This window comes from Prunus mume, linkage group LG6, assembly GCF_029339155.1.
Source record: "Prunus mume cultivar Tortuosa linkage group LG6, ASM2933915v1, whole genome shotgun sequence".
NCBI classification, from domain to species: Eukaryota; Viridiplantae; Streptophyta; class Magnoliopsida; order Rosales; family Rosaceae; genus Prunus; species Prunus mume.
The window spans coordinates 22,696,775-22,767,005 of record NC_142703.1 but is presented as its reverse complement, the minus strand read 5'-3'; the positions used below and the strand labels follow the sequence as shown (position 1 = coordinate 22,767,005).

The following is a 70,231-nucleotide window of genomic DNA, read 5'->3' as shown; positions in this document are numbered from 1 at the left end:
GTAGGGTAGGGGTTGGAGTGGTGGTGGTGTTGAGGGTGGCTTTGGGGATGAGAAGGGACCGGAGAGAGAGAAAAGAAGCAGAGGCAGAGGAGGAGGCGTCAATTCTCTGTAGAAGAAAGAGAGAGAGAGAGAGAGAATGAATTAATTAAATATAATTAATGAGATGAGAGAGAATGAATTCTTAATTATAATTCCAATATATAAATATAAATTAAAGAAAAAAATATTATTTTGCCATGTCAGATGTAATCTCAACCATTAAAAGTGGAGTAATCTAATGGTCCAAAAATTGTGTCAAAACTTGTGTCAAAAATATGGTGCCACGGATCCGTCCCCTATATATATATACCAATCATACTCATGGTCAACATTAATCTTTTAAAAGCACTTAAATCAGTTTAAAAACTACCACCTAGGTGTACCCCTCTATTTCCGTCAATTCCTGATATGCCGTCAATTCTTGATACTCCGTCAATTCCCCAAGCAGGTCTTGGTGACACAAAGTCAACTCGAGCCGCAAACTGGCAGGATTCAGGGAATCGTAGTCAACGATCCGCACTCGGCTCCGCACGAGTCCGGGTACCATAGAACTCGTGGGGCAACTGTCAAGCATGCTGACTAAACCGAAGGCAACCAATAAATCTGAAGGCAACATATTAATATCTGGGTACCTAAGGTGGCTTAAGAAGAAAATATATAAAGTTTCTGAAAGATCTGATAAATAACTGAATTTCATTAAATCTGGAATTCTGCTGCCATTTATCTGATGTTTAGCTAAAATTCTCTTTCCTTATATCCCTAAAGGATATTCCACTCGACAACATGCAAATCAAAATATATAAAAGCATATACCAACTTATAAAACACTAATATTTGAATAAAAACTTATTCAAGATCAAATATTGTAACTGAATTGCATAAATTCATTTATGAAAATAAAGAGTCCACTCATAGCTGGTCCAAGCTCGCTGGACCTTTCGAAGGTCCCTCCTGCGAGTCAACTGGTGCCTCGGGTGCCTGATTCAAATACCATAATAAATATATTAATAAAACTGCTCGGTATAAATATTTGGCTTAACTAATACAGTGCACCCTGAAACATTGGTCAATTCTCGGTTTATCCCCTTAAAGTTAAAGTGACCCACTTTGCCCCCTTGACCAAGGTTTGATGTTCCACATTGCCCCTACCGTTAACTCCATCCAAAAGTCCGTTAAGTTTGATGACGTGGCATGGGTATTTTAGTAATTTTGTGCACCTAGGTTTTTTATTTCTTTAAAAAATTAAAATACAAACATAAAATTGAAAACAAAATAGATTTTAGAAGGAAGAAAAAAAACCCTACCCATCCCTTCTCCCCGACTAGAAACCCATCGCTTCACCCCCAAACCCACAATCCACAACTCACCCCTCTCCCTGTGCAGAACCCGGAAAGCTATCGGCCCCTACCCACAACCCACCCTTCCCTACGCAGAACCCAAAACCTATTCCTCCCCACCCCACTAATTTCTTCTCTACTTCCCTTCCCCATTGAGACCCATCGCCCCCTCCTCTGGTTTTTCTACCCCTACAGAACCCCAGCCCTATACCCCTTCTCCCGACACGTGCCCCTCTAGCCATTTTCCCCATCGCAACCCACCCTGCAGAGAGAGATAGAGAGAAAAAAATTCAGTGAAAGATAAACTAAATAAATCGATGAATCGATGATAAGTTAAATGTTACCTGATCTTGTGTTGGTATTAATGGTGTTGTGCCCTTGGAATTGAGCAACAAATAAAAAAGAGTTTTAAATTCCTGAAAATTCAACTTGCCATCTCTGTTAGTGTTGAGCTCCTGGTTTTTTTTATTCTTTTTAAGAGCTGCCATAATAAAACTGCTGGTATTCGATGAGGGTTATTGTCCAATCACCATCTAAATCCATTGCTTCAAAATCTTCCCATGCCTTATCCTTTTGCTCCTCTTACAAATTATCAAAACAAGCTAGAGCAGCCTCCCGTGTTTCTTCCATCTCCAGAAGCTATGAGAGAGAGAGAGAGAGAGAGAGAGGATACAATTTTTTACAGTGTTAAATTTTAATTTTTTATTAATTTTTTTTATCCATACTGGAGGTGGGCTCAACTTTGCCACATTACCCACTCAAATTTGTGAATAAAAAATCTAGGTGCACAAAATTACTAAAACATCCCTGCCACGTCATCAAACTTAACTGACTTTTGGATGGAATTGACGGTAAAAGGCATTGTGAAACATCAAACCTTGGTCAAGGGGGCAAACTGGGTCACTTTAACTTCAAGGGGGTAAAGTGAGAATTGACCAATGTTTCAAGGTGCACTGTAGCAATTAAGCCTAAATATTTAAATAAAACCATGACCCCCGACTCCTAGAAGTACGTGCATCAAATTTAAGTTATTCCTATGTCCACATTACGTTCCTTTAATCCTAGCACACACGTCCTGTGAATCTGGTCTCGGTCGGACGGACGGATTGGTCACGATCGCTTGGTCAAACGGTTCCTAAAACCTTCACCTTAGGGTTCGAGATTTCGGAGTATCCGGGACTCCGATTCACGATCCGTCGAATCCTACACGATCCTGGCAAGGTCTAGATTAACATATCTGAAAATACTTACGATCCAACGGTTCAATTGTATTGAACCCGAAAATCACACAAGATGCGAGATCCGTTCGGGGTTCAAACATTAACCAAATTGAAATCCGCGAATTCCTACACGCTCGTGACAACACAAGGATCATTCTAGAACTGAATGTGGTCTCCACCAAACTGCCCATGCACCGCCACACGCACCGGCAGCACGTGGGTGGCTTCATAAATTTCTGGCAGCCAGAAAAACTCCAAACCGCCTGTCCAAACTCCTAACTTAGGTAAAACACCCATTTTGGAACCACTTTTGTTCTTGGACCAACTCCAAAAAGTGGCCGGAATCACACCCTCAAAATCTGCTGAAACCTAGATTGAAAATCAAACGATCTACGCTTGAAATTTCTGAAATCCTACCCAACCAGCAGCTAAGTCACGAAAAATAGGTAAGAATCCATACCTTGATCGTCCAATTTGGTGGCCGAACGACGGAAAACGAAGGTGGCGAAGTTTCTATCAAAACCGACGACTTCACTGCAAGTTTTTCGGCGAAAACCGCGGTTCCAAGGGCAAAGACTGGTCGGGAAAGGAAGAGGAGGTGGCGGTGGTTCGATTGGGTCCGGTCTCATCGACCGGAGTGGAGTGTGGCGGTGGTTATGGAGGAGAGAAGGTGACGAGTTGAAACAGAGGGGGGCTGTGGTCGCGAGGAAGAAGAGTGAGGAAAGAGAGAGAGAGAGTCAGTTTTTAAAAATCCTGATTTCCAAAATTACCATTTTGCCCCTTGAAGTATTTTGACCGTATTTTCTTCGTTAAAACTCCAATTTGAGTCCACTACATGTCTACGGAATCATTTCGTCGCGCTCTACGCAACGGTGCAAGTGGAATTGCCAAATTCTTCTCCGGTTAAAAAAGTCAACTTTTCCTTTACTAAAATAGTCTAAGGACAAAAGTGTCCTTTTCCTTTAATAAACTAATAGTTAAATATTAATTAAAATTTAGTTTATTACACACAACTATATCAAGCTCATCATAAATACATTGTTTTTCACCTCCATATTAGTTGGAAAGAAAACGTCATCAAACACAATTACCATTAGACTGAAAAAAAAAAAAAAAAACAATTATTTGTATGTATTGGAGTGTGAAGAACTAAACAATTAAAACATTCTATTTATAAAAATTAAAAAAGAAATAGAGAAAATGATCCAACGACTTTGTATTCGTAAATCTGAAAGTGCTATATTTATAACAAGATCGGCTATCACATTTTGTGATGTAAAATAATACAAATATCATAAACATCTATTTACTATAATAATCAAGATATATCCATTACAAAAGAACGGTCAAGATATAACAACTGTATAGACTTTTTTCTTTTTTTTTTTCAGAGAATAGCGATAGTATTTTATTTTATTTTATTTTATTTATAAAAAAAAAAAAGACAAGAAACAAGTACAAAAACAGAATTATGTCATCGGGGATTAGATGAATGTCTCTACACCAATGAGCTCGATCGTCAGACTAACTGAGCAGCTAGCGTTATATAGACTTAGTTCACTTCTCACACATATTATTACAACTACAGTACAAATTGTTTGGAATAAATGTCAAATTTCTCGGATGACGTCAATTGGGGCTCCTGCAAATAAAACAAACCTTTTTTAAGAATTTTTTTAATGAAGCATATTACACTGAACTTGTAATGAAGTACTATTTTACAGATATTTGTGATATGATTTACATGTAATGTTTAATATGATTGCATGCAGCTTTGAAATGCATGTAACGTTAATGTTTTTCACATCTATATCTTGAAGAGACTCGTCTATACAAATAGGTATATTCTTATTAGAGATGTGATTACAATGTTATGAAAAAAGAGTTTTAATGAAATATATACGAATCTAAAATACGTATACGTACTTGTAGAAACTCGGTACCAAATACTTTATTGACAAGAGCTGCAATTGGCCCTTTTAAGCGTATGCCAGACCTAGCTTCGCGAATTATTTGGCGCATGGCATTAAGCAAATAGCCATATGTTAATCCACGGTCATTTTCCACTGCTTGGATGAAGCTATAAGTCAAGGCACCCGTCGAAGTGTCTCCTGAAAAAGCCTGCACAATCGAGTTGGAAACAAAGAAGATGAAATTTTTCTAAAATTCGATCCAAGTAAGATACCAAACATGCCTTAAAAAAAAAATTATTATATTTTTTATTTTTGTTAATTTATTAGTAAACAGAAACACTCCAAAATTAAAGTTGTTGGTGACTAATTAATCGTCAATATTATTTTATTATACTCACAGTAGTGTCTGAAGAGGTTTGGTGATCGTCACAAGCGCTTATAGAGACAGCTAGTCCACCACTTGTACCCTTATAAACAGATGACCATCGTCCATGATCTTCCCACACATAGCATCCTTCTCTACATATTGAATCAAGGCAAGTTAATAATATATACCATTTTAATTTCTTAATCTGTTGAGCATAATCATTTTCATCGGGTTTAATTAAGAAATTGATGACCTTATTGATTGCAAGTTGAAATTGAGGATGGACACAAAATGTTTGGGACTGATTTTATAAAAACCACTCCTGCTCATAGACGTTCCCTAGAAGTTCTTATAGTAGAAGAATACCGATTTTTTTATTAAAAGTGAAAGTGATTTTGGAAAAGCACCTTGAAAGTGTTTTTATGATCCAAGAGCACTTTTAAGTTGTTAAACACTATTACAAGTGCCTTTAGTTATCAGAAAACGTTTTTAGCCTTTCCATAAGAAGTCCCAAACGTGGCCTTAGATAACTAAAACATGTAATTATGTACTAATTAATTACCTGTTCATTCTGCAAAGAAAGGGCAGATCAAGAACAGTGCCACTATGGCAGGCATCGATAATGGCATGAAGTTTGGCGCCATGGGGCAGTGGCCTAACAATGGTGGCATTAATTTCATCATCAAGGATCATCCCTTGGGTCTCAAAATCCACAGGGCACAGCGTTTCGTCAGAGCCATCAATCTCATCCATGCTGTAGTCAGGCTGGGTTGAGCCATGGCCAGAGAAGTGAAACACCAATGAGTCTCCTGATCGGCAGCCCTGGACCAACCACTGCAGCGCCATTCGTATGTTTTGCTTTGTTGGGATCCTATAAGGGTCTGCCTCATATTCTGCATCACATATTAATATATTTTTATGGTGAAATTTTGATCTATTAATGAGAAGTGTTTTTGGCACTCCAAAAGAGTTAATTACGCACCTGTAAGCATAAGTACGGAGTCAGCTGGAAACCCCCGTCTGTCAACAAGAAAGTATTTCATACAATTAACGTCGTTCACGGTTCCTTTGAGGTTGTAGCTACGCCCATGGTAGCTCACTCCGCAAAGCAACGCCCGCTTTCTTCCATACGCGGAAGGAGGCATCAAGGGTTTTGGTACTGATGGCCAGGACGGCTGACTAGGAGGAGGAGGAGGAGGATTGTAATAACCAGAGGCAGCGGCTGGTGCCCCCGAACACCAACCGGTACCAGTACTACTACTGGGGGAGGCTGCGGCATTGGCCATCAGGGTTCCTAAACGGCTGACAGCGTGGTTGATGGAATTATGAGTGGCTTGAATCAAAGAATTAAAATTAATGGAGGGTTGATTAACACGGGTGACGCGGTGGCACGAACCACACTGAATGGTTTGTTCTTCTGCTGGCACCACAAGTTTCACTCCACACCAACTGCACCTCTCTGTTCTTCCTGCCATAACCAACAGGCAATTGGCAATTGCTAGTTAGTTTCTCTTAGTATCACTCTTAAGGGAATGAGTGGAACAACAGTTAGTACCTAGCTAGCAATGTGGCATTTTGGTGGGTTGTCTTGTGTCTAAGCTGCTCTTTGTGAACTTTATAGCTGTATGTTCGATTACTTTGGGGAGTGGTGGAGAACCAGATTCTATCTTCTTTAAATCTTTATCTATAAAGTCTCTTTTTTGTGATATATGTTTGGTTCGAGTTCGGCAGCAACTCACACCAACCTTTTCTGAGCAATTATAATAAATAAATAAATAAAAAGCAGCAACTCACGCCAATTCAATAATTCCACGTTGAAATAACAGTCTTGAATGTTATTTTCTAAATATGAGATCTTGTGTTCTAACATTCCACCACCTTTATGTGTCAGCCGTAGCCATTTTTTCCCTTTGAGCAACTTCACTCATCTACCAGTATCCAGTGACTCAATATTATGTATCGTATATAATACCGATCATCTTAATCCAATCATCATCTTTGATATCAATTGCTTTAAGAGCCCACACTTTTCCCTAAAAATCGGCTTGTAAGGGAACAGTACATGAGGTCTTAAACCATCCTAAGATGTGCTATTTTTCCAATATAGAATATTTATTATGAGTATGTTATACAAGTACGCAAGGAATATTAAGACTTTTTCTATTTTGAAGAACATACATGCATAAACTTCTTTGCTTACCAAGTATTTCCATACAGGAAATAAATAAATAAATATTTTCGTACACTTGGGTTGCATTAATTCCAACTCTACCCCGGGGCCTCCCTCTTTCTTATCACTGCCATTTAATAAGAGAAATACACATATATAATAGGCATTATCAATATACAACTATCCTAATAAATTGTTAGATTATATATCATGGTAGTGAAGCAAGAGCTTCCTGGAAGCATTGCACCAGCGGGAATAGGAGGCATGGAGATTGGGCCAATCAGAGGAGGAGCAATACGTGAAGTGGTGGAGCCACAAGGATAACACTTTCTCTTGATCTTCTTCCTTTTCCAGCATCTCTATGATATCTTCCAACACTCTCTCCAGCTCAGCCCTCTCCCGAATGCTCAAAACCGGGACATCGGTACCGTTGCTGGCTCTGCATAGCAATGGCAGCCACGACATTAGCATCTGCATCTTCCTTTGCTTTTGTTGCTCTTTGCTTTCATCATCATCAGCTGCATCCATTCCCATATCTTTGGCATGCTTGAACAATAATGCTGCGCACCAAATCAACAACAAAAATATAATTTTATCTTCTTAATTAATGTACATGTAAACAAATTTAATTTGGATCCCCTCCCTCTCGCAGTGAACTGTGAATGTGGTACTTTTTTTATTCCAGACCAAATGATAATTGAAAAAAGAAAAAGAAAAAAAAATTCATGTGTACGTAAAATTTGCAAATTACATGACATGTATATATATATATATATATATATATATGTGAGACCAAAAAAAATGTACAGGTATATATGCATAAAAAATTTAGTACTAGTTTTTCTTTCTTGTTTTTTTTTTAAATTACAATCCACTAATCGTGTTTATATTTTATAATATAGGTCAAGGTAAGTCAAGTGATGGTTTTAAGTTGGTTAAGAATACTCTTGTGATTTCCATTCGTTAACAATCTTAGAATCTGGAATTTTTTGGTCAATTTGTGCATCAAGTTATCTATATACACGTCTTATAAATCGATATTAGTTTATCAAGTATTAAAAAGAGCGATAAATATATACTTTTAGTTAAAATGGTCAGTAAAAATATTTCCGTGGTTTTATAATCCTATATCGAGATTCTAAATTTGTACATCTAAATTCAATTTCCGTTTATTCAATATCACTTGTATGAAATAAATAAATGAACGGTGATAAGACTGAAAAGTCAAACGAGAGATGGCGGCCCATTATTATGAACTCTGCACCTAGTTCTGCTCTTCTTAGACGCAATCTCATTCGTCTTGATGGATAAGGACGAAACAAAAAGTAAAAATAGGAAGAAGGATGAAGAAAATTATAGATTACATATTTAAATGTTATTAATAGTCAGAGGCAGTGATTTTTGACTGGATGCCAGGTGCAGTGATGCATAAGTATAAATCCCTAAGGAATGGCATATTCTATGGTAATGGAAAACTGAACCGTCACTTCAAATTTCCTGTTCTATATTTGACAAAAAGAAAATAATTATATTTTAAGAAAATCCCGACCAAGGGAAGGAATTTATTGAATCAAGAATTGCAATTGGGGTATATAAAGCGTGACTCCGGCACATAGAATAGAATCTATAAAAAGAACATCCTAAATAAAATCAGGGGCATCTCTACCCAAATTAACGAAATCTCTTTACGTTATAGAAATCAAATTTGGCTATGATTTATATAAATCTCTATATAGCTGTTTTTTTTGTTCTATATATATACTTTTCGTAAGAACGACGTTTTGAAACTTTTGATGTAGACGTAAATTAGCCTAAACTATTTGGGGTAAGTAATTAACTCAAAGAGCTGACTAATGACAAAAGAACCTCCTAATTTGGAAAGACTAATTTAGCAAAATTACCCGAGAGTTGTACAATTCTCCTTAATTTATTTGTTCTTCGATTTGTCCATTTCTTGGTCTATTCAGTTTAATTTGTTATTCTTTTAAAAAAAAAATATTAGTTTAGCCGTTGGATCAAATTTTGTCACATAGACAACTACACCTTCTTATTACCTACGAGGACTCAATAATTTTTTCTACCACAGAAAGGACAAATTTCCATATTCAAGTTTTTAAATTCTGCAACTTTATTATTCAACTTCGAAGTGTTTTTGCAATTTTAAGTGCGGTCTCTGTCATATCCTTTTATGTCACAAGCCAATGACAAAGAAACTGAATTATCTTGAATGAAAAAAGAAAGAAAGAAAATTTATTTTGGTTATCTTCTAAAAATAAAAAAAATCTATGAAGTAGAAGGACGTACCCGAAACCTTGACCAAGGAAGCTTGTAAGCTTGGCTCAACCGAAACAGAGAGCCAAGCCAAGTTAGAAGCTGAAGCCCATCTCACCACAGCTTCATCCCCATATCCACACGCCGCCAACTTCTCCGCCAGCCAAAGCACCTCAGCCGCCAGCTTCTCCGCCGAGCTCCTCGACCCACTAGCCCTCGCTGCCCCCAGCCACGCCACATCCCCAATCGACCGAACCGCCCGCAGAACCCGGCTCAACCGGTACTCCGCCGGCCGAACGGGCCCCACCAAATCACTGCCATCGCTGCCGCCGCGTACTTGTTGCTCGAGAGCGGCGGCGGCTTCCAGCTGGCCAAGCGTCCGGGAAAAGGCCGCGGAGAGAACCGTACGGTTGACCTGACGCAAAGCCTCTATGCCCTCTTTATGGTTATCCTCGATGAGGGTCTCCGCTAAAGACCGAACAACTTGGTACTTGCGGGAGCTCACGGGGATGTCGTTCATGAGCGACAAGAGCTGCGAAAGCGCTCGGCCTATAGCCGAGCCAGCGCTGCCGCCGCTACCACCAGTATTAGCGACGGCAACGCTTGACGGTATTTGAAACTCATATTCATGTATGTTCGAAGACTTCTTACTGTGACCCTTTCGATAGGGAACGTCGTCGTCGCTAGGGTTTAAAGGAGGGAGTAAGCGCAGGAAGAAGAGGAAGGAAGTGACCAAAACGCAGCGTATGAGCTGGAGGAGCTTCGATTTCTGGGACAAGTTCAAGAGGGATTTGTCCGCGAAGATAAAAATGGAGGATATGAGGTTGCGGATAAGCAAAGGGGGTATGGAGGAGCCTTCCACCATCGTCATCATCCCCTGTGAAATAAAAAAGTTTAATTCCTTCAGTGTCCTACTAGGGATATTTGCTATATATATATATATATATATATAAATTTATTTTGAGGAAGAAATTTTTTTTTTTTTTTTGGGGTCAGATTTTGAGGAAGAAATTGTATGGCGGTGGTCCGCCTGTGATCCAGTTATTTGGAGAATGGCCTCACGAATCATCACGGCAACCCTTTTTTTTTTGGAACCCGTGCTCCTGTCGTTTTCTTGTACATCTAATGTCGTATTTAGAGGACCATTTTTCTAGTTTCTTTCTGCGCCGGGCCGTCCAAAATGGGGCAAATTATTCACACTACCATCCCCTGATCCCCTACCCTCTTAAATGTTGTGATTTGGAGAGGGGCAAATCAAGTCTACATCTCGAGTGCATAGATAAATACTATTAACTATTTTGAATTACAAGTCCTTTGCTCATACATGTTATGCTTTGAAATTAATTCATCAATTGATGAAGGGCAATAACACGTTCTTTCTCTCTATAATTTATTATAACGTGCTCTTATTTTTTATGTTCTTGTTTGAAAATTATTTTCACGTATTTTTTTAGCTATAATGTAGGAAGCTGATTTTTCTACTTCTTATTTTTCCACTTTCATTTTCTTCACTTACACTCCCTTTCACTTTTTAATATTTTTTACTTCACTTTTATATTATTTCTTTTTCTTTATACTTATTTTTCCAGCTTACACTCTATTTTCAATATTTTTTTTTATTTTAATTGAGTAAGAAATAATTAACACTGTAGCTTTCAACAAAGCCATAGTGGCAAAACATGCGTGAAGGATAATAGATATTGGTTCTATTCCAAAAATGGAAAATATATTGTAAAAACTGATTATCGTGTAGCCTTAAGACTAGGGGTGGGCACGCAGATGCGGTATGGTATTGAGCCGTCGCTACCGATACCGGAAATTTGAATCGGTATGGTACGGTGCGGTATTATGGTTTGCCAAAATTGGTATCGTACCGTGCCAAATCGGTATCTCAGATGGTATCGATACCATTTCGGTACCAAAATGATACAACTAAAAAATGAACTAATTCAATATTTAACACCAAAATAAGTGATGCTTAAGTTACAAATTCAAAGATTCAACATATTCAATATCCATCAACATTTTCAATATTCAATATCCATTAACATATTCAATATCCAAATCCTAATCAACATATTCAATATCCAAATCAACCAAATCAATATTTATCCATCAACATATTCATCAAATTCCAAATGGTTAAAACTCATGCATTATGGCTTACAAACCAAAAGAGTTAAACTTATGCCTTATGGCTTACAAAAATACAAACACAATCCAAACATAAATGACAAAAGCGTTTGAGAAATTGAAAGGCAAGCGAGAGACAGAGAGCGAGAGAATGAAAAAAATTTATATTTCAATAGAGTACTATTCGGTACGGTACGGTATTGACCGGTATCAAAATCTTGATACCGCTACCATACCATACTTGATTAGTACGACGGTACCGAATATCTATCGGTACCAAATGAAACGGAATGAAATCGATGCAGTGCGTTACAGTGCACGGTTAGAATGCAGTTTCGGTATTTCGGTTTAAGATGCCCACCCCTACTTAAGACAATGTGAGAAGGATGGTGGAATGAGGTCCTCTGACCGAAATGCCCAACAGCTTTTTGGGAAAAAGATGTGGAAGATGAAGGTAACAAATAAAGTTAAAAATGTTCTTTTTGAGAGTTTAAATATTTTACCAACTGCAGGCAATCTTTCTCTGCAGAAAATAGTGACTTCCCCAATTTGCTAGAGGTGTGGGGTGGGTTTTGAAGACCTCTGGCATGCAATTTGGAGCTGTAGGAAAAATGCACAGTTTTGGAAGTGCACAAACTTTGCTTATCGTATTAATCCTAGTTAACGCTTTGATTTTATTTTTTTTCTGTTAACTTTTCTTAATTTCAGTTATCAAAACCTTAATGTATGGTAAGGATAGAATAAGAAAGAGGAAGAACAAAAAAGAACAAAATTGATTAAAAGTATTTAAAAAAGTGTTAAAAAGTAAAAGAGAGTGTAAGTAGAGAAAAGAGAAGTGGGAAAATCAGCTCCCGTAACATATACATATTAATATAGGTAAACTAATATTGATTACCTAAATCCTATCTAGCGTGTTGTTTGCAAGTATTTGCATTTTCTTTCCGTCCATACTATAATTTATAATTTAAACAATTTTATTTGTAAGAAGTAGGTGTATTATTGTTATACATATTACTGAGTTGCACATAGTATTATTATCTATATATATAAAGCAAAGGCAGATAATGGTAAAACATTCAAAATACCAGAAAATGCCCTTAGTTAATTCAAACATTAAGAATTAAAATTATTAATTAAATGAGGATAATATAGTAAATTCACATTTTTTTCATATTTAAAAAAATAAAAATAAAAACAAAATCAAATAATAAGTCCTATTTTATGGAACATAGTTACCCATGTTATCTTTACTTAATTCTAAAAATAAAATAAAAAAGACAAAAGAAAACCAATTGGCACATGCGTAAACATGTGCCAAGGGGCTAGTTATTATTTAGGTTAAGTGCATAAGACAGAGGAAATTTAGGTACTGATCGGCTAGAGTTAATGGTTATGGCAAAACCAATACATAATCTAGAAAATATGGGTGAACTTAACACTATGTAACTACATATTTTAAAATTGGGTTTAATCTACAAATGGAAAAGTGAATGGGCCTACGTCTAGAAATCATAAATTACGAGTGCTTAAATCACAAACCAACACGTTTTAGAGTTTGTTTGCGGAGGTGTGTCTGGGATGTAGAGATTGGTTGCATTGATAGGCTTGTTTTTCTACCTAAAATGGTGGGCTGCTCTATGGAAACACATAAATGCAATTTTTAAAATTATTTTTAGAAAAGTAGAGGCCAAGCCAAGTTACTATATCACAAACTTAGTGACAAAATTTTAATTTTTTAAAGTTAGTATGGGAAGCTATCGCATTTTCATTCCTCCCTTCCCAGCTTAAAGAAAAAATAGTATTAGAGGTCAAACAAATCGTGTTGGATTGCCTAGCACGATTAGAGTCGGTTTATTTAATAAATAAATCTGGTTACTTCAAGGTCGTAGATTCAAGTCCTAGCATCCGTTTAGTGTGTGTAGATTTAATATATTATCGCCCCTCTCAATAGACAATGTCCTTAAAAAAATTAACATTAATAAAGGATTAAAACATACATAAACAAAGCAACATTAAATTCTAGGGAGTCACTATGAGTCTTTTCTCTCTCCTCATATTTAGGAGAGAGAACAGACTCCTAGTGGCTCCCTATAATTAAATGTTGCTTTACTTTAATGATATTTTAAGTATTTATTTAATGCTAACTAATTATACAAATTTATAAATAAACTCAATCCTAGACATGTATTTATAAAAAAACCCAAACACTATTTAAACATAGAAATATACCCAAAATCAACTCCAAAATCAACAATTGTATATTTTTTGGGTGTGTTTATAAATGGGTTTTGAGTGTGTGTAATGATGAGTTTTGAGTGTGTTTATAAAGTGTTTTTGGTGTTGGATTTTTTTATAATTTCAGCCCCCATTTTGGGTGTTTTAGTGAAACTCCCAACTAATTATTATTATTATTTTATATGAAGAGGGAACATTTATGCTAAACTAAAAAAAAATTATTAAATCATTTATAATTCCCTAAACTAGGGAGCATGATTGAAGTTGAAATTTTATAATGAGCTCCTAAAATAGCTTTCTAGTGTTTTTAGCTAAATTTAAAAAAATAAAGAGCATGATTGTGGATACTATGCTCAATCAAAAGTTATTAATTTCATATGGGAATCTAGACCACCTATCAAATTCATTTCATATTAACTATTTATTTCATCGTATGATGAAATGAATAATTAAATTCATTTCACATTAACTATTTATTTCATCGTATGATGAAATGAATAATTAAGTAAATCAAGCATTTAAAAGAGTTTACACTTTATGTACATAATTATGGTAAACTACAATTTGTCCCAGTGTTTTGATCGGAAAACATGTAATTATTAATTTTGGCACTTAGACACTATTTTTCTTATATGTTACAAATTCACGAACATTTTTTTTAACTTTTATGTAAAATCCGTTAAAAACCTCAGTTTACAAATTTGGTTTAGGTTAAAAAGATGTATGTGATTGTTAATTTATCAAATTGGCAAAATTAGGGTCCATTTGGTTCACGGATTGAACTTCTTGGGAATAAACTTCCCATGTCTAATCCCACGAGATGGGAATAGAGGATGTACTCCCATGTTTGGGAACACTAGGAAATCATGACTAGAAAATGTTGTTTTCTCCCATTATCATGTTTGATTTGTGTAGCATTAGGAATGAAAAGTTGATTAGTTTTCCGACAGTACCATTAATTTTTTATTATTAAAATTTATTACTATGAAGAGCTTTTAAAGGGTCAAAAATGTTATTTTAAAATAATAACATATGGGTAAGTTAGTAAAAAAAAATAAAATTGCATCAAATGCTTTCCAAAGTGGAGGGAAAAAGTTTCCCAAGGTGAGCCAGTGGGAAAAAATTTTTGGGTATAATGTTTGAGGTGGGCGGGGATGATATTCTAATCCCCAAACTTGAACCCACCTTGTTTACAATATATGTGAATATTTTTTTTACATGAATATATTGTTAAGTGGCTTCTAGGTGTGTCCCCCGACCAATGGCGAATCCGGGAATTTTTTAGGAGAGTTGCAATATTTAAAAGCCTAGAAGGTAAAAAAGAAAAAATTTAGACAACCACATAAAAGTCTTAGGTATTGTAGGGGCTTTTTCGTTTCAGTGACTACAAATGGGCTGAGCTGCTGTAAAGAGCAAATGGGTGGAATTGCTCCTATGTCTGAGTTCAAAAATCAGACCCCAAGAGTGCTTCGAAAGGTTCGTGGAGCTTTATGAAACACCTTAGTTTCCTTCACCAACAAAACCAATAGTTGGTTACAGGTAAATATTTTGGCTTGACTTGAGAAGCTTGTGGCATGGAAGCTAAGCATCAGGGGTTCAAAGTAAGGGGATTAGGAATTTTGAGAGGATTTGTTGAGGGGAGAGAGAGAGAGAGAGAGAGAGAGATGAGGATGGAAAAATGGGTGGTTTGAGTAAATTATCGGCAGCTTGACGAAAGCTTCGTCAGGCTCTGGAGTGATTTGCCAGAAGAGAAAAGGGGAGGCAATGGAAGAAAATGGCTCGGAATTGAAGGATTCCAGTAGTGAGAGGGGATGCTTGCTATCTCTGGATGTGGTTGAGATGATGGGTAGGAAATGCCCCTTTTTATAGGCGTTGTAAGCTCCTTCTTCCCAAGAAACCGTAGTTGGTTCTTCCCAAATCTGTCAAGTCTCCCCCTCCATTTCTCTTCTCTTTCTTTGATTCATCCCTATTTTGTGAAATCCTCCTCAGTCCAAACACATAGAGACAAGATTTTTGGAGGCTCTAGAGCCTTCTCGTAACTGTCCCTGTGACCATATCCTATTTTGGGCTACCTTTCTCCTTCTTTTCTCTTTCATTTTATGGCAAGAGCTTGTGGGAGAAAGGAGTGGGTAATGGTGTTGGTCTGAAGGGCGTTTTGCTCAAGTATCCTTTTGTTTCTCTGATGGCCTGTGTTGGGTTTGTCTTTGGCCATGTGTTGGAGACTCCTAGCAGCATGCACAAGCAAATACCTTTTGGTTCTTTAATTGGTCTATCATGGTTTTGTCTCTAGCCATGTGCTAGAGACTTTCAAATATTTTCTAAGTCACTTAGGCCATTCCCTAAGGTAATGGGCTAGTTTACTAAGGGGATGAGCCAACCTTCTAAAGTGATGGACTATTTTTACTAAGGTGATGGGCCAATTTTATAAGATAATGGGCTACCTTTTTCTCACTTTCATGCTTACCTACATATTTAGGCTCAAGAAATGGGCTCAAGTTTTGGAGCTCCCAAGCAGCCCAAAACTTCCACTTCTTGGCCCATCAATGGGCCTCATGAATACTCGTAACCATTCATACCACAACCCACTCAGCAAGCCCCGGGCATTTGCATGTCTTGGGCCCACTTAAGCTTGTAGCATGGCTAGGTGCAAAATAATGGTTTTCTACTTTAGCATTGCATGTTGATTGGCATGCTCGTGCTCGAATTTTATCGTTTTGTAAATGGCTATGACGCTTGATGGGATAATTAGCATGGGTTCATAGAACCAATGCATATTACAGGCTCGTTTCAACTTTTAGCGTGATGGATTTCATATTTGTTTGGCGTGGCACGTGGATCATGACTCGTGTGAGCATGTATGACCAACTTTCGCGTGCCCAAATCAGGTTTCTTCTCAGTAAGGGCCGGGAATATATTTGGGCCCAGCCCTTGGATTTTTTTGGCCTCAACAGGTCTATTACTAATTTATTATAGTCTATATAGTATATCAATTAATATAAATAAAATTCATGTCAATTACACAATTAGTCTACCAAATTCAGATCAAATCATCAATTAATCTAATGAAAATCAATATGAATTAACCTAATCAAAATGCATATCAAATTATCAATTAAATAAACAAATTCTAATTGCTAATACCTCGAGTCATGCGTCGCGTAGCCTCTTCATACTCGAGTTAGACCATGCAAATATAGAGAGAATCAAATCATAAATAAATAATTAAATATTAAAAAAAACCAAACAAAACAAAAAATAAATAAATATAAATAAATAAATAAAAAAAAGCAAAGCGGTTGCTACAGAAGAAAACAAAATTCAGAACCAGACCTTAAGACTTGCTGGGAAGGTATCAAGTTAGTTATTATCACTACTACAAAAAGTGACAAAGACGACCAGAAAAAAACGACGGTCTAAGTGAAAACCGTCGTTGTTTTTTAAAAGACGACGGTTCTATAAAACCGCCGTGTAATAACACCTTAGACACCTAAAAAATGGAGATTCAAATGGTTGTTCATAAACAACGACGTACCTAATTAAAAAACCGACGTCTATTTGAAACAGGATTTCCGCAGATGTAAAATCAAAGCAAATAAAGAACGCAGAAGTTATGAATCGACCGACGTAGAAAGTAAAGACGACAATTTCAAAAAAAGCCGCCGTTTTTAAGCAGAAAATAACACGACCAAGTTTTTGTATAAGGCGCCATATAATTACAAATAAATCCACGGCGGTAAAATACAAAATATCGCCGTATTAAATTAATGTACAACGACGGAAAATAAAAATATATCGACGTCTTTCTTGTATAGTTCTACGACGGTATCTTTAAATCTCACCACGTTTGTTTTTCATTTAACGACGTATTATAAAATTTAACGTCGTATTTATTCCCTTTATACGTCATACCTTATATTTAAACCGTCGTCTTAATACGAATTTTTTTTATCAATTTATTTCTTTGATTTTGTTATCATACGTCATACTATATGTAAAGATGACGCTTTTTATAAAAATAAAAAAAAAACGTCGTCTATTATATGTAAAGATGACAATTTTTATAAAAACCGTCGTCTATTATATGTAAAGATGACGATTTTTTAAAAACCGTCGTCTATTATATGTAAAGATGACGATTTTATAAAACCGTCGTCTATTATATGTAAAGACGACGATTTTGTAAAACCGTCGTCTATTATATGTAAAGACGACGATTTTTATTACAAACCGTCGTCTATTATATGTAAAGATGATGAATTTTTTAAAAACCGTCGTCTATTATGTGTAAAGATGACGATTTTTTTAAAACCGTCGTCTATTATATGTAAAGATGACGATTTTATAAAACCGTCGTCTATTATATGTAAAGATGAAGCTTTTTATAAAAATCGAAAAAACCGTCGTCTATTGTATGTAAAGATGACGCTTTTTATAAAAACCGAAAAAACCGTCGTCTATTATATGTAAAGATGACGCTTTTTATAAAAACCGTCGTCTATTATATGTAAAGATGACGCTTTTTATAAAAACCGTCGTCTATAATATATAAAGATGACAATTTTTTTAAAAAAGGGTCGTCTATTATATATAAAGATGACGCTTTTTATAAAAAATGGTCGTCTATTATATGTAAAGATGATGGTTTGTTATAATAACCGTTAAATCATGATTTTTCATTTATAACCGTCGAAATTTTTTGTCCCGTTACTTTATCTTTGAATGTTTATTTTTTTCGATTTTTGGTGTAGATGATCTCGAAGTATAAACAAACAAGTTTGACGGTTGGATCGTTGAAACTAGTTTCTTAGAATGCGTATGCCATCAAAACAATATATTCACTAACAATTAAGAGTTTATTTATACTTTCGTTAAATATAACATAAGATTTTGTGGTATCCACTAGTGTAAATATTTTAAATTGAAGATCAAATTCAGTCATTGTATTCATATAGGGTCAAGGAGTGTAGCGGTAAAAAATCATCAAAATCGGAGTTAAAATAACCGTTAAATCATGATTTTTCATTTATAACCGTCGAAATTTTTTGTCCCGTTACTTTATCTCTGAATGTTTATTTTTTCCGATTTTTGGCGTATATGATCTCGAAGTATAAACAAACACGTTTGACGGTTGGATCATTGAAACTAGTTTCTTAGAATGCGTATGCCATCAAAACAATATATTCACTAACAATGAAGAGTTTATTTATACTTTCATTAAATATGACATAAGATTTTGTGGTATCCACTAGTGTAAATATTTTAAATTGAAGATCAAATTCAATCATTGTATTCATATTGGGTCAAGGAGTGTAGCGGTAAAAAATCATCAAAATCGGAGTTAAAATAACCGTTAAATCATGATTTTTCATTTATAACCGTTGAAATTTTTTGTCTCGTTACTTGATCTCTGAATGTTTATTTTTTCTGATTTTTGGCGTATATGATCTCAAAGCATAAACAAACATGTTTGACGGTTGGATCATTGAAACTAGTTTCTTAGAATGCGTATGCCATCAAAACAATATATTCACTAACAATTAAGAGTTTATTTATATTTTCGTTAAATATGACATAAGATTTTGTGGTATCCACTAGTGTAAATATTTTAAATTGAAGATCAAATTCAATCATTGTATTCATATTGGGTCAAGGAGTGTAGCGGTAAAAAATCATCAAAATTGGAGTTAAAATAACCGTTAAATCATGATTTTTCATTTATAACCGTCGAAATTTTTTGTCCCGTTACTTTATCTCTGAATGTTTATTTTTTTCGATTTTTGGTGTAGATGATCTCGAAGTATAAACAAACAAGTTTGACAGTTGGATCCTTGAAACTAGTTTTTTAAAATGCGTATGCCATAAAAAAAAATATTCACTAACAATTAAGAGTTTATTTATACTTTCGTTAAATATAACATAAGATTTTGTGGTATCCACTAGTGTAAATATTTTAAATTGAAGATCAAATTCAGTCATTGTATTCATATAGGGTCAAGAAGTGTAGTGGAAAAAAACGTCTATTGTATGTAAAGATGACGCTTTTTATAAAAACCGTCGTCTATTGTACGTAAAGATGACGCTTTTTATAAAAACCGTCGTCTATTGTATGTAAAGATGACGCTTTTTATAAAAACCGTCGTCTATTATATGTAAAGATGACGCTTTTTATAAAAACCGTCGTATATTATATGTAAAGATGACAAAATTTTTTAAAAAAGCGTCGTCTTTTAAAACGCGCTAAAAAATGGCCGCTTAAGTGAATTCGCGCTTGATAAATTTTCAAATTTTCACCCGTCTTTGAAAATCTTATCTCTCATTAACAAGCGTCGTCTTTTAAAACACGCTAAAAAAAGTCTACTTAAGTGAATTCGCGCTTGTCAAATTTTCAGATTTTCCCCCGTCTCTGAAAACCTTATCTCTCCCTCCTTGAAACCCTCATGCACTCTCTAAAACACCCTCATAAAACTCTCTACAAAATCATCAAAAGATCAATATCAATGAAGGAGTTGAGAGATTGAGGTCTTAGCAAATCCATAAGATGTAGAGGGATGTTCTGTATTTGAGAATCAAAGCTGGTTGAAAGGTTGATTTGAAAGTCACCTAATCTCTTAATACCCTTCTATATCTTGCTAGTGAATTCTGGATTAGTCTCTTTGCGTTTTTGGTATGTTCTTTGTATCCCTAATTTCAGATTTTGTCTTTCTTGATTTGTCTGATTTGTTTACATTTTTTTATTTCTGGTTTCTTTTTAGATTTTCTGATTTGGTTATCAGGAGATGAGGAGGAAGCTTGCAGATTTATAACTTTTTCTTTTGCAGGTTTTCTATGTGAGACATATGTTTTTTTGTTGTTGAAAATTTGCAGGTTCTCGATGGTCTTTTTTATGCTCATTTTACAAGTTTTCTATGGAAATATGGACCAATGGTAAAATTTCTCTTCCACCTAATTTTTTATGTTTATAATCTTAGCTTCTTTTTTTCTCTCTTTGTCATTTTGATTTATTTACAGGGATGATGGAGGAGACTTCAGTTGTGCATCATTTGTATGTTTGGATGAGGAATGCTTGGATTAGGAGTACGTAGGTCTTGTTAGGAATTATGTTTGTTGTAGAATAAAGATTGGTTAACTATGTAATAACTATTGAATCTTCAAGTTTTATGAAAGAAACTATTTTTGATAAAGCATTATGGTTGGTTTTCTAGTTAAAATCGTTGTATAGCATCATAGGAAATCAAAAAGCATTATTGTACGTAAAGATGACGCTTTTTTATAAAAACCGTCGTCTATTGTATGTAAAGAGGACGCTTTTTATAAAAACCGTCGTGTATTGTATGTAAAGATGACGCTTTTTATAAAACCGTCGTCTATTATACGTAAAGATGACGCTTTTTATAAAAACCGTCGTCTATTGTACGTAAAGATGACGCTTTTTATAAAAACCGTCGTCTATTGTACGTAAAGATGACACTTTTATAAAAAACCGTCGTCTATTGTACGTAAAGATGACGCTTTTATAAAAAACCGTAAATCGATTATGCGTAAAGATGACGCTTTTATAAAAAACCGTCGTCTATTGTATGTAAAGATGACGCTTTTTATAAAAAAAGGTCGTCTATTGTATGTAAAGATGACGTCTTTATAAACAATCCACGACGGTTTTCATAAAAAAATCGTCATCTTTACATACAATACACGACGGTTTTATTAAAAACAGTCGTCTTTCCTCCTATAATTAACGATCTTTACCTCTAAACAACGACGATTTTCTTTAAAAACTGTCATCTTTACTGATAAATAACGACGGTGAAAAGCCGTCGTAATTTGAAACCTAAATAGACGGCAGTCGATTTCACGACCGGGCGAAAACCTTTTACACGACGGTGGTTTCCCGTCGTCTATTTCGATTTTTGTAGTAGTGTATCAACATCAACACAATGCTTGAGTTGGGCTTCTTTCTTCAACGAAAGGATTGGGTTGTGCTTATTATTATCTATTCATTTTTGGCCTAGTTTAAAACGATGTCGTTTTGGTCAAGATTCTTTTCTTAAAAAAAAATATAGGTGCGCAACGCACCAAAAAAAATAACTCGGGTTTTTTGAGGCATTTTCACAAACAGTTGGTAGGCACCTGCAAAGTGGCAACTTCCAACTCCACCAAAGCTACTTCCGGCAAAGGGAGGTGCAAATGCACCTCCTTGCGCCTCTGTAGGTTCACCACTGGTCACGACTCCCACCAAAATATTTATTCTACATATTATATATTGAATTAAATAAGACATAAAACGTGCAAGTCTAAAAACAAAACTTTTGTATTGTCTGTTATCGTAGTATAATAGTTTCTAACATATTTTTCCCATTCAAAATTATTATTGCTATTGGTGTTTTTGTTATGGGGTAGGGCGGAGAACCCATTCCCCAATGAAGGCGGGGGATGGAGAATCCCTAATTTGAATAATACGGGCAATGGAAAAAAAAAACATAATAGAGGGATGGGGATGGGTATGCATATCCTCAATTCGCCCCATCATCTAGTGGAATATGGTGTTAACTTGCAACTAGTGGTCTTAGTTTGAAATCCCTATGGCATCTTTGTAGTGTGTCTTTGAGAGAAACACCCCCTCCTAACTTTGGCAAAAAAAAAAAAAAAAAAAAAAAAAGAGTTGTGTTATAAAGCACTAAGCATATATACAGTGAAGGTACCCTCTCCTTTCCATAAGCTCATTTCACTATTTTCTAATAAAAATGAGATTCAATCACATACCTATAGTATGACAAAAGTTGAATACCCTTTTTCATTGGGCTAGACTAAATGTGCTAAACGAGTCAGGCCAGTCAGACGATACAAGCCCAATTCATTTAAATGGGACATGACACGGCCCAAGCACACTTATTGGCGAGTTGTGCCGGGATTAGAAAATAAGCCTAATGGAGGGTTGGCTTGCAACCTGACATGGGTCGTGCTTGGCCTGAGCCTGCTTCAAGCCTGGCCCAACCCACTTAACTTTCTTTGTGTTTTTTTTTGTCCAAGTCCACTTTACATAAACCATCTCTTAGCTTCCTTATCCTCTTGATATATACATATATGGACTTTGATTTTTTGGCTTCTTCTTCCAACAAATCATATATTTTCATATTAAATAAATACTAGAATAAATCCTCAATTTTTAGTCCCATATGAAATCCTCAATAAATAAATACTAAAATAAATCCTTAATTTTTAGTCTCATATTACATTTTAAAAAGGTATGAACATATTATATATTTTTTTTTGGGTATAAATTTAATATGGTAACATGAGTTTTTTATATTATAAAAGAAACTCAAGTTAAATGACCCAAGCACGGGCCCGACTCAAGCACAGCATGAGCACGGTCCAATTCAATGTGGACTTGGGTGGGTCGAACCGAAATCAATGATTTTGATAAATGAGCTAGCATGACACGACCCGAATTACGTAGTGGAACAAATTTAAATGAGTTGTGCCGCCCGGCCTATTTTACACCTTTAGGCTAGACCTCATTGGCATTGCACGATTGAATTGAATCCCTCAACATAACCCCTTCATTAATATAAATGCTCCGTTTTCTAGGGCTATGGGTCTATGGGCCTTGGGCTACGTATAGCGGGTTGAGTAAAAGAAGCCTCTTGGGCCACTTTGGCCCAATGTTGTCACCTGAGTTACCGCAGTGAGTTACTGCCGAGTAAATAAATTATCACCACACCACAGGCAGCCAAGTGCCTAGTAACATCAAAAACCCTAAACCCTAAAGCGCGCATTATAAACACACTCGAGCCTCCTCGCATTCTCGCTGCTCCTCACTCTCGCTATCCGATAAACCATATCAAAGCTGTTTTCTCACAACACTCGCATAGATGGCACCTCCGCGAGGTAAAGCAAAATATGATTTATCATTGTAGTCTGTTTAAAATACATTGTATCCTTCTGATTTGGTTCTTCTGAATCGATATATTTTTGGGTAATTTGTTTTCGAACACAATATAAATAAAATTTCAGTTCTTTACTATTCCTTCTTCATTTCGGTTCATAGTTTTCTGAGTTGTTTAACTTTTGAGTTTATGGTTGTTATTGTTGGGAAATTTTAGCAGGAGCCCTTGAAATTTTATGGATTTTGTGCAGGCCGTGGTGGTGGATTCAGGGGCAGAGGTGATGGAGGGAGAGGTGGAAGAGGAGGAGGCAGGTTTGGTGGTGGAAGAGGCGGTGACAGAGGTGGTAGTGCCTTTAAAAGCTTTGGCGGAGGCCGTGGTGGTGATCGTGGAGGCCGTGGAGGAAGAGGCCGTGGTGGTGGAAGGGGAGGAATGAAGGGTGGAAACAAAGTTGTGGTCGAGCCTCACAGACATGAAGGGGTTTTCATTGCCAAGGGTAAAGAAGATGCTCTTGTTACCAAGAATATGGTGCCCGGGGAAGCTGTATACAATGAGAAGAGGATCTCTGTTCAGGTTTCTTTCGTTCGTTTCTTATTTAAATGCCTTCAACGCAATTGATTTTTAATTAGGGATTACTTTCTATCTGTTCAAACCAATAACATTAGGGATTACTTCTGTGTCTTGCAGTTTTTAATTTCATGGTTGATGAATGTGATTGTATTGTCCTTAAAGTGCATTTTCTTCCATTCAGATTGAGGATGGAACAAAAGTTGAATACAGAATTTGGAACCCTTTCCGTTCTAAGTTGGCTGCAGCTATTCTCGGTGGTGTTGATGATATATGGATTGTAAGCTTTGATTCCATGCTTTCTTCCATTCTCTTTTGTCTACTTTCTATCCAAGATTTTGAGTCTTTAATCTCTTCATTTCTGTATGTTGATGAAGAAACCTGGTGCTCGTGTTCTCTACCTTGGGGCTGCTTCTGGCACCACAGTATCTCATGTGTCTGACATTGTTGGCCCTGTAAGTGTTTGTAATACTGCAGTTCTTAAATTGGTTAAGCTGAGAATAGATTCTTATAACTGTTGTTGTTTTTGTAGACTGGAGTTGTTTATGCAGTGGAGTTTTCTCATAGAAGTGGCAGAGACTTGGTAAACATGGCAAAGAAGCGCACAAATGTTATACCCATTATTGAAGATGCCAGACATCCAGCTAAATATCGTATGCTTGTTGGCATGGTTGATGTAATATTTTCTGATGTTGCACAACCTGATCAGGTTTGTTTTTTTTGCAATTCTTGTCTTTGCTAGTAACTAACATTAAATTTGGAGAGACTTGGGGTGGTACTCTTTGGTTGAGCTGGTTGCAGAGCTTTTCTTAAGGCTTTTGCAAGCTCAAGGATTTCCATACTTCCATGTGGGTTTGCTAATTAATATCACCCGTATTGCATTTTCTATTAAATGAGTTGGTTTTTTTTTTTGGATAAAGCATAACTGCCGTGTGTTATCTTTCATGCACATGATGAGTTAACTCGGATTCCCCTTCAGGATGTCATGTATGATGTGAGCTCGAGTTTTCTGATGCATACTGCATTTGTCTTTTGAAATGTCCTTTCTGTTTGTGTGTTTTTCATTGGCTCAGTGTTTCATGTCAATCTTTTCTCATGCTTAGTCTTTTTTGCAAGCTTACAAGGGTTTGTATGTATTTGTTCTACCCATTCTTGTTTTGGAGCTAGATACTGGATAGTTTTCCCCTTGTGCAATGAGTCATGCATTTCTTTTTTTTTTCTTTATGCCCCTTCAATGTATTTGTAGAAGTTTTGTGTTTACTATTATATTGAGCATGTGACGAAGTACTCGGATTCCCCTTCAAGACATCATGGGTGATGTAAGTCGAGTTTCTGATGCTCCTGATGTCATGTAGTTGATTTTGTGGTGTTGCTTTCCTTATCATTCTCTCTCTCTCTCTCTCTCTCTCTCTCTCTCTCTCTCTCTCTCTCTCTCTCTCGTGTTTTTTTGGTGGTCTTCACGTCAATGTTTATGATGGTGTTGGAAAGGTACTCCTTGGGGTTGAGGCCTTAGGCTTGGCCACAATCTCTTGCCACTGGTTTCTCCTAGCTCCCTTAAGTTATTTGCATCTGAAAATTGTTTGCTCTCTTTAATGATCTTTGCAGGCTAGGATTGTAGCATTGAATGCATCATATTTTCTCAAGGCTGGAGGTCACTTTGTTATCTCAATTAAGGTTTGCTTTCAAAATTCTCAGTAGTCTTCATCATAAGCATGAAGTCCCTTTAGCCTATTATATTCATTGAAGTCAAGTTAGACAGTGGAAAGTTGCCTCTCGCTGCGTAGTCTAGCGTGTGATAAATGTGGTTTGTCATTTCAGGCCAATTGCATTGATTCAACCTCGCCTGCGGAAGCAGTGTTCCAACAGGAGGTGAAGAGGCTGCAGGCAGATCAGTTTAAGCCTATGGAACAAGTCACTCTTGAACCTTTCGAGCGCGATCATGCTTGTGTGGTTGGTGGCTATCGTGTGCCAAAGAAGTCAAAAACTGCTGCTTAGAATTTTTGGCCATGTATGATCATCCATGAGCAGCATAGCATGGCTTGATAAGTTTTCCTTTCTAGCTGTAACTGCTAACTAGTTTGAGTAACCTTTTATGTAGTTCCGAACATGTGGTAAACGTTGGAGACATTTTTGTTTTTGTAAAGTAGTTGGGGTACAATTTCATTCCTGTATGCTTTCTGCTTTGAGATCCATTTATGAAGAGACAAAATATTGAAAGCTTGCATCCATTATTTCCCCCTTTTCATTCCTTCGTATTGTCTTTTGTTCTTCTCCATCTGGTAAAACCAAACAAGATTGTTACAAGGTGCACAAAAAAGTACATGAATGAAACATTTTCCGGCCAGCAATTAGGTCCTACATCAGCTGTATTCAAATTTTCAAGCTCGAGCAGTGCAAATACGATGATCACATGTTACTCGCAAGCCTAAATTTCATCCTCGAATTGACAACTTTCAACATGACACAATAAAATGGACATGGTTCAGATGTATAATTAGCGAGTTAAAGTTGGCCATTCATTAATGTGAATCTAAATTGATGTCTAACAAAAATAGATAATAAATCAAGAGTGTTGTTATTTCCACCCTCCTGTCCTAACATACCCTTTAATTATTAATTCAAGCAAATTCTCTCTCATTTTTCTCTTGATGGGATACTAACCTGCCAAGACAGATAAATTGGAAATAAATTAAGAATTGATGAGGGTATTGCTTTTGTGATGACACTTTTTAATTACTGTTGTTTCTTCTGGGCATAGTCATAATATGAGAAAAGATGAATAATCATGGGATAGCCTGCAATATTATCTTCTTTTTATATTAGTTTGATTTAGGTATCTATTTCACTCGTGAAATCATTTTGCTTTGTTCATTAACCTGAATGAAAATTAGACAACTTTATAGCTGCATATCGCATGACTTGATATAATCATGTCAATCAATAACATAAGAGCGTTCTAGTATTTTTTTTGAAATGTATTTTGAAACGTATAGGATAGGGGTAAATTTGAAGAGAGCTAAGTCCTTAGAAGTAATTTTACAAAGGGATAAATTTGTTTTTTAAAATTTTGAAAATAAAGTGGATGGAAATAGCAGAACTCTAAATCAAACCCATGACATCATTTGTGTGTGGGAGAAATTCCCGTTTCCCTCTAATTTAGATTATCGCTTGCACTTAAAATAATAATAAAAAAATCTCTTTCATCGTCGGAAAAATAGTCACTTCATGGCATCATTTCACACAGCCTTTAAAAGAGGAAAAGGTAATAAAATTTGTGTAAATGTATATACCAAATGTCAGAAGTGGGATTTGAACCCACGCCCTCGTTAGAGGACCAGAACTTGAGTCTGGCGCCTTAGACCACTCGGCCATCCTGACTGTTGTTCAATTCGCTGTAAAAAATCTATTTAACGTAAAGAAATTTGTCAATAACCTCATAGCATAAACTCCAAAATGGAAATGGATTAAGGCCTTTTCAATTTATTTCATCATTATTATTTTGCTTTTTATGTCAGAAGGCTTTCTCAAGCTTGCACTTATAGAAACATAACAGGCGTTACAACTTGCAAAGATGAAATTCATGAAGCCCTTGTTTGCACTTCTAACAATAAATATAGGGAGCTGATTTTCCCACTTCTTTTTTGTTTACTTACATTCCCTTGTATGTTATAATAAAAAGTATTAAAAATAAATAAAAGAAAGTAAGTGGGCAAAATCCGGAGTTAAAAAATCAGCATCCTAAAGAACCAATTAAAAAAAAAAAAACAAGTAGCTAGTTTTGAGTTTTTCTCTTCAAATAGACTTTATACGGGTACTTGTACAATATATCATGCAAAATGGGCTTTTTACTAAAACCCTCTTTTTTTCTTTGTTTTTTGGTGGTTTGGAGAGAGGAGAGAGAAAATGAGTTGTATTTCCAAAAAAATAATAATGTTTTAAGCAAAAAGAAAAGAAATGTATAATATCAAAATAATAAATCCAATGACACAAGAAGTATGTCAATATGAGGGACACTCTTGTAGATTCACTCCACAATGTATTTCAAAAATTTGAATGTCGATCTTTTAGACATTCATTCCAAGATTATTTTTGCAAAAAATTATTTGACAACTCAATTAATAGATGTAATTTTAGTGATTTCTTGAAACACCATATTCGTCGATTTTGTTGCAGACAACTAGATATCTAAACGGTTTTTAATTTGTCTAATTTTTTTACAAGGATAATCTATGGATAAAGACTTGAAAAATAGATGATTAGATCTTTCAAATAAAATTCGTAGTACCTTCCAAAGGGTGTCCCTAAACCCATATATTTTATAAAAATGCAATGAAAATTTATTAGCCCAACATTAAAAAAGATAACAAAGGACAAATATTGTACAATATATATACAACCCTTTTCTATTGAGGGATCCCTCAAATAATTTTATTTGAGGGACAATCTTTAGGGTACCCTACGAATTTTTTTTCCAACGATCCAAACCATCTACTTTTTTAAGTCTACATTCATAGATCATCCGTGCAAAAAATTAGACAAGTCGGAAACCGTTTAGACATCCAATTATATCCTAAAAAATCGATGAACACGGTGCTTCAAGAAAATATTAAAATAAAAGGGTATCTATTATATAAATTTATAAATTTGAAGAAGGGTATGTACTTATCCCAATCGTAGTATGAGCAGAAGATGTCCTATCTCCCTTTTTTTCTCCTTCCATTCTCTCTAATGATGTTCTTTCACCTACTTCAATTGACAAAAAATATTCCTACTTGCATCTGTTGAAAGGGTTAAGTGAGAGAGATGTTCATTGTATGGTGACGATTGCTAGCAAAGGAGATCGACAGGCGAGACACCATTTTCCCTGTCCTACAGGATTGAGGCAATCATCCCCCTACACATCACAATTTCGTCCATGAGCATTGAAGTGGGTAGTCTTGACCAGAACTACAAGCATATTAAAGTCAACCTTGATATGCTTGAAGAAGAACGAGAGAAGGCCATTGTTTGAGTTGCAGCTTATGAGCAGTAGCTGACGTCTTACTACAACAAAAAAGGCCAAGATCAGACAATTTCAACCTGCAGACCTTGTGCTTAGAAAAACTTTCATCACAACACTAAGGCAAGGGTCGAAGAAGATGAAGCTTAACTGGGAAGGCTCCTACGTGATTAGCTAGTCTGGGGGTAGAGGAAGTTATACCCTCGACACCTTAGAAGGGAAGGAAGTTCCAAGATAATGGAATGGCCACCACCTTCATTGGTGTTCTCCATGAAACTCTTCACTTACTAGCTTGGCCCCGAGCATGCAATTGAGCTCCCTCACCTCCATTGAAGACAAGTTACTTTAAATGTTATCACACAAACATCAATATAAGTTTAAGCTTTTCTTTCAATGGAGTATCTTATGAGAGGTATCAACATGTCTTCGAACATAGGCCAAATGGGTCACTCTTATCTACATGTCTCCGGACACACACTTATAGGAGCTATCGACATGTCTTCGAACATAGGCCAAACGGGCCACGCTCGTTGACATGTCTCTGAACATACACTTACGGGAGTTATCGACATATCTCCGGACATAGGCCAAATGGGCCACTCCCAAGAGAGCAATCGACATGTCTCCGGATATGGGCCAAATGGGCCACTCTCACAAGAGCAATCGACATGTCTTCGAACATAAGTCAATGGGCCACTCTCATCAATATGTCTCCAGACATAGGCTAGATGGGCCACTTACAAAGATGCAATGCGAATTGAAGTTTGAAAAACAACTGAAAATTTCATAGCAAAGCGGCCAACCAGCCAAGTTCAACAAGAAAAAAGATAGTCAACTAAAGACCACTTATTGAAACAAGAAGTGAAAATATAGAGTTCAAAAATAATGAAAGAGTCTACATCTACTAGGAGACCTCGGCAGGTGACCCTTGGCCGACTACCTCCTTAGCAGCCTACTGATCAGTGTGTTGACGATGGCCTCACTCTGCTCAACCTCCACCATCTGCTAGGTAGTCCCAGCTGGCAGCTCCTCCATATCTGCCCTGACCTCAAAAGCTGCGCCATCTTTGGCATTATCTTCCTCTACTATAGCTTCATCAACCATCTTCTCTTCAACTGCTTATACATCCACAATATTGATCTGCTCACTTTAAGTAGGGGCACGTCAAGGTAGAGTAGCCTCAGTATCTTCATCTTTGATGGGGCAACATGGAAAAGCACCATTCCTGCAATCTAAGTATCCCAGCTTGTACGCATTAGTTGCAATCTCTTGCTTGGACCCCTTTGCTGCTTCAACATGGGTGTCAAACTTGATCAGCAGCTTGTCACGATTTTGGGCCAGAATGACATACTTGTGTTCGAGGTGGAAGTAGGCGTCCTTGCGTCCTAGTAGGGTAGCAGCAGTAGACTTGAACTCATTATCTTTTTAGCCAGAAAACTCTTCGGTGCATACATACTCTCCTTTATCTCAGAAATCCTGGCATCATGGAGAATCTGCTCGTTCGAGAGCTTGTAGGTCAAATCAGCATTCTCCTTCATCAACTCATCGAGCAGAGCAGAAGACGGAGCAACAGCAGACGAGTTCCACATGGTCCCAACAGCAAAAACCATCCCATTTACAAGATGATACATGGCAGCTTCTTCTTGCTTATCCAGGGAAATGTTTGAGAATGTGCCAAGGTTACCAGCCTAATGTATGTAGTCAACCAGCTTAGCTTAAGCAAATGGACTTGACAAGAAGTTTGCTTGAGCAGATTAGACACATGCTCTTCCTCAGCAGAGTTGTCACTAGCTCTTGAACTAGCAATTCGCACAAGTGAAAGACTCTTGGCTCCAGTAGACGACTCTCTACCCTTTTGACCAAAGCTTGCAATACTGAATTAGCTCCAAGCTTGACTGTTTGTGGCTTGGAAAACAAGTCGTGATTACTGGACAAGTGCAGTCCTCTCGGTTTGATCCTGGATCGAAGCGGGCGACTCAAACCCTACTTCTCAGCAAACTCCTTATAGGGCACATCAGGGGTTTTGAGCAGTCCCGATGGAGACTTGAGCAGAATATCTCGAACCTCCTACATGCCATTGACCATCTTGCTATTTGCGTCGACAAGGTGCTTAATCCTAGTAAATGAAGAAACAACAATTCCCATGGGGATCTTCTCGACAGATGGGACCCCTTTCGAGGGAGACTTGCTCGTGGCAGAAGGAGGTCTCAGTTTCTTTCTTTATGGAGACACGTCCCTAAATCGTGAGGTTGTAGCTTCATCTCTGGTTGTGGACTTCTCCCGCTTTGCCTTCCTCTTCTCAGGGATCCCGGTCGAGGACTTCTCCACTTAGCAGGCAGATCATCCGGTGCAGGCCATCAGTTTCCATCTTTCAACATCTTCAACAAGGGGTAAACCAGCAACTTCCCTCTAACGCTCACTCAGCAACCAGCTCCAACTCGCACCCTCGTGCTCCAATCTAGCTCACCTTCGAGCCTAGCACGCGAAGCCCGTGCCTCACACCTCCAGCTCTAGCTCGCCTCCGAGCCCAGCATGTGAGGCCTGTGCCTCACACCTCCAGCTCTAGCTTGTCTCCAAGCCCACGCGAGGCCCCACACTTGCCACACTCCTTCGCGTCCAGCTCTCCCAAGGCACAGCTGCCACAACTGCCACCATGGTAGTCGTCGCCACCTTGGTTGCTCCTTTTCTCCTCACTGCCCAAAATCAAATCAAAGATAAAATATTGGAGGGCTCAAGTTAATCTACCTTAGGGTGCACTCTTCTTCTTAAGAAGCGAAGCAATCTTCCAAGAATTCTCTCACTAACATAAAATAGGAGAAGAGACTTTGCAATTTGAAAAGAAGTAAGGAGAAGCCTTATATTTAAAGCAACTGAGGTTCCATGACCTACAAGGAGTCCCAAGCCCATTCCAATTGGGAACCCAATTTCAAAAAATTAGCAAGTCCTACCTCCTCCACTCAGGAGCCCAAGTCATAGAAGGAAGCCTAGTTGCAGTTGGACAGACCAACAATTAATTCACACCTCCTCCGTGCCACCATGAGCCATGTAGAAGCTGGGGGGCATTTGTGGATGCAAATATTTACATATCCTAGGTCAAATAATTAATCCAATAAATTTGAGAATTATTTGACTAAATTGGGGATCCTTGCCATAATTAGGGATTTGATTTAATCAAATCCCTAATTAATTCAATCTCTCCAAATTGGGGGAGGATAATTCCTTTCCATGTGTGGAATTATTTTTCTAAAACCCTAGCCTCCGAGGCTCCTATAAATACATGGCTACGCACAAGATTTGAGGTACGACTGAAACTCTGCAGAAATCCCTTCTCACAAACCTTAGCAGTCCCCCACACACACACACACAAGACTTTTACTCTTGCACACTCACATCCTAAATAGTTCATAGTCATAGGAGTATCCATTGGCATTTATAATCCGTAAAGAAATGCATATATTATATGTACTCAATTGGTAGGATGATTAATCTCAAATGATCACTTTTGTAAGAACATTAAGACAAGTATAGGGGTGTGCTATATAGAAACTGAATTCACTAAATGTCATCAGTTGAGAGTTCATGTACAGAAGTTTTACCTACATGTAAAATTAGAACTATAAGTTGCAACAAAGCAAAGCAGTTCTTAGATATGAGGCACCATACATATTTCCCTTATATGTACATCAATGATCTTGAGAACGATATGCCTTGTGTATTTTCTAGGTATTTGATTGATTCAAATAGGGATGTGCTTTCTTCCCTTTTCTTCTTTAGCCAAGTTGTTTCACTTCTTTCTCCTCTCACTTCCCCATTCTAGCATTCATCAGTCAAATATTTTTAAAATCAGCTAGGTTGAGCCATCCACACTATCTAGAACTCACTAAGCAAGTCCCGTGTATATATGTAGCTTGAGCCCCACTTATGCTTTTCAGCCAGTTTCATGTTTCATGCTAATGTGTCCTCATGTTCGGACCACGCCGTATTGGTTAGGGTGGGTAAGCTTGAGCGCCCTAGTAAATTGTATGAATTTAAAGTGATCTCTACACATTGCCGTATTAAAGTCTTGATTGGCATGGCCTGAATATCAGTGCATGCATAGGAAATTCTTGAGGTTACACGTGGTGTTTGATATGCCTCGGTGTGCCGGGGCTAAGCTTCTCTTGCAGAAAAGTGATGCAATCGGACTTGAATATGTTTGGGCCTTCCCTATATTTTTTTGGACCTAAACAAATCTCAACACTGACCTTGTAAAATGGTATAGATTTAATACAATTTGTATCTTATTCCTCTTATAACTCATAGCAATCTGCTACAACTTTGGAGCTTGATGAAATATCCAAGGATCTTAGCAAGTTTCAACATTTTAAGTTTGGGATCTCTCTCCACTCTTTGATTGGCTTTTCATTTTTGTTAGTTTTGAACTTCTCTTTTGGTTTTCATCTTTGAAGTAACGCAATTATTATGCTGTTGGGTTTTTCCTTTTGTAACAAAATAAATTTTAGGTTTAATTTCAATTTACTACCTTGACCTTTTTACCAAATGGCATGTAACAAAAAAAATTAGAGGAAGAAAAGAGTGAAGAGAAACCCTAGGAAATGGTTGGCAAAAAAAAAAAAACCCTAGGAAATGAGTTTGCCATGCATGAAGGTGTGAGATTCAGATCGGGTTGTAGGATCTTTTAGGAAATGTTTACTAATAAAGAATCGGGATAAGCATGAATCAGAATAAAAAATAAACAGAAACATAATTCCAATAATGAGAACCCATGGACCATATTCTTCTCCAATATGAGTTTTGCTTACATCCCGAATGAATTCAACCACCCATTAGAGCCATTGTTAACCATTTAAGGTGTATTCTCGAAATATCAATATATAGGAATCGGTAAACATGAATCAGGTCAGCGTTCCAATTAAACTGTTTACTGATTGTCAAGAATCAAATTAAAAATAAAATCATTTCCCATTAAAACCATTTACTATTTTGAAGAATCGGAATCAAAACCTATTTGATTAGCAAAATACCCTTCTACAAAACAAATTTTATTTTGTTCAACTACTTATACAAGTTTTCAAATGACAAAAAACAAAAACAAAAAACAAAAAACAAAACAACTTTTGTTACGTAATAATGAACCAAGAGTGACAGCATGTGAATATGCAAATATGCAAATATTATACACAACATAAGAAAATAAATAGACGTGCCAAGATTGATAAAATTAATTATTTCATATGACATGTGCATCAAAATAAAAATTAAGTGATCACACAAAATTTTAACATAGTAAAACCCCACTTCTATGGAAATGTTCACGGGACACCTTAGTCCAAAAATATTCCAATATAGAATGATGTGATTACAAGTACTCACACACTTATCCTAAACACATTCTAGAAAAAGGTTTACCGAAGCCAAAGCACACTGTTGGTATGAAGTTATGTTCGCATTCCCTAGACCTTAATATAGGTTTAGAAGTATCATCCATTGTTTGCTTAAAATACATATACATATATATATATATATATATATATACAGTCTCATTTTATTGAGGGATCCCTTAAATAAATTATATGAGGGACTCTCTCTAGGGTACCTTATAAATTTGTTTTTAACGATTCAAACCATCTATTTTTTGGGTCTCCATTAGATCATCTTTGCAAAAAAAATTAGACAAATTGGAAACCGTTTAGACATCTAATTGTGTCCTATAAAATCAATGAACACGGTACTTCAAGAAAGTACTAAAATTTCAATAATTTATTTGAGTGGTCAAATGATATCAGATTCAAGTGATTTTTTGTAGAGATGATCTTTGAATAAATATATACAAAATAGACGTTTGAATTAGTGAAATACAATACAGTGTAGACCCTACGAAAGGTGTTCCTCAAATAAACTTATTTGAGGGATCCCTCAATAGAAGCTCTTTATATATATATTCTTGTCAAAATCACCTTATTAAATCAGAAGTTTACTTATGAAGAGACTTTGTTGATGTGAAAGTTAAAGTGATCTTTCCATGTTGTTGGTGACGACGGAGATGAGGGTGAGTCATAAAAGAAGGCTTTCAGGTGCTTCACAAACTCCTTGGGCTTTTCCAGGTTCACAGCATGTCCTGCGTTCTTGATAATCACCAGTTGTGCACTTTTCCCTACATGCCTAAGACAAACAAAATATATATGCACCAATGAAGAAATATTATCATTCAATATTATTTGTTTCAAGCTAATTAATATAAAGTCAAATTAACAATTTCTTTCTCATTCGCATTTACGTACCTCTTTAATCTGTACCCTAGCTCCACCGGAAATATCTGGTCCTGTTGTCCCCATATTATCAATGTGGGCTGTTTAAAATGGAACAGTACCGTAATCATTGTTAATTAGTAAAATTAAGAGAGAGAGAGAGAGAGAGAGAGAGAGAGAGCTCTTTAGCGACACAAAACCCTAATGAAAACGTCATAAGTCATAAGGTAGACATGCATAAGGACTTTAAAGCAATGAAATTGCACTCTGAAATAGCTTCATGTGTAGGCAAGAATGGGAGAGACCATCACCTGTGTGATCTTGGGAAGATTAAACATTTTTCGCTCCGTGAGTATTGCCCGGATCAAGTCTCTCTTTTCTTCTACATAATCTGTACACATCACCTGTCAAAATACAGAAAATCAGTTATACTTAAGCATTTGCAGAGGGGAAATGGAGAGAGAGAGAGAGAGAGATAGGAGATTTGAAGTACATGAATGAAATCCGTGAGAAAAAAAGAGGGCACGCTCTTTGCAGGCTTGAAAAATGAGTAGCGCATCAACTCCTTTAGCTTCTCTGGAGTCTGAGGCAACAAAATGCTTGCAGCCTCATCCAAGTTCGACACCCTAAACAACCCTTCCTCCATATCCTTCGCCTCCAAGCACACCCCGGCACAACACAGCGCAACCCTCTCTACCATCCCTGGACACTGTAAGGCCACGTTGTACGCCACAAACCCACCATAGCTTATCCCCACCATGCTCATCTTTCCAACCCCGTGGGCCTCCATCAACCTTATTACACATTGCGCTTGGAACGACTCTGAGCGTTCCACGCACGATGTGTAGGAGTGGCCGAAAAAGAGGAGGTCGGGCACGTACACGTTGAAATGGGGGGTAAAGTGTCGTAGATGCTCCCCGTATTGCCACATAGCATTGGCTCCGAAGCCGTGGAGGAGGAGGAGGGTCGGTTTGTAGGGTTTGTGGGATTTGGGCACCCAGCAATTCATGATGGTGCCATTACCTAGATTGGTTAAAACTGAGCGAAGGCCGGCGTTGGCGAAAGAATGCCGGTAAAACCAATCTATGGAAGCCGTAAGGCTGATGAATTTAGGAAGCTTAAGAGGAAACATATATATTTGACTGATGTTGAAAATTGAAGAATTAACGTAACGAAAATAAATTAATTTCAAAATTCACGAAAAACTTGCATGCATACGTACGTAGAGGATGGGGATGACACTGATCATAATGAATCTCTGCTTGCATACGTTTATATACATATGCATATAACTAACTAACTAACTAACTAACTAACTAATGCTCTAGAATTTATGCTTTTTGGTCATGAGAGAGAACTAAATTAAGCTGAAAGCCCAGAGAGGCCAAACAGATTCTTCAAAACAAATGTGAATTTGGGCTTTATAGATTATTTCAAGTATGCATGCATCCATGAAAGGATAGGAAAGGAAAAAGGAGAATGACTAGAAAGTAGAAAAACTCCCCAAGTTTGTTTGGTCGAAAGATGTTGAAGCTGTAGATCCATTGTGCGTTTGTGTGTACGTAATTTTATCCGTTTGTTTTGTTCTTTCTTTGGATAATTAAAATTTAAAACTACTATTTATGTGTATGAACCATGTAATCCGGAGCTAATTGAACACTTATGAGTACTATTTTTGTGTTTTTAATTTTTAATTTTTTACATATAGGCGCACGTAACGGGAATCCGGAAAATTGAGATTTTATTAACTCTACATAAGAATATATTAAGGAAGTCCAAAACGGTGAGCCATTGAAAATCCAAGAATGTCCTAAATAAACTTAAATGGTTAAAAAAATTAAAAAAAGAGAGTTGGTCGACAGAGAAATAGTTACAATTCTCTGCGGGGGAATAAACAAGAGAAATTTCACAAAATTACAAGATGGAAATCTCTTTCTTTTTCCTTTTATAATGTTTTGCGTGTGGGACAAATAAAGTATGGCAGCCCTCAATTTCTCAAAAAGAGATGATATAAGCAAGCATCCATCACTTACATTGAGAGGCCTCTCAACGGTAGTCCAAAGCATGATTAATTACAAGAGAAACTAAATATGCACACAAGACTGACCAAAAACTTGTTGCAGCCGCTAAACAAAACATCAACCTCTTCCTCTTAATTTTCTTTGATACGAGTATTACACCGTATAATTGTTGTTTGCAGGGAATCAGCTCATCAGTTCCCTTAGTCTTTTTTCAGCAAGATTGGCAACCTTATTTTGAGGTTCAAGAACAAGGGCATGCTTGAAATCTGCAAATGCCAAAGGAAACAAATTGAGAAAGAAGCTAAACCAACCATAATTGTAAGTTTCTTTCTCCTTTCTTTTTTTTTTTTGGGTCAGCCACCGGAGTTGTATGTTGCATATGTAATGCTAAGACAGGCAAACCTAAAATCTTGAACCACATCAGACATGGCATGACACAGCATGGCTGGTACAATGGAAAATGAATAAGAATTATATGTGCTAGAGAAGTGAGAGTCAGTTCATCTTGTGCTAGGTTTATTTAATACTCTTGGGGTTATTTTTCGTTTAACGTCATTAGGGTTTCAAATTTTTTATGTTTAAAGCATTGTAACTTATCTTCCTTTTTAATAGAAAAAAGATAGCATCGCTTTCACAGTTTGTTCTTCTATTGGATTTTCATCTATTCATTTCTTTCCAATATGGATTGTAAAGCAACATGAGATACTGTCTTGTTACTGAGATTAGATGAGACATTCGAAAAGACATCACTGATAACATCTTCACTTCTCAAACCTAACTCATGCTGTTCATTTCAACCACTCCTCGAACCAAGAGGGATGGGAACCCAAATGCTTCATCAACATGTACTTGTTTCTATAATCTTGATGAAGATGATAAAAGGTCAAAGGTCCAAGGTGTTCAAGTTCTGTAGCAATATATCCGATTGCTGGCCAGATTTTCAAAATCAAAACAAAAAGTTCTAAAACAATCTTTCTATGCAAAACTAATCTTGTTCATAACTACTTATTGAAACAAAAATCAAGAGAAGTGCAGATGACTGAAGGCAACTACCCCACAGCGTCATGAAACTCACTAGAATGGATCTAGCAATCCATGACTCAATGAAGTGGGAAGACTACATGACTGCATAAAGTAGTTCACCTTGATAATCATACAATTGAGCTCATGTGATGATAAACAGATACGTGAAACATCAGTGCAGGATTTCCAAACATTGAAGCAGCTCAGCACATACAAAAGAATATGAAATCAGAGTTCTAACCTTGAGCAGCATCCTTATAACAAAGAAGTGATTCTCTGGCTGTTCCCCGTCTCATATATGCCTTCACATTCTGCACAAACGTCAAAAAAAGAAGAAAGGATCACAAATAGTAAAAAAATGAAGATGCCGTACAGAATAAAGGACACAATTTACATTCACATGTTCAAACTATATATATGTATCTGTTTGAACTAAAACGCAACGCTCATGGAGTAGAGATATTCAATAAATGGTCAGATCAGATAACACAAACTATGGCTTGTAATACCACAATGGTAGGTCAGTAACTAAATCTGTAAAGTTAAGAATCAAATTTAATCACCTAGCTTGAATCTGGTATTTTTCAATCATTCTATTTAATGGATGCTCCAGGCAACAGTAAGAGTTGAAGAGTAAAGAACCACAATCAAATCCCAGAAACAAATAAAACAATAATAATTGTTGCTCATCCAGTTTTGTACCTTACTCCACTATAGAAATATTGTTGAAAAAAAGAAGAGGAAGTTTCTAAATGACTTAGCGGTAAGCATCAGGAAGAGGTGTATTGAATTCCAAACTACCCATTTACTAACTGAATTATTGATTACATTAAGCATAACATGAACATGTTTGTAGTGCTTCGACCAATAGTTATAAAAACAATGAGTGTAAAAGATCTGCGTACTACAAAATGGCTTTATTACCTTTTTGTCAAGTGATATTGCCTTACTGCAATCCTCTTCAGCTTGCTGGAAGCTGCATGATTGAAATTGATAAGTGCATAGATGGAAACGCCAACAGAAAGATAAGTTGACAGACAGGTGAGCATTCATACCACCCTAATTCCAAGTAAGCAGCTGCCCGGTTGCAATAATAAGTTGCGCTCATCGTGTTTAATTTTATAGCTTCAGTATAGTACTTGACAGCCTTATTCCATTGCCTTCCCTTAAATGCAGCATTTCCCTGGAAGAAAATTCATGAGTAAACATAGAAATTAAAAGAAAATAATAATACTAATTGATACAATGGTTCTACAATTTTTTTTTTCTGGTAGAAAATGAAAATTCAACAGAACTGGCCAAAATATTCTACAAATATAGAAATCAATAGGAGCCAGAAGGGGAAAAACACCCCCTGAAGTTTGACCCATTGTATCACTTTCATTCTTAAATCTTTTTCTTTCTTTTTTGGCTGCCAAATTGCTCCTTAAACTTCACTTTTGTGTGTAAAACATCCCTGCCTGATCAATTCAGTCATATTTTCCATCAAAGTAGTCATGTGTAAGGCACATGACCACATTTTCAAAGAAATAATCATTCCTTTACGCCCTAACATTAATTATATGTATGAATGTTAAAATAACCTAATTATAAGAAAATAATAAATAAATAAATAATCTATCCTTTCCTTTCTCTCTCTCTCCTTCCTATCTCTTCCTTCCACTAAGAATCAGATTAAGATCATCATTCATTAGGAAAATACAGAGTACAGTAGAGCTCAAGACTGGGAAAAGGAAAGCATTAGCCAAGCTTATTTTATGTCAATTGCAAAAGTGATGCTGTGGAAAATAAAAGGTACCACTAACAGGAGAGGACAAAAATTTAAACCCAATTTATTAGCATATAAACGTGGCAAGTACCAGTTATGTGGAGAATGCAATGGAAAACTGTCAGGGTAAAGATGACAAACAATATTGCAGAACACTAAGCATTGAAAACTTAGATAAGATCTTAAGGTTGAAGAAACCTTCTCTTTTAAGAGTTCTGAAACATCCAGGTTATCATTGGTATCTGGCAATGGCGATGAATGGGATGCAATGCTGACTTTCTCCTGAATTGAAGAGTACATATCCAAGACTGTGTCGAGGAGAAATTTATCAACACTATGGAATGCGATGAATGAAATAGAGATGGGACTTTCTTTGTGCTTTCCTACTGGAATTGTAACCTGGAAATGTGCAAATATAATCATGAATAAATCAAAGCTACAGAAAGTCAAAGAGAAATATGAAGGCTGAAACTTTTAAAGTACTTAGTTACCTGACAGCACCCAGACATGCTGGCAATGCTTGATAATGCTAATGTTCTATCGTTGAACTCAGATGACTGTCTTTTCTTTGTGTTTAGCTTTAATGGAGGATCTGCAACTGTGGGAATCACTAATATTCCATCATCCTGGGAAAGAGAAGGTAAAAAATAGAGTTATATAAAATGAGGTATTGTACATATAAACCATCAGGTAGAAAGAAATTGAACATGAATAACAACAAAGTAAAGTCAACTCAATCTTTTCATAAAATAATTTTGTTCAATTAGCCCATATGATTAGCAACATAACACAATTTGACATGCAGAAATGCAGGAGTATGTTGGAGCTGCAGATTTTTATTCCCCTCTTCTGGTTTCAGGATGGAGGAGGATATAAGAGAGCTCAGGTTGCTGGAGCTCAACATGCCACTAAAAGCAGACAGGAAGACTACAGCTAACTAACTAAATCATTATTTAAAACCTCTATATTGTCATCCATGATAAAACAAAAGAACAACTTACTTCTATATATTATAAGGATGGAGAAATTGTCACGTTACTAAAGTGTTAAACAGGGAACCGGGTTTTAACCACAGGTATCTCCAATTCTCCAACCTAGGCAATATAGGATAGAGACTAAGAGTATCCAAGATACATTCTAAAATTACCAAAAAAAAAAATTTATACCTTCTCTTTATTCAGCCAGACTTAATATTTCTCATCCCTAAAACCTAGACCAATACTTTGAACAATCAACTTATCAGAGATAATTTTCCAGCTCACTCCACATACACTACATTGAATGCCTAGGAGTTGTATTATTGACCCTTGCCCTTTGAGAAATTTTGCTTTAAATGTTCAACCCATTGCTAGGTGATGGAACATGATTTTATAATAAGCACCTGCCTTTCAGTTATGACCAAAAAGAGTACCTTTTTGTTATGGGCAAAAAAAGTACCTTCATTTCAGTTTAAATTTCTCATTAAACAAAAACTACTCCAACAATGATGAGCAACACCTGTAAGTAGAATATATTTACAGAAAATGAAAACAAACAACAGCACCCGAAGAATATCTCTATACACAGAGAGACAGTACAACAAGAAAAACAAAAGCATATTGTGCAGTTTACAATTTAATGACATTTAAAACGTTTCTAAGCTTACAAAAGCTTCTTTCTTGGGCGTCGCTTCATTAGAACTTAACACCAACGAAGTGGATAAATCTATAAAATATTAAACAAATAAAACAATTTGACGGGAGTAGGGATACCTTTAAGAGACTTTGAAGGGCAGCTCTCATCTCAGTCCTTACTTTATATAGGGTTTTCATGTTTTCATGTGTAGAGTCAATTGCTGCACGAACACGATCTGATGCATCAGGTCCTAGCCTTGGTTTCGCTGATTTAACCCATTCTTCATGATTGGTTTTGAATTCACATCTGAAACGAATTTGTAGATGCCAATGAAGTTAGTACTAACAATTTCAAGTCCTCAACCAAACTGCAACTATCCTCCTGATTCGAGAACAGAAAGTGCTGAGAGAGAGAGAGAGATAACAAATCAAATTCCATTTACAATAAAGAACTAGAAATTTATGAAATTTGGAGAATTTGAAAATAAATAATTGACTTGAATAATCTTACAATACCTTTGTAACAAAAGCATCACAGAAGAGAGAGCTTTCAAAGTAAATATTTCATTTTGATGTTTTACGGATTCTTCACGAAATCCTTTTAAACCAGGTACATTTGAAGCAATATACTGACTAAAATTCATATGCTTCGGAGGTTGGTCTGCAGAAACAATAAAAGAAGCAACTTCAACACAATTATGCTGGTTTTATTTTTTATGAACAACTCTATCACATTATGACAACAGAGATATCTCATGGTAGACTTTAACATCGATATTTAAAAAGTAAAAGAAATGGTAATGACTATAAAGCCCTATAATACAACAAATCTCAAGTCAGGCAACTTACACCCAGATAGATGTTCAATTGCTTTGGTGACAACCTGTACTGTCTTCTCTGTAGGAACTTTAGAAAGCTGAAAGAGGTCATCAGCAAAAATAAGGCGCCTTGCCCTTTTAGTTTCCACTGACTTTAGTTGAAGCAAAACATGTCCAACATGGTGTAGAATAGATGGATCTCTGGTAAAAATTCCTAAAGGACCAGCACATAACAAAATGAGAAAATGAAAGAATAAAAAGAAAAATTATAAGCAAGCAAGAAGAAGTTCCCAGCATACCAACAGTGTCTAAACTCTGTGAATTTGGCGAGACTCCAATCATAGATACAGCCCCATGTGATGGTCGGAACCCAATGACGCCACAAAATGATGCTGGAATTCTCACACATCCAGTCGTATCAATACCTATAAAAGCATAAGAACTTCAAATGATCAGTTTGTATAATTAACAAGCCAAAGCACAAGGGTAAGTGCTATGTGCATGATTACATATTGAGTCCAATTTGAGTCCCTGAGCATGTCCTTGATGTCTAAAACCTTTTCTTTGATTGTGACTTGAGACAGATCACTGAAAGAGTGTGAATTTCAATATGCAAGATATGCCATGTAATCGAAACAACAGTAAAACGAAGTAGAAATTTGGCAAAAACAGTAAATGGGTGGTACAAACAGCAAACTAAATTGGGCAAGTAAAATATTCTCCAAATTAACAAAAAGGAACTTACCAAGAGCAAAGTCAACGAGACCAGCCGCAACAGCCACAGCAGAACCACTGGAAGAACCTCCCGGGATATGCGACTGCAATTGCGGATTCACAGGCGTTCCATAATGCACATTCTCACCAGTAATCCTGTTACAAATCAAAATTTCATTGCTCTTAGTTCCATTTCTTTCTTTCTTCATTTAATTTTTAGGTTTTTATCAATTTGAACATAAATTCGTCTAACATTACCCAAAGTTGAGTTCGTCCATGACTGTTTTTCCAACGCAAGTAGCCCCATTCTTCAAGAGAACCGTCACTACCAACGCCGTCTTCGTAGCCGCTTCATGCGTTCCCGCCCAATCCGGGCTCCCAAACCCCGTCACATACCCTTTCACATCAAATCTAGATACAACAAATAATCAACCAAATCAAAATCAGCACAAAATACAAAGTAAATAAACCGAAATTGAAAACAAACAAAAACAGAGAGAGAGAGAGAGAGAGCGAGAACGACATGTCGCTGATGGCGAAGGTGAGGGAAGCAAGGGGTTGTCTGGCGGCGGGAGGAGGGGGCTGAGGAAAGGGAAGAAGGTCGAAGCGAGGCTCCAGAAATGGTTCTCTGAGCATGATTTGGGCTCTGCTTCGTCGTTTTCGCCGTTGAGTCTCGGCCACGATCACGATCCCGGCGACGCTAAGACCGATGACGATCCAGGTCCTTGGGTTGGAGGACACATTGGCCTTAACAACCTGCAAAGGCTGCTTCCACATGGTGCCAATGGAATTGAGGAGGACCGAAGCTTCAGAATTCTTCTGAGCGAAAACAAGGGTTTTGGCAGGGTTTTATTTGCCTCTTTATTTTGTTTATTTTGTTTTATATTTTTTATATTTTTATTTATTTGTTTGTTTGATCAATAAGTTAATGGCCGCGCGAATCTTATTCTTTCCGAGAAAACGTCAGCTCAAGTAAGGGAGTAATTTTTGTATGTTTTGGATAGGGACTATTCATTAGGAAATATTTATGCTGATAAAGTTTTTTTTTTTTTTTTCTATAAACATTTCTATTAGAAGTTTAAAAGAATTTAAGGCTCGTTTGGTTACATTGGATTATACTGACTAATTTCTGTCAGATAATATTAATCTATTATGGAGAGTACTAACTATTTATCCATAATATTATAAGGCGTTTAGTGTTGTTTCCGATAAATAGTCTAACTAAGGGCCAGTTTGGAATTACTGTCATTTTTTTTTAAAAAAAGAGCCTCTGCTGTGCTTTAAAAATAATCAGTTGTAAAGGAGTTTCATGTTTGATAAACAATATTTTTAAAGTGCTATTATTATAAAACAGCAGTGTTAAAACCGTTTGGTAAATTTTAATATAAAACTGTTGTAACTATGAATAATGACTAAAATAAACATAATGTTAAAAGTGTTATGTACGCTAATCATGTGGTGGTGGTGGTGGTGACGGTGATGGTGGTGATGAAGGAGAAGGAGGAGAATGAGGTGGTGGTGGTTGTGGAGGTGGAGGTGGAGGTGGAGGTGAAGGTGGTGATGGTGGTGGAGGTGGAAGAGGTGGTGGTGGTGGTGGAGGTGGAAGAGGTGGTGGTGGTTTAGGGTTTAGGGTTAGGGTAAATTGAAATTCAAATGACATGAAATCTTTTTGGTAAGATTCATACGACAATTTTTTTTTTTCATTTGCTTTTGCCAAGATCTATATGATAAGATTACATGAACGTTATCATAATTGTAGTATCTCATACGTAATTATATTGACCAAACACATCAATAGGATTAATCTCAAAGGGAATTGACTATTAGTTTGAAGTCCTCAATGCTAGCAGCCCCATCTCCATCTATACTAACATTGAAGCAATAATCCCTTGGCAGTCTTCAAGAGACAACTCAAAACCAAAATCATCCCCCATAACCTCATAAAGCTCCTAAGCAGTCACAACCTCATCCTCATCATCTAGGATGATTTTGGTGACCCTAAGAGCGATTTGGGGGTTCAACTCATTAGTATCATTCCCACACCCATTATCCAGGGTTAGGGTTTTCGAGTTGAACCCCCAAATCGCTCTTAGGGTCACTGAGCCAAGTCCTAGTCGGTTGGCTTTGTCCAAGAACTCCTCTATGCTTAGAAACCCATCTCTGTTTGTGTCTCCTTGTTGCCTCATTGCCCTCACATCTTGCTCACTTGTCTTGTATCCAAGTGACCCCAAAATCCCTCCAGGCTCAACAGCATTGATTTTTCCATCATTGTCTGCATCAAAGGCTTTGAATGCTTCCACCAAGCCTAGGACTTGGCTCAGTGTCTCAATTTCTACAGAGAGAGAGCTTATTTGAGCCATGTAATTAGGTTTATGATCAAGTTGGTGTGTGCGAATTGTATTTAGATTTTGCAATTTTTATTGGCACATCCCCAACTATATATAAATGCTGCAAAAATGGATTCTTAGCTATGATTTTTATTGGGGTTTTGATAAAGATTTGGAAAGGAACAAAAGGTGATTCTTATGAAGAAAAAAAAAATTCACTTGAATTTTGGAAAACTGAATTATGAACCAAACTCATCCATTCCCCAGCTTAATTGAGCATCTAAAAATTGAAGCTTGAATTTTGGAAAACTGAATAGAAGCTTAATCAAATATACGAGAACTCTCTTTGTAAAGCAAAAAGTAGAAAGCAAAAGGGAGAAACTAGAAAGCAAAAATGCTTCTTCTTCCTCCCAAAAGACAGAAAAACCCAAGCTTTTTGGTTGCTCTCTGAAACATCGAGTTTCAATTCAATGCAAAACATAGACAAATAAATAATTCCACGATGCAATTACATTCATAACCTAATTTCCACAAAAATAAAAACTCATAACCTAATTTCCACAAAAAATTAATAAAAGAGGAAATATATAAAGAAAGAGAAGATGAAGATAGAAGAAGGGATAAGAAGCATTTGGAGAGAGTATGAGAGAGAGATGGATACCTGGAGAAGAGTGAAGAAAATAACATGTGGATAAGATAGCAGAGAAGAACCCTAGGGAGAAGAAGATGAAAATAGGGTCAGATTTTTTAAGTGAGCGGGTGTGTTCTTTCCCTAGCCGTATAATTAAGCGTGTATTATCAAAATCGGGGTGTACGGGTTGTATTAGTTAATTAAGTAAGGAGAGTATTAAAATCCCAACCCGCTTAAAACAGTCAGGTAATTGAATAATACAAGTATACACCAAACAATTGACATGGATTATACTCCTATACAAAGTCTAATACGATGTACCAAATGAGCCCTTAGAGCACCTCCACCGCAGGCCCCTAGCCTTGGCAACAGGCCCTCTTAGGGGCGATTTGGACCTTTAGCATGCAAAAGGCAGCCAGGGTAAGGCATGGGACCCACTAGCCCGGGCAATTCCTGATTGGGCTCAAGTCCGAAGGCCCTGACGTCAGTCGTGATGTCACACTAATTTCAGCCGCTCACGTCGGCGTGGCGTCACGGTACGCCCGATCTTGTGAACCCAATGAAAGACGCCACGTGGCGCTTCGAACTCTCCGATCAAATTTTGTTCAAAAATTCGACAACTTTGATTTTTGGCTAAAAAATTGCAAAAAACAAAAAAAAAAATCAAAATTTTTTTTTGAAAAAGTCCCAAAAAATTATGGATTTTTTCCCTATAAATACCTAACAATTTTATTCAATTTCCACAACAAATCTTCATACAAACTCTTCTCATTCCATATTTTTTACTTTCCACTCACATTTTTCTACTACTTTTCATTTGTATCAAAAAGCAAATGGCCTCTTCTGTCAAAGCCGGAGGCACGTGGACAACTCAAGAAGATATTGTGTTGTGTGAGGGATGGATGAATGTTAGTCATTGCCCGATCACGGATCATGGGCAATGAGATGATGTTCTGTAATATGTGGAGAAAAATTCATGGCGAATTTTGTGAAAGATCAGGTTCGCCTCGGACGGAAATAACCTTAGCTAGTAGGTGGAAAATTTTGAATAAAGAGTTAGGAAAATGGAGAGATGCATTGGCAAAAGCGATGGACAACATTCGAAGCTGTCAAAATCTTACCGATGAGGTAAAATATTTATAAATGTCATTTTATTCAATTTAATGTAACTTTTTTTTTCTTGCATTTCCAATTTATTTATATTTTGTTGCATAACAATTTTATTTTTCTTGCATTTCCTATATGTTTATATTTTATTGCATATTCATTTTTTTCTTGCATTTCCAAATTGTTTATATTTTCTTGCATTTACAATTATTTATTTTTAATAGATCATACAAGCACAAATGTGGTTTGATGTCATAGGCCAAGGAAAAAAAAGTTTCATGAATCACCAATGTTAGGACGTTGTGAAGAATTGTCGAAGATTCAAAATAATTTCCATAGGCCTGACGGTTGTGTTGAATGAGACGCCACTCTACGATTCGCTGGTGTTCACCCGTTTTGATTTTAATCTTGTGATGGTAGGGTAAAGTTCCCCATTGATGGTCAATAAGTCAACTTTCTTTTGTGCGTGACCGTGCCACTACTAGTAGTTTAAAACCCTAGTAGACTTCTAAAAATAGATAACTTGCGCCCCAAGTTACTGATTCTTAAACAAGCAATTGTGAATTTGGGAGAGGAATATCTCTCAAGTAAGTTCTTTTCTTGGGTCAGACTGGTAAGGGCTTCACAATTTTTCATAGTACAAAACTGGTAGTTCTGGCGGAATTGATAAAAGGAAGACAAAGCGTGTAGGCGAATCGCCTATTACAGGACTCAAGAGAGAAATGGCAACTCTGGAAAAGACAACAGAACTTTGGACTTGATTTCTGTATGGGTAGCTGCCTTTGAACTGGGCTGGACTGGATATGTCTATCTGGATTAAATTGTCAACACCTTCAACTGATGAGTTTCAGCTGGAAATTGATACCAACGTTTGAGTTTGGCAGAGCTTCAATTTATTTCGAACCGTGGAAGGCTTGTTGTACGGGCAGAATTGAGGCCTCTTTAGTCTGAAAATGACATAAATGGCTGGATTAATGGTCACTGAGCTGGAGCTGCGCTATGGTACCTACTTTGCTTGACCAAGGCTTTCTGTAAATTTGCTGAGGTTTTCATATTGTAAAAACCCGGACTCTACTTGACTTAGCTTGTGTTGAACCAAATTTGTAACGAAAGAAGTCTCGCTTTGTAAAACTGTTTCTCTGAACTGAAATCAGAGATTTGAATTCTAACTGATCTGTTTCTTATGGATCAAAGAGCTTTGGTTGCTTTAGTGTCTGAAAGTTTTTGAGATCAGTTGATTTTTTTGAGTTTGTCAGTTGTGACTTTGAGAGTTTTTGTCTTGATTGATTTTTTGGTTGTCCTTTGATCTGTTCACCTCATCTCATATTTATAGGAAATGCTGGAATGGGGTTTTTAATCTTTAATAATGGGAAGCAGATCTTTCAAAAGATCTTCCTTTCCCAATGCCGTAAAAGATGGAAGTTTATTCATTTTGGTAGAGAAGAACTATCAACAATCAGCTTTCATGGAGGTCTTTTCCTTGCTTTTTCTGAAAGAAAACCAACTCTCTTTTGTTCCCTGTTTGTTTTTTTGTAAAAAAGAACACAGTCTGTGATGATAGTCAGTTTGCTTTTTATGGTGAGCAACCCCCTTGCTATCTACTTATCTCTTGAAAACATAGTCTTCTTATCTCTTGGAAAGGTAACCTGCTTTAGTGCAGAGCTTTTCTGTATATGAAAAGGGGATTTCATCTTCTTTCCCTGGCTAAAAAAATGGAGAAGTCCTCCTGTAAGATATGCCTTCATTAACTCACAATCACCTCCTCTATGATAGTTGAAAATTTTGACTTTTTCCAAGGTCAGAAAGTCATGTGGGATTTCTTGAGAGAAAACCTATTTTAAGAAAGATCTGCTAACTTGCTTTTTCCTTGTGTAGAGTGAGATTTTTCTAAAAATGGCCAATAATGGCACTTTATATTTTTAGACTAGGGCTATATTCACAATATGCTAAAAAGGCATGGGCTTAATTTAGCTTCTTGGTTTGATTTCTAGTTCTCATAGATAAAAAGCCCAAAACGTTTTGTTCATGGGCCTTTTGATAAAAAATGGGCTAGCATGCAATATTTTGGCCTCAACAGCTGGCAACTGATTCGCCATTGGACTCCCCAATGGATCAAGACTCACTAGTCCAACGTCAGGCGAGACCTATTGGGAGAAAGGCAGCAAAGGCAAGAGATGAAGCACTTCGAACCATGAATGTGCACAATTTTTGGAGCAAATTGCTTGGAACGGCACACTGAGAATTGAGAGAGACTTGAAAAGAGAAGAAGCGAACAAGGCACGACATGAAGCATTTGCAATTCAAAGGCAGTAGGCACAAGAACAAGACATGGAGGACAGAGAGATGAAAATCATGGCCATGGATACGAGCCATATGTCTCCTGAAACAAAGTCCTATTGGAAGCTAAAACGAAGGGATGTTATGAGAAGAAAGCTTTTCCATGACGACGGACCTAGCAACACAGATTAGTTAAATGATCAAAACCATTAGGTTGTATTGAAAGTGTTGTCATATGTATTAATGTGTTGTATTGTTTCCCTTTTATTCAATATGTATTAATTTGTTGTATTGTTTCCCTTTTATTCAATAAAGAAAGCATTACAAAATATAGATATTTATTAAAAACATTTCTTACATCAAAACTTCGCATAATTAACAAACCACACACAAAACAAAGCATAATTAAAAACAAAGTATTAAACTTCACTTCATCCACAATGATTGCCTTTCATTTTCCATAAGTGCTCAATCAAATCAACTTGACATCTCTTGTGAACATAGGAAGATTGCATTTCTTGATAACGATCAATCATGGGGTTGTTGTATCGACCATCTCGAATTAACGGTTCATGCTCCATTAGTTGTCCATTTGCTCCCATTGGCCTTTCATAAATTCTAGTCAATGCCGTATTCATGGGATTGGGTTCGAACACCTCTGTAGCATCATAATCATACTCATCCTCCATAATCATGTTATGGAGGATGATGCAAGTTATCATAATGTTCCGCAACACCTCTTCATCAAGCATCCGAGCAGCACTCCTGATAATTGCCCAACGAGCTTGCAAGATACAGAAACATCTTTCCACCTCTTTCTTATAACCTTCTTGAAAGGCAACAAAGCTTTTTTCCTTCTTGGATTGGAGATTTGGAATTGTTTTCACGAATGTCGTCGACCTCGGATAAATTCCATCTACGAGGTAGTATGCACATGAGTATACGGTATTGTTGATTTGGTATGTGATCTGGGGGGAATGACCTCTCAAGACATCGTTGAATATCAGGGATTGACCAAGCACATTGAGGTCATTCTGTGATCCGGCAACTCCGAAGCAGGCATGCCAAACCCAAGTGTCTAACGAAGCTACGACCTCTAGAATTATATTTGTTTGGCCTTTTCAATTCCCATAATCTCCCTGCCAAGTAGTTGGGCAATTCTTCAACTGTTAATGCATGTAATCGATACTTCCAATCATGTCTGGGAAACCTCGAGCCTCGGCTTTTTGCACAAGCCTTCAGGATGTCCCTAGCCGTAGGTTTGTGGATCCCTCTTGTAGAGATTTTCTATTACATCACAAAATTTGACCAAGCACTCTAGGATAGTGGATTTTTCCATCTGCGCAATCTCATCCACCTGCTCTGCAGATGCCCCATACGCAAGCATCTGCAAAGCAGACTATAAGTTTTTTTCTCCGGAAGAAGACCCAAAACCCCAACAACATCATACTTATGATCGAAGTATGTGTCGTAATTGCAAATATCATGCATGATTTTTTGGAACAAATGAGACTGCATTCTATATCTCTCTCGAAAATGAGAAACATAATATAACGAATTTGGGATAAAATAATCTTCCAAGAGATTCTTACCCCGAGACTGCCTATGTCTGTTCACGTTCAGGGCACGACGATGGTGGTGTTGCTTTGATTCATTGAGCATACACACCGCTACAACCATTTCTTCCTCCTCTTCATCGGCCTCTTGATCTTCTTCAGCACATTTGCACCTAATTTCTTCCTTTTCTCGCTCTTACCTCTCCAACACCCTCCTCATGTTAGACATTGGGAGTAGAATGTGTTTTGTAAAATCTGAGAAATAAAATAATAGAGAAGATATGGTGTGAGAGGTATGAATTGAGGGTGTAGTTTTATAGAGGGATTGAGAAGATAGAGATGACACGTGGTGCAATTTTAGAGGGTGAAAATCTTATCTGAAATCTGAGATTAGATTTTTTTAATAAATATCCGAAAATCTTTTGTGAAATAAGACACGTGGCAACCAAGAATCTCATCCAAAAATTTTATCTGAAATTTGATAGACACGTGGCAATCGAAAATCTTATCCGAAAATTTAATTCGAAAATTTTATCCGAAAAATGTTATCTGAAATTTTAGGTGAGAATTTTATAATAAATAGTGACATGTGGCAACCGAAAATATTATCTGAAAACCTTATCAAAATTAATGGTTTTAAGTATAAGAAAATAGAAAATAAATTAAAGTGAGTAGTGTTTGCCATTGCTCTTACCCTTTGGGATGAAACCAAAAAAGACAAGGCTACCACTATTCACATGAATAGTGTCAAACCTTGCCTTGCCTTTGGCTTACCCCAGCCATTTGGGGTGGAGGTGCTCTTAGAGCAACTTCACCCATTTGCCATTTGTCATGGCAAGGGGGGTTAGGGCAGACACTATTCACGTGAATAGTGGTTGCCCTTACAAAAAGCATTGTGTGTTTCCACCCATTGCCATGGCAAAGGGCAATTACTATTCATTTTTTTGTTTTTTTCACAAATTTTTTACCTCAATAATTAATTTGGATAATATTTTCGGATAAGATTTTCAGATTCCTACGTGTCAAGACTATTCATATATCATAATCTGATAAAATTTCCTGATAAGATTTTTGGGTTCAAATTTCGGATGAATTTCAAAATTCAAATTTCAGATAAATTTCAAATTTAAAATTTTCGGATAAGATATCATGCTTCATGCCCCTCCGGTTTCAATAGAAGAAGCCATAATATGATAAAGAAAAATAAAACTTGAAAGTGAAAAAAAATTGAGTAGAAAGTGAATAATAGAAGAAGGAGAAGAAAATGTATGAGGATTTGGTGTTAAAAGTGAAGAGTATTGGTTGGTATTTATAGAAGAAAAAAAATTCAATATTTTTTTTAAAAAATTTCGATTATTTTTCATTTTTTTATTACACAAAAATTGGCTGCCATTGGATTGGAGAAAAAAAATCTGATCGGAGAGTCCAGAGTGCAACACGTGGAACTATAAGCGACCTTTGTAGCACTATAGCGGCACTTGTAGAGTGACGTCATGGTAAAACTCTGGCTGGAGCTCGGGCTAGCCCATCTGGTAGGTCCCACCATCTGCCAGTGTGTTTTGCCACTGGAAACAAGATTTTGGCCCAAAACCCCCTCCCCACCCTCCCCTTGGTTGCATTGCTGGAAATGCTCTTAGAGGGAGCAATTGGCACATAAACATGATTCTTTTAAAGCGTTTATATTATGAGAATGTTTAAAAGAATTTAGGGCTCGTGTACTTACCAGTAATGAAGGAAGTAAGAAATTGGGGAATTTAGGAATCGAGGAAGTAATGAATTAGTATAAGAAAAAGCATTCCCATTAAACTGTTTACTAACCATATGGAATCAGCACAGGAATGAAGTTGATTCCCATTGTCATTGTGTACTAATTCTCATGAATCATAACCTAAACTAATTGGATGGTGTTAAAGTCAGATGATAAATCATGGATTTTGAAAAATTAAGGTGACATTTCTCTTAATTTTTTCTTTAAGGTGACAAATTGAAACTGATGTATAAGTTCAGGTAATATATCTACAAAAATCTCATTTAGAAATTCTGACTTTTCTCTAAATTCCAAGTTTATTTCTCCTATCCAAACACACCACAGAAGAAGTTTATTTAGTCAATCGTCTATTATGTTGACACAAAAAATTAGTAGGAAATGTATTCCATAGTGGGTTTGAGTAATTTAACAAACTCCGTGACTTAATGTGGAGTAATTAATAAAAGAAAATTAAATTCACCCTAATAATTTATTTATAAACTCTACAAAACAATGATTATATTAAAAATAAAAGAAACGCCATTGAGTGAAGAAAGCATATAATAAAATCCAAGGTCTCTCTACTTAGAGCATCCACAATGGGCTCCCTAAATCACCTCCTTAGCTAAAATTTAGGTAGAAATTGAAAAAACCCACCTCCAACCATGCTCCCTATCTAACTCCTAAAATAAGGAGAGCTCTAGAAGCTCCTAAATCTGATGAGAGAGAAAGGACTCCTAATAAGTCCCTAAAATTAAATGCTCCTATATTTTAATATTATTTTAATCATTTATTTAATTCTAACTATTTTTTATTGTTGCTTTTGTGTCTATACTTCATTCAAAAATTGAATTAAAAAAGTATATAAACATTTATGACTCTTTAAATTAGGGAGCATAGTTGGAGTATAAATTTTATAGAGAGCTCTTAAAATAGTTTTTTAGTGTTTTTAGCTAAATTTTAACTAAAAAATAGAGAGCATGTGGATGCTCTAATATGTAGATTTGAAATTGAGTACGAAATTTTAGTTTTAGTTGATGTGGCATATGTCACATCATTAAAATACAAATAGTGACATCATCTTAGTTCAAGCATTCAAAACCCCCAAAAATACATTGGTTAATAGAAAACAACAAAATAAAAATATTCAAGATAAATGGGGCAAAACAGTCAAATGTAGTCAATAAACAAAACTGAAAAAAAAATTAGAAAAGGAAAATAGAAAAGATCGTGTTGCCAGAAATAAGAAAAGAAAAGCACACGTTGTAGACTTGCAGTTCTATTTCCACATAACTGCTGCAGTTCCAAATTTCAAAAGAATAATCAAAACTTCTTCAACAATCTTCACAAATGAGTTCTTCATTATATTTTTGTTCTTCATTTTTTTTATGTTCTTTAAAGCTCTTTCAGTTTCTTCTCCTGAATCTTCTCTCTCGAAATTGCTCTATTGTTTTTTTTTTTTTCGAATGCAATTTCTTTCATTATTTATGATACAATTTTTTAAACGGTTTCAGATATTTGATTAAGGTGAGCGGTTGCAGTTCAGTTTGTATGAAATAACTTTGTTTGTTAATCTCTTCAATTGTATTGCTTGGGTTCTTAACTATATTTGAATTCCCACCTTTATTCCATTGTAAAGTTGCACGTGGATTAAATGTAGAGTTGTAGAGTTTCGTCAGTATTAGGGGGAGCGTGCCATTTGGGGAGGCATACTCATGTATGGTGGACATCCGAGGGGGAGTGTTATAAATGCACAGAATGTGGATGACCACCATTACATCCATTACCTCCACCTTTTGATATATTGTAACCTATGTAATTAGTAGCCTTTAACTTATAATTTGTGAGTTCGCTTCCTATCATTGTAAGTCTATAAATAAGTGATTATGAAAGAAGAAGATAACAAGTTTTTTTTAGAGACTAATTTATATTGTCCTCCTCTACTCCTCATTTCTCTCTACAAATTCCCTTAGTTATATAACAATTGTGGAGTTAAAGAGAATTTTTTGTACCAAAAAAGAACAATTTTTTTTTTTTGTTTGGGTAAATACCACGAGGTGTCCCCACACCTGAAGGGTGAAACTAATCCCCGCTCGGGGTTTGGCTTGCCCTTGGCCACAAAGTGCTCCTAACTGGTTTGCCAACTGGAGGTGGTAGTTTGTCAACCGCACCACACCTTGTGGTTCCAAAAAAGAACTATTTCACTTCACTATGTAAGGAGTTTAGAGCACTTCCACCCATTGTCATGGTAAAGGGTAAGGGCAGTTATTGTTAACGTGAATAGTATCTGCCCTAACAATATTTTTGTTACTTTTTCACTCATTGCCATGGCATCCCAAGGACAATTACTATTTATATGAGATTAATTTTATTTATATGTATGAGATTATTATTATTATTATTATTTTAAAAAAAACATTGTTAGTATGTATAAAAAAATATTATGTATTTTTTGGTAATTTTTCAGAATTGTTACAAGACATTATTTTCTTTCCTAACGTCACACCTCGAGCAACATGACTCTATTGTTCTTGCCTTCAGGCCTACCTAATCTTGGTGGAGCCCACCATTTACCCAAGTTGGATTTCATTGCTGAAATTAGGGTTGGGCATTTAAACCGGTAACCCAGTCAAACCGCCCAAACCAAACCGATGGTTTGGGTTGGTTTGGTTTTTTTTCAATCTTTTTTTGTTCATTGGTTTGAACCCAAATCAAACCGAAATATATGGTTCGGTGTACAGTTTGCAATATTCAAAACCACGGTTTAACCAAACCAAACTGAAGATATTAAAAAAATATTATATATAATATTATTATAAGAAATACATATATCTATATATATAATACATAGTTTCAATCTTTTCTTTTTCTTCTCTCTCAATCTCTCTGTTTGTCTTGTCTTCAACAGTCCCTATCTCTCTATTTTTTTTTTCTCTTTCTTCTTACGTCTGTCTTCACTCTCTCTCCCCATCTCCCTCTTCTTCTTTTTTCATTCTTCTTCTTCTCTCTCTTTTCTTCTTCTTCTTCTCCATCTCTCCCTCTTTTTCTTCTTCTTCTCCTGTCCATCGCTTTTATTTCTCTCTCTCTCTCTCTCTCTCTCTTTCTCTCTCTCTAAGAAAGCCAAAAAATCGAAACCGAACCAAACCAAACCACCAAGTCTGGTTAACCGAAGTGGTCGGTTTTCATCAATTATGGTTTGGTTTCGGTTTTCAAAATAGCCAAATTGAGGCCTACGGTTCGGTGTTCGGGTTGAGCCTAAAATCGAACCAACCCAAACAGAGTCCACCCCTAGCTGAAATGGATTTTAAAAACGTAGGGGGGCCTTTTGCCTGAGCTAGATTATAAAATTCTCACCTAAAAATTCAAATAACATTTTCAGATAAAATTTTCAAATTAAATTTTTGGAAAAAATTTTTGGTTGCCACGTGTCCATATTTATTATAAAATTAATATCTCACTCATCATACAATTGAAATACTCCCGGTTCTCATAGTCCGACACAATTGAGTACAAGGACGACTCAATCATTGGCGGAGGCGTTTCCACCGGATCACGACGTGGTGGAGTATTTTCCTTAGGATGACGTAATAGTGCCATTATTTCGACCGGGCGCACTGGGTATTGCCGACATTGTTCACTTGAGGAGCCATATGTAATGGTTTTCCTCTTTTTTGTTTTGCCTTGAATAATCTATTTAAAAAAATGAAATTGGAAATGCAAGAAATATATATATATATATATATATATAGGACATTAAATTGAATAAAACTACAATTAATTTTTTTTTACCTCGTCACCAAGATTTTGACTTCTTCGAACGTTTGTCCACAACCCTCCGGCTTCGATGGAAGAGACCATTGTATTTTTGCACAAATGGAATTTTGTAGTAGAAATTTTGGTGTGGAAAGTGAAAAATATTAGAAGGAGATGAATTTGTAAGAAGATTTGGTGTGGAGAGTGAATAATATTAGTAGGTATTTATAGAAATTTTTTTACAGAATTTATTGATATTTATTTGATATTTTTTAGCCAAAAATTGGATAGCCATTGGATTGGGCAAGATTTTTTGATGGGAGGCTCCAAGAGAAGTCACGTGGCTTGTAGCCGTTGGGCTATGTGGGATGATGGGTCAGCGCTAACGTCAGGCTGATTTTCAAACTTTTTTTTACTGTTGGCACGTAAAAGCCTTCGGGCAACAGCCCAGTCCATTTTTGCTTGTGGGCCTGCCCAAGCTGATGGGCCCCATTCCTTGCCCGGGCTGGGTTTTCTGCGCTGAAGGTGGAAATCGAGCCTGGGGGTACTTTTGCCAGGGCCAGGCTATGGAGCTGGACTTGCTCTGATGGCATCTGACAGAAAAGAGCTCAAGAGAAAATAACGTTGTTAACAGCATCACGTGGGCAACATAAGAAAATACAGAGAGAGCTCAAGAGAAAGAGCAGTGAGCCAGTTATTAAATTTAAAGCAAGCTAAAGGGACAAAAATGTACAAGTAAAAATAAAGATAACAAGAATATAACATCAAAAAACAGAATGGATTTATTCTCATTGGGGGCATTCCAAATCTATAATAGGATGCTTCTCTATTACATGCACATATAACAACCGATGATTCAACATTAACCCAAAGCCACAATGCAAAATACAGTATTACAGTGATGTATGTATCTACAAGTCCAAGAGATGAAGAGATATTATATTAATCACACAACCTGATTGCAAGAAAGTAAAATTTTACAGAGGAAGCCAAGGGAGAAATACATAGACTATATATTGACAAGGATTCCACACTTGCGCTCGTTTCATGAGATTTCAACGCTGGAGTTGGATCATAACATATGTCCTTGCATCCTGAGCCAAAAGAAACCCTGATATACAAATCCCAGAATCCAAGTGAGTCGTTTCGCTTCTATTTCACCCCTTGAGACGAACCACAATGCAGGATATGTCATCCTTGCTGTCTCTGTTTAATGCCTCGGCTACTAATTGTTTGGCTGCCTTATGCGGGTCTTTTGTCTTTCTGGCAATATCAACTGCCTCTTGATTAGACATGACCTGAATAAGCCAGAAAAAATGGGAAATAGACAAACATGTTTAAAAGAAAATTGCTGCGAGCATGTCATTTGATTAGAAATTAATGGAATTGACAGCAAAGAGAGAGACATATATCATGGATGAATAACAGTTGGGAAGGAGTAGGGCAGAGAGAGATTACCTTCCATAGACCGTCACTTGCAAGGATGAGAACATCAGTTTCTGATCCAACATCAGAACTTCGGACATCTGGATCGGACCTCAAGTGTGTCTTGAGATTCTTGTCTCCGAAAGCTCGAGATACAGCCAGCTGACCATTCACCCTTGCAACATCTCCTAATATAATATCCAACATACATCAGTTACATTGAGTAAAGAAGGAAATGCAAATCAAACAGCGGTCAATGACAAAAGATCCAGCACACAGGTTTTGAGCTTCTGTACAAATTCAAAAGGGCAGTATATAGCTGCAAGCATGTCATTTGTGCATAGTGGAGATAAACTCTATACTTTCACTATATTAAATTCCTAATGAATAGAATAAAATAATTACAAACAACAGAAAAATCCCCATATAAGAACACTCACCAGATTCAAGTGATATATACCCATGTTTATAAATATGACATAACCTCCCCCAGTTCGAAATACCAGATACAATAATTTCAAGAAAATAGAACCAGAAATTTCTTTCTGCTAACAGCCTATCATTGACCAACCTCAAGTAAATCAGCTGAGTATCTAAAAATTCATGTATCTAAGAATATGAACATCAAGAACTACGATACATATCTAGATAATGCAGTTATTCCATCTACAGAAACATTGTTTTAGACAGAAAAAAGAACCCCAAAAAATTCCAGTACGCAGCACCAGTATTTCATTTGCAGACAATCTTATCGGTATAACAAGCACAACATTGTGCCAAGACTGAAGAAAAGGCACTAGGCTAATTCCAATATATATTTCTAAAAAGGAAAATGATAATTTAAGTATATTCCAACATCCTTTGGAACACAAAATTACAAGAGATTCAGCCATAAAAAAAGGAAAATTCTGATTTTTCTATTTGTTTTGTATGGCTCGGGGTATACAGGTCTATGACTATGTATCCAAGGGGAATCGAGCATGAGACCGCTTCCTGAGGTGCCTATCTCGGCCTGACCTAGCACTGGACTAACCCTAGGGGTTAAAAGATAAAATTCTCATCGAAATGAGGCACAACAAAAAAATAAAAAAACCAAACTACATACCCACCTCTAGCCATTTTTACGTCTCTTTAAGAAAAAGTCCCATGTGCCATTGCCCAATTTTATCATTTTTGAAGGAAGGAAAGGGTGAAATGCTTCAGTTCCTAAACTCTTCACGGGATGAGGCTGATGTCTTACAGATGTTCATAAAAAAATCGTATGTGTGCTCAAGTGTGTTCGTGCCAAGAAAGTTCACATAGAAAACTCTTTGGGATACACAGGGACAAATGCAAAGAGGAAAACCTTAATGGTGTTCAATTAAATTTTAAATATAAATTAATAAGCCACAGTCATAGGAATAACAGGTTTCTTAGCCATTAGATTGCCAAGAAAAGACCTCATGAAAGTCAATCTGGGCCCAACTAGAAGCATGAGGGGAAAATACGAGGTACTAGGATTATAGGATTCAAAAAAAGGGACCGACCCGTATTTTGAAGTAGAAAGCACTTTCTTTGTTAGATAAATATGTTGCAATTTCCAAGTCCTATCTATTAAACATTTGAATGTACCTGATAACATAGATGTGTTGTCTGAAAATCTACATAATTGAATGTTCTAAGTAGACACCCTCGTAATTTATTTATTTTTCAAACAGTATGAGGGTGTCAATAGTTAGGCAATGAGGTTTACTTTGAACCTTTGAGTTAATTTCATGATCAAATCCGTGTCCTAATTACTATTCATGTAAAAATGTAATGACGTACACAATCTAAAACCTAAAAATAGAGGCTAGATCAATCAGTAGGGACCATAAGTTCTTTAACATGCACACATGCACACATACACACATGCGAACACATATGCTTCAGAATTCAGGATCTGTGAGTTGTTAAAGAACCTGGTTGGCATAAAAAATAAAAAAGAAAAAAAAAAGAGGTGTTAAAGAACCTGGCATGTTTGAGACAAAGCCACCTCTGTCCTCAATGCTGCCACGCTCGGTGTTGGGTTCATGATCAATGCTCATCTGTACTGCCTGCCCTCTCCTTGAAAGAACTGCTCGTGAGTCTCCAACATTGGCAATCCATAACTTGTGGCCATTTATGAGAATTGCGGTAACTGCAGTAGATCCACCTCGTCCCAAGTCAGGACTATGCGATAGAATTGCCTGGTCTGTTCTCTCGTAGGCTTTCGAAATGGACCTGTTGGGATCAGTCCAAAACTCCTCCTAAAATTGAAATAGCATGATTAAGTAATAAAACTTCCAAATCAATGTATGTAAATGCGCTATGAATTCCTACTGCAAAATCAAATTATTTTTACCCATATATTCATATATCATATGACCATCTTTGCACGTTTTCTTTTTACATAGATTCCTTCTTAGGGAAAAAAATTATTTTACCTATAACTTCAACAAAACCAAGTTAAAATAGAACTTCTTAAAGGTATAATTTAATTTTATTGCAAATTTCTATGACCAATGAAAGAAATCAATTCAATTGCCATGTAAAACAGAATGATAAATCTCCCTTGTGGTGTCAAAATGCCACTTTCAGGTTATGATTTTAATATAAAACCAATAATACTTCATCTTGGATCAACAACTCACATCCTTTAAGATATTCGGAAGCAAATGCTTCTGAAGATAGGCAGGCACACTGTCTCCCAAGTGCCCATCATAGATGGCAAACAGTCCAAGTTCATGGCCCTGGGAGTGCACAAATTTTGCAACATGAAAATCTTCCATTGGATGATTTGCTTTTCCTTTTACTAGGCTAAAGCCATACTTGACTGGGCCCTGATGGCTCCTACCCTTGCCGGAGCTACATGAAGATCGCCCTCCTACAACCTAAAATCAGAGGAACTTTTAACTTCCAACTAAATCCTGCAGAACCAATAAAGTATGCATATGGGAATAATAGAAAAGGTAAAACTTGTAGAAGTCAAGACCATAGTAACCTCTGAGCTGCAGACTGAACAATATTATTTGAAGAAACAGACTTTGAGACAATTAATCCAGCTAAAAGTTACATTCTGGCAAGGACTTGCAATTTAAACCAATGAACTAAGCTAAATATCGCAATATTGATTCTGCAGTTCAACTTAAGTGGTAAATTTAAAGGTAGATTTGGTTTCACATTCACGAGAAATTTCTACTGAGATAAGTAATAAATCTGTTATGGTCTACCACCAGTACCAATCATCAATAATTTTTTAAAATAAAGTGCCGTCTAGTTTCACTTTTTGTAAACCAGCTTGTATACATGAATCTTCACAAATATGGATAGAATAATGTACAGTTACATTCTTCGTTGTGTTTTTGAAGTCTGTTCCCAAACCATATTCTTTCTTTTCCCCCAAAATATGGCGTCTTCACCAGAAATGGACGAAAAGTTATTTATAATTCATTTCAAATCTCTTTATTTTGATTTCTAAAAGGGAAAAACTACGGGAAAGAACTGCTTAAAATGGATTAAAGAAGTATTTTTGTGAAACATTAAACATTTTCCTTTCCTTTCACTCCATTTGAGAAAAGCAAATATAAGAAATGAAGTTTACCAAAATAATTCAGTAAAGGTAACGCATACTCATTCTCGAAATTTTTGAAAATCTGCACCATTTTGAAACAGACATAGATATGGCCTGAACTAAAGCAGTGACTTATATACAATATCAAAATATTAAGTCCCCCAAGTTCATCATAGAATTGCCATACAACGGTAGATCAAAAGACCACAGGAAGTTAAACAATATACCAAATAACAAATCCCCAAAGTATCTTACAATATAAACAAAACTAAGCACCCCCTGCAGAAAGTAAATATGTGTGCAATTACTAGAGAGGAAAAAAAAAACATAAAGGAGAAAAAGCTAAGATATCCTTGCCTGAGAATAGACAGAACTGAAGCAACACAAGTTATCCATATAATTCAATCCCACCTCAACTTGTTCCTCTATCACTCAACATCTACCTCTTCTGCAAGCCAAAACAGAAAACACAAAAGGGAAAAGAAACTTAATCCTTCAAAAAGAAATCTCAGCTGATAAAAATTTCAACTTTTCTGGAAATTCTACAAAATACAAGATGAAAACCATAATTACTGATCAATTTAAAACAGACCCATCATCCAAAACAACCAAAGGACCCCATGACAATCCAAAAACCACATAAGTTATACAGAATTATGAAATTTGTAAACTCAAAATTCTCCTTACCGATCCACCAATCTCCTAGCTTTCCCAGAAAATGAAAGAGAAAAAGCTGCACAAGACTTGAAAATTGGATGCTTGACCCTCTCTTAGAGAGAGAGAGAAAGAAAGAAAACTCTACGAAGCCACCACTTCAACACAAGAAAAAAAAAATCAATCTACTATTGAAAAAAAATCATTATATATATAAGTAAGTATAAATAGGAAGCACTGGTTGAAGGTGTGTAACCGATGGTAGTCTTCATGAGGAGTCTTTGAAGGGCAAATGATGGCTGCCAAAAGGCAGAGCTTGCCCTTATTGACTTTGCAGGATTTTATTATTTATTTATTTATTCTTTTAATTTTTTTGGTTTGCTTTGTTTACTTGGTTTTGTTTTGTTTTGGTTTGGTTTGGTTTGGTTGGTTTACTGTGACTGTTTGTTTGATTATTACAACAATTTACAACTGTTTCTTTGAGGTTTCATGGATTTGTTGTTCTATCTTTCTTCTCATTATTGCCAAGAGGGGTATTGGTTCGGTCGTCATCTCCCTGTGTAATGTGGGGACCTTTTCTTCCAAAAGTCAGCCCATTTTTCCTTCCTTTTCTATTTGGAACCTCGAATTGTCCGTATCATTTTCTACGCGTCTTTAATTGGAACATCTCAACTCTAAAAATAAGATAAATGAAGGATTAATAATGGCACGTAAATATATTTGTTTTACTTTGAGCACCTTGATAGATGCACAATTGTAACAAGGATTTTTAACACGAAAGAGTCCCTGAATGATGTTCCTCCCCTACAACTCATGCTCATGTATGAACTTTTGATATGAAGATGTGGGCTCTCGTCAATTTTGACCAATATTTGAATCGCTTAAGTATATATGTTGTGGCTTGCTCTCGCTCCCAAACCCATGCTCAACAAATTCCTTCGTTGGTTTCCTTGGACCTTCCTTTTTTGGTGGCTACTTCTTGTTTTGGGCCTTTATTTTATTTGATGGAGCCCTTGCTTTTATTTTTTTGACTTTGTATTGGACTTTTATGTAACTTTATTTAGTAATAATATGTTCATTCCCTTAATTTAAAAAACAAAAATAAATAAATAAATGAGTTTTTAGCATTAAACGAAATTATGATGGGTTAATCCAACGATATAAAGCACATTTAAATGCTATTGGCTTTCATCAGCAAGCCTTGATTATGGTGAAACTTTTATCCCAGTGGTAAATCACTTTACTATCAGACTCATTTCGGCCTTATATATGCAATGCCACTAGCCCATTCATCAATTGGATGTTCAAAAGCATTTTCATGGGTATATTGATGAAGATGTGCATATGCGCTAACCTGTTGGCTTTGTAGACCTTCATTTTCCCCACTCGTGTGTGCAAATTGAAACGGTCTCTTTATAGACTTAACCAAGCCCCATCAACCTGGTCCCATTGTTTCCATTCATTTGGAGCAATTGGGGCTTTACAACTATTGACTTTGAATTCTTTCGGCCCACCTGGTCAATTGTTCGAATAAAATAATCGAATGGGTCGAGCGAAAGTGTAACAAAGGTGTTCTTCTTGGTGCGAGTATGTGCGGTGTGCCAATACCACAGTCACAAAGTGGTCTTTGGGTACAAATGGAGGATGCCTATTCTTTCAACTAATTGCGGCCGAGTTAGGAACATATTCTCGTCCATGAGGTTATATACCTAGGCAACCCTATAAAATGGATGTGTTTGGCGTTGGTGTCACTGAGCTTGATAGCTCAATGACTGTAGATAACTTAGGAAACTCAGGAAGCTTAAGAAATCTATTTCGGGAGGAATGAATGGTGCTCGAGGGATGACTTTGTAAACGGGAAACAAGAAATCCTTGTTGACATATTGAATGAACGATTACAATGGATGCTGCTCAAGAACTCGGAACTTTTTCAGAGTTCTCGTTGATATCACTACATGGAATTGTAAGAAAAGCACTAAAACTTCAAAACTACATGATAAAAGTTAAGAAGTGCATTGAGCAGCCTTTGGGCTTGATTTGTTGAGTTGGTGTTGGCCCCCTACTTCGTTCTACTTCCTTGTATCTACAGATTTTGTGATTTGTTGACCAAGGGAATGTGTGCTCAGTGGACCTCCAATCCAACATCACTACTTCTTGCCTACACTTTTGTTTGTGATTGGTCAGGATTGATTGATTGGGCGGGGAAAAAGGGAGCCTTCGATCTAGTTTTGACAACTTGGGATGTGGGAAACTAGCCTCATTCAGCTTCGTTTTTTGTCCTCTCGGTGAGAAACATTTCTCAACCTTGAAGAGTTCGATCAAGACTCTCTTCATCATTTAGGCCATCTCCAATCCATGAGGTCAAACTCAAAATATTCTAAATTTTAGCCCAATTCATCTCCCAACTTAAGAAAACTATTGCCTTGACTGGAAAACTTTTCAGTGGAGCCCACTCAAGGTTGATGAAACCCATGTGCAAAAGTTGTCACGCGCTCGTTGCACAACACTTCTTTTTTCTTAAAAAAATAAAATAAAATTCCAACAATAACCCAAATTAATGATTCATATTAAATCCAAGCCATTTTAACGGTATAAAAAAATTTCAACACTGAAATTTAAATCGAATGGTTAAAATAATATTTTAAATTAATCTAAATCATATGCAACCCCAAAACTTGCTCAAAACTCTATAAATACCCACCTATTTCTCAAATAAAATTATATTTAAGAAATTTCAAATTTTTTTTAATGTCAAATTGTTCAAAAAATTAAATTATGAAGTTATTTAAAAAGATTAAATAAATAAAATATATGAATGCTCTTCATCTATCCTTGTTAATTCATATAACTGGTTAAGCAGACCTATACGTCTCATACCATGCTTATATCACTAGGTCTCAAATGCCCATTTATATGAACTAACCCTCATTTCAATCATCCTATAGTTCCCCTTTTGTTAGTCATCTTGCTGTGGGAGCGATTTTCATCCCACGAAAATATTCATATAAGATTCCGTCTTCCTCTTCGTCATCTCTTTGTCCCTGCAAAATAAATAGGAATAAGAGGACCACACCTAGGGCGTGTTGGCCAATGGCCCTCTGATGCCTAAGTTAGTTCAAGTGATTCGTAGAGAAATAATAGCTAACGAAAAGGGTACGGAGTTGTATGTATGGTGTGATCCAGAAGGCCAGAGCTGTGTGTGGTGGCCAGAGCCTTGTGTGAGAAAGAGAAAAAGTGTGGCGGCTAGGGTTTGTGAAAAATAATTTCTGCAGAGTTTCAGAGAAGAATTTAGACTTACCTCAACCCTTATGCATAGCCATCTATTTATCGGAGCCTCGGAGGCTAGGGTTTTAGAAGAATAATTCCACAAATGGAAATGAATTATTCTTCCTTGATTTTGACTAGATTGGTGTAATTAGGGATTTGATTTAAATCAAATCCCTAATTAAGGCAAGAATCAAATAAATCCCCAATTAAATCAGGTAACTCTCCAATTAGGTCAAATAACTCCCAAATTAATTGGCTTAATTATTTGACCTAGGATAATTTGCTTCCACAAATGCCCCCCCAACTTCTGCATGGCACGTGATGGCATGGAGGAGGTGTGAATTAATCGTTGGGCTATCTAGCTGTAATTGGGGTTCCTTCTGTAACTTGGGCTCCTGAGTGGAGGAGGTCTTTGACTTGCTAATTTTCTGAAATTAGACTCCTAGTTGGAATGGGCTTGAGATTCCTTGTAGGTTAAGGTACTCCAATCGCTTTAAATATGAGGCTCCTCCTTACTTTTTCTTGCAAGAAACACTTCCCATATTTTCAGAAAGAGAGTTTTTAAAAGATCACCTGCTTGTCAAGGACGATAGAGCGCATCACTAGGGTGGCTAATTAACTCCTATCTTCTGCTTGTAGCAAGTGACATCTACAAGAAATTGGAACTTGGGCCGAACATGGCTAAGGTCGGCCGAGCTTTGAACATCCTTCCGAAGTTTCGCAAGTGGCGCTAGCTGTTGAGCTAGTATCGGGAGGAAGTCAGTGGGTTGCCCCCTACCCAGGATGTTGAGAGATGGAAGCAACATGGTCCTGACCCTAATGATGTGCTTGTTGGACAGGAAGAGTGTTCTGCTAAATCCCCTTCAAAAAGGAAGGTTGTTGCTAAGTCTTTAAGAGATGAAGCTACTTCTTCGCAGGAGAAGAATGTGTCTCCGTTGAGGAAGACGCAAAGGTTCCCTTCTATGGAGAAGACTCAAGTAGGGTATGTTTCATCATCATCTGCTAGGGTCAAACATCTCGTTGGTGCAGATGGCAGGAAGGTTGGTGGTACTTGCAGTGCTCGAGATGTTATACTCAAGCCTTATGCTGACAAGCTTGAAAACCATGATTTGCTCCATAGAATAGCCCGTGCTCAATCTAGCTCACCTGCTAAGAGGCAAAGAGATGTAGATATTCCTTTTTGAAGTTCGGGTCGTCTGCATCAGTCAAAGGATGGTGATCGAAGCGGGAGGTCTGCTCATGATCCAGCTGTTGAGTCACGAGCTGTCAAATGTGGAGTTGATTCAGCATCGTTGACTTCTTTAGAGGTGAGGTTGGCGGAGGCTAAATAGATGAGAAAGTCATCTGTCTGAGCGAAGGGTCTTCTTTAGCATTGGCAATTGATCCCAGGTGGACAAGTCCAACCCTGCAGGGGATGCATGCGTGTCTGATCTGTTCAAGACGAACTTTATGTCAAACCCATCCAATTGTGCTGAGTTGGTTGATCAAATCCATCAGGCTGGAGATCTTAGTACTTTCTCAAGTCTTTCCTTGAAAAAACAAAGGGAAGCAACATTTCGTCTACTTAAAAAAAGAGTAGCTTTTGCTGCTGAAACTATCCGAAACTTGTATGTTGTTGTCCCCTCCTCTACTACACACTTGGCTAGTTGAAAATATGCATACTTTTGTCTTGAGTGTAAGAATGTTGACATCTCTTAGTTATGACAAGCTCCTAGCTGGATTTCGCACTTATCACAAGTCTGCTGAAAAATCCAAGTTTGAAGCCATCATAGATGCATACAAGTTGGGCTACCTGCACTGCACAGATGGGACTGCTCCTTTCTATGCAATTGAAGACGGAGACATCGAGACGCTCTACCCTGACTTGTTTCCTATGCGAGGAGGAATTGAAGAGCAAGTAGCTAAAGAGGATAGAGCAGAGGACGCAGTTGATGAGATGGTGGCGGATGTCGCAGAGCGGTGGTAGAGCTGCTAAAGGCATGGCTAATCAAGTGGATGCCGAAGAGGCTGCAGATTAAGGGCCTACTGCCGACATCTCGAAGTAGATGAAGACTTCTTTATTTATTTTCAGCTTTTGTAGTTTGCTTTCTTGCTTAGAATAATTGGTCTTGTTTGACCATTTTCTTTTTGTTGAACTTGGCCGATTGGTCAGCTTGCTATGGAAATTTAGTTATTTTTTCAACTTCAACTTGCATATCGACTTGTGAACTACTTCAGTAACCAGTTTGTGTCTCCCTTAGGAATTTATGAGTGCAGGGTCCCCTTGAGGACTCGGGCATGTTCATATCGCATATGATGTTTTCCCTTAGGAAACTTGACAAGTGCCAGGGTCCCCTCTTGAGGGACTCTGAGCATGTTCTGCATATCCCGTAGGATGTTTTTCCTCAGGTTGTGGCTTGTTTGGCCTATGCCCAGAGACATGTCAATGAAGGTGTGGGGCCCATTTGGCCTATGATCCGGAGACATGTTGATGAGAGTGTGGGGCCTATTTGGCCTACTTCGAGAGACTTGTCGATGAGTGTGGCCCGTTTGACCTACGTCTAGAGACATTTCAATGAGTGTGGCTCGTTTAGCCTACACCTGTTTGTGCTTAATGAATCACGGTCATGAACTAATTGAAGAGACTTCCCTTCGGCCCTAGCGCCTGCCGTTTCGTCAAGCATTTCGCCTTCCTAAAAACGAAAGAAGAGCTACAAAGGCAGAATCCTCTCGGCTTCACGACCACGGTATTGAAGGTCGAGGCCGAAGGCCGTAAAAGACACGGCTTAAAAAGGCTATGGTTAAATCACCACGTGGCCTCAGGGTCCCACGCTTCATTTAATGAAGTAATGTCTCTGACTTCGCAACAAACCCACTAGTTACAGAAACATTAAATGCACAAGGGAAGTGACTAAAGTCAGGATTTGGTGATGGAAATTAGGGTGGTTCAGGCGCAGACATTCTCACAAGTAATCTCACGACTTAGGGTCGGATCACCAACCACGGACGAGCATTAAATGCGTTCCCACGACCAAGGGGAACCCATGATCAGGGCGGTGGCGAGATTTACCGAGATTTATGGGGGTCACACCACCATGCTTTCAAACCCAAACCGCCATGTTTCACGATCCCAAATGCCGATTTGACTACCCACTTACCCCGGTCAGGACTCCACCGCGCAGGTCTTGTCAGCCTCGAATATCCCTCCAGGACTCCTATAAATACTAAGCTCAGGACTACATTCAAAGGGTTCAAACACCAAACCAAAAGCCTCCCACGAGCAAATTATATTTCCCTGTAATGCACTTTCAATACCTTTATTTGTTGTCTTAGGAGTAGTGGTAGATTGTAAGGAAAATCCATTCATCAATATATCATACGACCCTTGATTTTCAAGGCGCCGGAGCACCATCCCTGTTATCGCCTCACTCACCCCATATATCATACGACCGTCGCTCTACGAGCAGCGCGAGCACCTTGCCTAAAATCCGCCACTAACACCACCACTAAGCGGCCTTGTAGCTCGGGCCGTGAACACAACGGCGAGATCGGTTCCTCTCTCGGCCATAATCGTTTGATTAGAGTCGAGCGTAAAGCAGGCACAACATTTAAACCATCTTCTGCCCGAACCTCATCATCATCTCAACACACGGTGAGCCGTCTTTGCACGCCTGCGCACAACCGCATCGCATCCAAAAGAAGGGCGTCACGTGTTGATGTGCATCCCCTCGGCCGGAGCACCGGGCCGTGAGATTGCGACGGACAAACAACACCCGAGACATAACGATGAGAGTATAGGGCCCATTTGGCTTACTTTGAAGGCGTGTCGATGAGTGTAGCCCGTTTGGCCTACGTATGGAGACATGTCAATGAGAGGCCCGTTTGGCCTACGTCAGGACGTGTCGATGAAAGTGGCCAGTTTGGCCTATATCCGGAGGCATGGGCTTCTAGAGACGTGTCGATGAGTGTGGCCCGTTTGGCCTATGTCCAAAGACGTGTTGACGGGTGTGACCTATTTGGCCTACATCCAGAGACGTGTCAATAAGTGTGGCCTGTTTAGCCCACGTCCAAAGACATGTTGGCGTCACGGATGTGTCGGCGTCGGAGATGTGCCAATGAAAGTGGCACCGTTTGGCCTACGTCCGGAGACGTGTTGATAAGAGTGGCCCGTTTTGTCTACATATGGAGATGTGTCAATGAGAGCGACCCGTTTGGCCTACATCCGGATATGTGTCGATAAATATGGCCCGTTTGACATACGTTCAGAGACGTGTTGATGATAGTGGCCCGTTTGGCCTATGCGGGGAGACGTGTCGATGAGTGTGAGCCATTTGGCCTACGTCCGGAGATGTGTTGATGAGAGTGACCCATTTGGCCTACGTCCGGAGATGTGTCAATGAGTGTGACCCGTTTGGCCTATGTCTAGAGACTTGTCGATGAGAGTGGCCCATTTGGCTTACGTCCGGAGTCGGGTCGATGAGAGTGGCTCGTTTGCTTGGTTGGTTGATTGTCCTACTTGGTAGACTTCTTCGCGGCAATTCGATCGTCATCCCAGAGTGTGTAGTGTTCCGTAGTCTCGAAGACCTCTGCTAGAGTC

At 37.1% G+C, this 70,231-nt stretch overlaps 6 protein-coding genes, 3 non-coding genes and 1 pseudogene across 9 annotated transcripts; 3 read left to right on the top strand and 7 right to left on the bottom strand.

Moving 5' to 3' along the window:
* Positions 1–4,052: 4,052 nt before the first annotated feature.
* On the bottom strand, positions 4,053–6,472 carry LOC103336125 (metacaspase-1-like). The gene is made up of 5 exons (XM_008239161.3): positions 5,859–6,472; positions 5,439–5,769; positions 4,908–5,028; positions 4,523–4,717; positions 4,053–4,238 (listed from the first exon to the last, which is right to left on the bottom strand). Exons 1-5 carry the CDS (start codon positions 6,349–6,351, stop codon positions 4,179–4,181), a joined length of 1,200 nt encoding a protein of 399 aa, XP_008237383.2. The 5' UTR covers positions 6,352–6,472; the 3' UTR covers positions 4,053–4,178.
* Positions 6,473–7,055: 583 nt separating this feature from the next.
* Positions 7,056–10,331, bottom strand: LOC103336124 (1,8-cineole synthase). The gene is made up of 2 exons (XM_016795455.2): positions 9,351–10,331; positions 7,056–7,606 (listed from the first exon to the last, which is right to left on the bottom strand). The coding sequence occupies exons 1-2, from the start codon at positions 10,189–10,191 to the stop codon at positions 7,248–7,250; spliced, it is 1,200 nt and encodes a 399-aa protein (XP_016650941.2). The 5' UTR covers positions 10,192–10,331; the 3' UTR covers positions 7,056–7,247.
* A 13,096-nt stretch (positions 10,332–23,427) lies between these two features.
* LOC103336123 (rRNA 2'-O-methyltransferase fibrillarin 1-like) lies at positions 23,428–26,360 on the top strand. Its single transcript, XM_008239160.3, has 7 exons — positions 23,428–23,573; positions 23,823–24,142; positions 24,321–24,416; positions 24,514–24,591; positions 24,669–24,845; positions 25,742–25,810; positions 25,955–26,360. Exons 1-7 carry the CDS (start codon positions 23,558–23,560, stop codon positions 26,129–26,131), a joined length of 933 nt encoding a protein of 310 aa, XP_008237382.2. The 5' UTR covers positions 23,428–23,557; the 3' UTR covers positions 26,132–26,360.
* Positions 25,081–25,153, top strand: LOC148916480 (small nucleolar RNA snoR60). The gene has a single exon (XR_016128380.1). It is a non-coding gene; the product is annotated as a small nucleolar RNA snoR60 (small nucleolar RNA).
* LOC148916479 (small nucleolar RNA snoR60) lies at positions 25,407–25,476 on the top strand. Its single transcript, XR_016128379.1, has one exon. It is a non-coding gene; the product is annotated as a small nucleolar RNA snoR60 (small nucleolar RNA).
* Positions 26,361–27,430: 1,070 nt separating the features above from the next.
* On the bottom strand, positions 27,431–27,514 carry TRNAL-CAA (transfer RNA leucine (anticodon CAA)). Its single transcript has one exon. It is a non-coding gene; the product is annotated as a tRNA-Leu (tRNA).
* A 7,196-nt stretch (positions 27,515–34,710) lies between these two features.
* Positions 34,711–37,160, bottom strand: LOC103336126 (alpha/beta-Hydrolases superfamily protein). The gene is made up of 4 exons (XM_089054434.1): positions 35,877–37,160; positions 35,695–35,787; positions 35,417–35,484; positions 34,711–35,297 (listed from the first exon to the last, which is right to left on the bottom strand). Exons 1-4 carry the CDS (start codon positions 36,513–36,515, stop codon positions 35,114–35,116), a joined length of 984 nt encoding a protein of 327 aa, XP_088910560.1. The 5' UTR covers positions 36,516–37,160; the 3' UTR covers positions 34,711–35,113.
* Positions 37,161–37,297: 137 nt separating this feature from the next.
* Positions 37,298–44,250, bottom strand: TOC64-V (translocon at the outer membrane of chloroplasts 64-V). Its single transcript, XM_008239159.2, has 13 exons — positions 43,864–44,250; positions 43,599–43,751; positions 43,372–43,496; positions 42,926–43,051; positions 42,658–42,840; positions 42,325–42,469; positions 41,947–42,115; positions 40,687–40,821; positions 40,394–40,594; positions 39,483–39,610; positions 39,352–39,403; positions 38,669–38,738; positions 37,298–37,670 (listed from the first exon to the last, which is right to left on the bottom strand). The coding sequence occupies exons 1-13, from the start codon at positions 44,115–44,117 to the stop codon at positions 37,588–37,590; spliced, it is 1,824 nt and encodes a 607-aa protein (XP_008237381.1). The 5' UTR covers positions 44,118–44,250; the 3' UTR covers positions 37,298–37,587.
* Positions 44,251–45,146: 896 nt separating this feature from the next.
* On the bottom strand, positions 45,147–45,700 carry LOC103336121 (putative calcium-binding protein CML29; annotated as a pseudogene).
* An 11,797-nt stretch (positions 45,701–57,497) lies between these two features.
* Positions 57,498–62,786, bottom strand: LOC103336120 (putative protein phosphatase 2C 9). Its single transcript, XM_008239158.3, has 7 exons — positions 62,645–62,786; positions 62,422–62,546; positions 62,092–62,182; positions 60,815–61,054; positions 60,154–60,430; positions 58,197–58,351; positions 57,498–58,036 (listed from the first exon to the last, which is right to left on the bottom strand). Exons 3-7 carry the CDS (start codon positions 62,128–62,130, stop codon positions 57,896–57,898), a joined length of 852 nt encoding a protein of 283 aa, XP_008237380.1. The 5' UTR covers positions 62,131–62,182; positions 62,422–62,546; positions 62,645–62,786; the 3' UTR covers positions 57,498–57,895.
* Between the last annotated feature and the right edge of the window lie 7,445 nt (positions 62,787–70,231).

Coding starts and splice junctions, on each gene's coding strand:
- LOC103336125 (XM_008239161.3), bottom strand. CDS start 6,351: ATGGCAGGAAGAACAGAGAGGTGCAGTTGGTGTGGAGTGAAACTTGTG. Junction 5,029..5,438: donor TTTCTTTGCAGAATGAACAG/GTAATTAATTAG, acceptor TTCAATATGTAG/AGAAGGATGCTATGTGTGGG. Junction 4,718..4,907: donor AAACCTCTTCAGACACTACT/GTGAGTATAATA, acceptor TCGATTGTGCAG/GCTTTTTCAGGAGACACTTC.
- LOC103336124 (XM_016795455.2), bottom strand. CDS start 10,191: ATGATGACGATGGTGGAAGGCTCCTCCATACCCCCTTTGCTTATCCGC. Junction 7,607..9,350: donor TTCCTTGGTCAAGGTTTCGG/GTACGTCCTTCT, acceptor TTTGGTGCGCAG/CATTATTGTTCAAGCATGCC.
- LOC103336123 (XM_008239160.3), top strand. Junction 24,143..24,320: donor AGAAGAGGATCTCTGTTCAG/GTTTCTTTCGTT, acceptor TCTTCCATTCAG/ATTGAGGATGGAACAAAAGT. Junction 24,417..24,513: donor GTGTTGATGATATATGGATT/GTAAGCTTTGAT, acceptor ATGTTGATGAAG/AAACCTGGTGCTCGTGTTCT.
- LOC103336126 (XM_089054434.1), bottom strand. CDS start 36,515: ATGTTTCCTCTTAAGCTTCCTAAATTCATCAGCCTTACGGCTTCCATA. Junction 35,485..35,694: donor ATCTTCCCAAGATCACACAG/GTGATGGTCTCT, acceptor CATTTTAAACAG/CCCACATTGATAATATGGGG. Junction 35,298..35,416: donor CTAGGGTACAGATTAAAGAG/GTACGTAAATGC, acceptor TGTTTGTCTTAG/GCATGTAGGGAAAAGTGCAC.
- TOC64-V (XM_008239159.2), bottom strand. CDS start 44,117: ATGTGGAAGCAGCCTTTGCAGGTTGTTAAGGCCAATGTGTCCTCCAAC. Junction 40,595..40,686: donor GCATGTCTGGGTGCTGTCAG/GTAACTAAGTAC, acceptor GCACATTTCCAG/GTTACAATTCCAGTAGGAAA. Junction 39,404..39,482: donor GCTTACTTGGAATTAGGGTG/GTATGAATGCTC, acceptor TCAATCATGCAG/CTTCCAGCAAGCTGAAGAGG.
- LOC103336120 (XM_008239158.3), bottom strand. CDS start 62,130: ATGGATAACTTGTGTTGCTTCAGTTCTGTCTATTCTCAG. Junction 61,055..62,091: donor TCAGTTCTGTCTATTCTCAG/GCAAGGATATCT, acceptor CTCTGATTTTAG/GTTGTAGGAGGGCGATCTTC. Junction 60,431..60,814: donor TTCCGAATATCTTAAAGGAT/GTGAGTTGTTGA, acceptor TTTCAATTTTAG/GAGGAGTTTTGGACTGATCC.